Source organism: Dendropsophus ebraccatus, chromosome 4 (assembly GCF_027789765.1).
Source record: "Dendropsophus ebraccatus isolate aDenEbr1 chromosome 4, aDenEbr1.pat, whole genome shotgun sequence".
Classification (NCBI taxonomy): domain Eukaryota; kingdom Metazoa; phylum Chordata; class Amphibia; order Anura; family Hylidae; genus Dendropsophus; species Dendropsophus ebraccatus.
In genome coordinates this window covers 35,791,420-35,863,508 of record NC_091457.1, presented here as the reverse complement: position 1 = coordinate 35,863,508, position 72,089 = coordinate 35,791,420, and the positions used below count along the sequence as shown (strand labels likewise).

Below are 72,089 nucleotides of genomic sequence, written 5' to 3'. Positions count from 1 at the left end.
GCAGAGAAATTGGATGGCATGAGAGCAATCCTAGGCATTACCTATCAGTACCTACCAAAATAGATAGAAAAGTATCAAGAAAAAGGCTAGTCATTGGAGGGCTCCTCTGGGGAAACACTGGGTCAGGGCTATAACTACCGCTAGGCAGTGGCCACTAACCAGAAGTAAGAATGTGCTTCAGTTTGAAACTGCGTTTTGTTAAAGAAGTCCGGCCAAAATTTATTTTTTATATGTTATTACTTATGGAATTTTATACAATTTTCTAATGTACATTAATTATGGGAAATGCTCATATACTGCAATTTCCCTTAATTTAGTGTATCAGGAAGTGTTAGAATTCTCTCAGAAGCAGTGACTTCACGACCAACGGTGTAATTCCTATGGAGTGTCCAGCAGGGGGCGCTCTCTATATAGAAGTCAATGAGTACCATTGACTTCTATATATAGTGCGCCCCTGCTGGACACTCCATTGGAATTACAATGGATGTGTGTATGTAATGTAATGTACTGTACTTTGCGATTGAATACATTTATGGAATACTTTGGGGAGCAAGTGTCCTTGCTCCCTAAAGTATCCCATAAATGTAATCATTAAATACATTTGCTGGGCACCGAGCAGGGAGGGAGAGAGGTGCCATCTACCTCCCCCCTCCTTGCTTGGTGCTGGGAACATATACAAAGTACTACTCCCCCATTATCTGCAGATAATGGGGGAGTAGTACCTGTGCTATCTTATCGCCGCCCGCGCCACCGCTCACACAAGTGCCGCCCGCTCCGCCGCCGCTCCTACAAGTAGTGCCCCCTCCTCCGCTTCCCCTCCTCCTCGAAACACTATGGCCCCGGTGACTCCCCGCCGCCCGTGCCGCTCCTCACACTATCTGGCCGGCCACCGCTCTCTGCTCCTGCAAGCCGGCCGCGTCAGCCCTCACCCACGGCCCTCGGCTGATGCGGCCGGCCTGCAGGAGCAGAGAGCGGTGGCCGGCCGGATAGTGTGAGGAGCGGCACGGGTGGCGGGGAGTCAGCGGGGCCATAGTGTTTCGAGGAGGAGGGGGCACTACTTTGAGAGGCGGCGGCGGAGCAGGCGGCACTTATGTGAGCGGCAGCGGCGGAGCGGGCGGCACTTGTGTGAGCGGCGGCGCGGGCGGCGATAAGATAGCACAGGTACTACTCCCCCATTATCTGCAGATAATGGGGGAGTAGTACTTTGTATATGTTCCCAGCACCGAGCAAGGAGGGGGGCGGTAGATGGCACCTTTCTCCCTCCCTGCTCGGTGCCCAGCAAATGTATTTATTGATTACATTTATGGGATACTTTAGGGAGCAAGGACACTTGCTCCCCAAAGTATTCCATAAATGTATTCAATCGCAAAGTACAGTACATTACATACACACATCCATTGTAATTCCAATGGAGTGTCCAGCAGGGGCGCACTATATATAGAAGTCAATGGTACTCATTGACTGCTATATAGAGAGCGCCCCCTGCTGGACACTCCATAGGAATTACACCGTTGGTCGTGACGTCACTGCTTCTGAGAGAATTCTAACACTTCCTGATACACTAAATTAAGGGAAATTGCAGTATATGAGCATTTCCCATAATTAATGTACATTAGAAAATTGTATAACTTTCCATAAGTAATAACATATAAAAAATAAATTTTTGCCGGACTTCTCCTTTAAAAGGTTTGACAGAGAGAAGAGCCATCGGCCATCTTCTCTGTCCATCAGACTTGTAGGTCGCAGGCATCTTTGTTCTGGTGTGCATAATAATGTCATTCATTGTGTGCCCTAGACCAGGGAACAGAGGCAAAATAAGATGCTGGTGAACTGTGAGGGAGGCAGAAAGTATATTTGGGTTTCTTTTCCCTTTTTTCAGTCTTGGCAAGGGGGACCTTCCTAATGGGGAAACTATCCATTGGGGAAACTGTCCTACCTAATGGGCAATATTATGTACAGGGGATTTTACTCCCCGGATAAATTAGCTATCTAATTGAAAAGTGGGAACTTATTGTTATCAGCATTATTTGAATTAAAATTTTGATGAAAAATGGCAATACAGACCTGCACAGTGTAAATAGTGGTGTATGTTGTGCTAGCCTTTTCGTTTTGTTTTTTGTTTTTGTTTTTCAGAAACACATCTGATGTCATAACTGCTATCCTGCTAAAAAACACAAAAGTCACCTTACCTATATTATCTGTCGATGGACCCATAAACCTTATACTGATGGCCTAGCCTGCATAATAGGCGGTTGTGGATGATTGGGGCCAGTTCACACTGAGTAAAGACGGCGTTATTCCGCGGCGGACCTTTCCGCAGTGGAATCCCGCGGTGCTGAGTGTGCTACTGTAAGTGAATGGAGAGGAAGCGCGCTCGTCCGCTCCCTCTCCTCTCAGCTCAAAGAACTAACATGTTAGTTCTTTGAGCGGAGAGCAGCGGCAGCGGACGAGCGCGCACCCTCTCCATTCACTTACAGCAGCACACTCAGCACGGAGGGATTCCACAGCGGAAATCTCCACCGCGGAATTCCAACGATCTTGCTTAGTGTGAACTGGCCTTTAAAGTCAAGGTGTATTAGGACCTTTACACAATTGAATGCGTGAAGTCGGTAAGTAACAAACTATACATTTATTTTAATAAAGTTATGTTACAAAGTAAGGCTATGTTCACACAACGTATTATTTCGTATTTTTTTGTCTATGGGATTCTGGCCGGATCATAGTATATAGTATATAGTATGAGTATAGTACATAGTATACGCTCCGGCCGGGAACCCTAGCAGCGCCGTAAACAATTGACATGTCAGTTTTCAGCGGCCGCTATTCAGTGAATAGCGGCCATAGAAAACCATGTCAGTTGGACATTGCGCGCCCGCATCAGGACTCTGGGCCAGGAAAAATCATCCGGCGGGTACTGCAGTACTGGCCAGGATGATCTTTTCAGAGACCGGCCACTCCGTGACCCAACTGGGTCACGGAACGGCCGGTCTCTTACACCATGTGAACATGGCTTAATGTATTAAAGCATTGTACGCAATATTTTAGCAAACCCAACAAGACACACATGTAATGTCACATTGTTAAACACAAGGTTCTGTTTTTTACAGATATTTATGATAACCAATTTATTACATACTGAATTTTCTAGATGCTGTAAGGGATTGGGCCATAAATATTTCAGTGATTACCAGTCCTTGAATACATGTACATTTCCACCCTCCATTGCCTTCACTGCAGAACTCTTTTATGCAGATGGGTATGGTAAAGCAGCCCAATAGTTTGCCTTTTTATAATAGGATTATTAAAGAGTACAGCTGCCAAGAACTTTGTGACTAAAGGAGATTACCCCTGCATGGGTCCAGTATCACTAAAACATGATCTAAGTGAATCGAAATAACTTTGCTAATAGGTATCTTACACAATAATAATCTCTCATATAGCTGAGTAGCTGTGGTTTTGCTATGTCGGCCTATGGTGGAAAGGTTTTGTGCATTATAGACCTACAGGGAGACACTCTCTAGTGCAGATAAAAGCAATGGTGTCTGCTGCTCATAGCAACTAATTGGCTTGCTGAGCAAACATTGGCCACTTTATTCCATTGTACCTTTGTTATTAAAATTCCTAGCAAGTTGTATCCTTCCTTCATTCTTGTTTGTAGTAAATATGATTTGTTAGTACAGATTTATGAGGGTCAGTTTAAAGGGGTTGTTAACAAAATATCCCCTATTCTTAGTTAGCTGATGGGTTGTAAACCTCTTAAGAATCCTCATATCTTGGTCAGAGTGGTTAGCAGATACAAAGAACATCTCTGCCCAGTCCTTTATTACACATATAATTCCTTTATTCAAATAAGCACCATGCAGTTTTTATTTTCCCCTGTGGTGGCGCTGTAAGGAAACTGGCCACTTATTACTAGAGTAGGTTTCCTCAAGGACTAGAAATGATTTCCCTCAGGATATACTTGGTGATCTGCTTGTTGTGAACTGTATTTCTGGGAGAATTCTAATAGGTGAAGGTTGTCACCCTTAAGGCTACACCCATATATTACAATATTTGTCAAAAAGTTTGACTGAGCCAACTTTTATATACATGACACTTCATATACATTTGTCCTCTTCGCCTGCTGCAGTCATCTGAATGATATTTGCAAAAATTCACACATGATGCATAAACCAGTCTATTCATACTGTACATATGACATGGATCTGCTTATCATATGCACATTTACAACCAAAAAATATTCAGCTTATTTTAGTTTCTTGTTTGGGTAAATGAATGTATTCCCCATGAAGTAACGATTCTGGAACACATTTTCTTATAGCTGTGATGCCTGGAGTCGTGGATCCACTGAACCGTCACTAGCGATGGCACTAACCTCACCAGGGAGCGGAGTCTAAGGGGCTGCTGGTTTTCACCAGAGGCGGGATGGACTTGCTGCGGCAGGCGACCCCCAGGTCGCTACCCCTGGCTTGGTTGCTAGTGACGGCAGGCGAGGCGTGGCAGGAGCAGTAGGCAGGAGATGGCAGAGGTCTGTAGGCGTAACCGCAGGTGGCAGACAGTACTCAGGAACAATAGGAAGGCAGCGGACAGAGACTAGGGACCGGATAGCGAACAGGAACAAGGAACAAGGACTGAGGTCAGGAACAACAGGGAGCTGGGCTAAAGGCTATGGGAAGCATGTAGAGGCTCCAACACGAGGGACAGGGCATGCTGGGATTTATAGGGAGTGATTGGTGCAACCTCCAATTAGGGACGGACTGGCCCTTTAAATCTGAGACAGCCAGCGCGCGCGCCCTAGGCGGCGGGGACGCGCGCGCCAGCCGGCACAGCCGGAGACAGGAGCGCGGTGAGGTAAGGCTCCCCCCGGGGCCGAACTGGTAGCAGCGCCGGGTCCCTGCACGTGGACCCTGGCGGCTGCATGGGGCAGAGAGAGGTTGCGGCGGCGGCCCGGAGCACGGGACGCCGCCGCGGCCGTGACAATAGCTAAGTATTGTGCTATTTTCCTGTTATTCTTACTAGAAATCTGTAACTAAATAGACAAATGGGTGTTACCTATTGGAGGGCATGACCCTACACAGTCTTCTTCTCTCAGCTTTGACTAGATAAGTCTCAGACAATGTAGGGACAAGCCTCCAATTGGTAACACCCAGCTGGCTAGTTAGTCACAAATGTCTAGTAAAAATAACACGAGTAGTAATGTTGAGCAAATCTCGAGCACACTTGGGTCTGTCCAAACCTAAATGTGCTGCATTTGATAACTGGTGGGTGAAGAAGTTGGATGCAATCCTAAAGCTGCCTGATAACATGGATACAACCATAGGCCATACATTGTATCCATGTTTTCCAGGACTCCCTAGGACTGCATACAGCTGGTGGCTGAAGCTACCAGTAATCAAATGTAGCCCACTTGGGTTCGAACAGACCCGAGTGTGTTCGGGATTTGCTCATCTCTAGTGAACAGCACATCTCTACTACAGCTATAAGACGTTCCGGAATTGGTATTTTTTGTCAAGGATTTACTAAAACATTTTCATACATTTCAGGAGAGGTTACGTGCCCTCTTTGAGGTTAGACTCACACCACATGTTTGAGAATTCTTCTGATGTTATGTGTCTGTAGACCATTATCTTAGTCAAACATATCCTAAAAGGGTTTCCTTATGGCATATATTTGTTTAGAATATAACAATATAGGTTTTTCTTAAAGGAATCTACCTGCTGATATGTCCCTATTGCATACAGGGCACTGAGGGTGAAGGCAAGTTTCTTACCTTCATCCTCAATGCTGTTTCCGTGCTATCAGGAGATTATGTTTATGCTAATTAGGCATTTTGGTGCACTGAGTGCGCAACTATCACCCCCAGTGCTCCAAAATGGTTAATTAACATAAAGATTAAACTGCTAATAACATGGAAAGGGCACAGAGGATGAAGGTAAAAAACTTTGCTTCATCCTCAGTGCCCCGTACACAATAGGGACATATCAGCAGGATATATCCCAGGATATCATCAGGATAGTTTCCCTTTAAATGCAACTTCATACATAAATATAAATCATATGGTATACTTTTAAAATTCGAGTGAATAAAAGCCCTTTGTAACTGTTACATATAGTTATATATGTTCAACAGAATTTTTTTAATGCAGTACCTAATATGTAGTTGTAGTGTGAATCGAGCTAAAACTGTTTCAGAGCTTGATGCAGTGACTTCAGAATTCCGGTCCATAGCTCATTATAATTGCGGAACGTATGAATGTCCACAGTAACCTTTCAGCAGAACAATGATCCACACTAATCCATTAGCTGTAAGGAAGTTTTAACTCCCCTAAACAAATTAATGGACAGGAAAAGACAGAAAGTAAAAAAAAAAGGACAATTCCTTTAATAAGGAAAAGTGCTTGAGGCAGTGATCAATTCACTGTGATTGTCATCAGTCTTTAAGACCTGTGCGGTGTCCCAGCACAGGGTGCTGTCTATTGCACCTGAGCAAGTAACTACCTCAGGCTCAAACAAGTGGGAGATGGTGTACTATTGTGTTTTCCCCACTAGGTGTCCCCACTGTCTTTATCTAACCTTATGCAAAGCTAAGGGAACTTCTGGGTTAATTATATTGTATGTCACATGTTATGTATTGCTACGTACCTAGGGCGGGTAGCCCGCAACTAGGGGGCATAAGGCTGTCAGGGACAACAAGTCATCCGTGAGTACAAGTATTCTCTTTTAACATTTTTATTTACTCCAACTGTTCCGGAAAAGCACAGTACTACATTGGGCAGGGCCCCTCAGGCAACTCCTCTCTCTCTACTGTAAGCACTCACTACTTCAAGCAACTGCTTTCTACCTCAACTGTGAGCACCTACCTACTGTACTGATTGTATTGCACTGGACTGTATCGAGCTATTTGTTTATTTGTATTGTACTCCAGTTACCTCTAGTAAACTGTTCTATTTGTGCTGAATGCACAAGACTCCTAGGCTTCTGGCACCTGCACCTACATACACACCTGTACACTTAGGTTACTTCCTCTGTACTGTGGTGCTGTCATGCTAACTGTCCAGGGTGGGTCCAACGCCACTCCAGGCTACCGTGACAAGTGCCCAAGTGACCCTAGACCCACTCAGCTACCACACAACCATAACAGCTGACCCGGCGCTGCTAGCATAGCCGGCCACCGCACCTGGTCAAAGTAATTAGGTGCCCTAGGATCATAAAACAAATATGCCACCGACCCCCCCCCCAACAGCCCTGCCACTAATCACACCAACTCATTCCCATATATGAAGAGAGCAAGTGTCAGGTTAGATATAAATTAATCTAGTTCACATGAGATGGGTTCTAGCAATGCAGACCCACTTTCTAAGCCACAGGCAGGCACAGATTTGATCAGAAGAATGAATGGATTTATGATTATGTATAAAGGACTCATTGTCTCTTTCTACCATAAATGATAAGCTTACATTGCTGCAAGCTCTGAACTCTGGGAACAATTTCATTTGTAAGGATAACATAATTATGTCCAAATAAAAAGTAGTTCTTGTACATAGGGACAGGAAGAGATATATAAAATAGAGGTGTAGCTAGCCTTTCCTGCCCATCTCCAACTCTGAATGCACACACTCTTTACTCTATGTTGAGAGCCGTAAGTGCACATAGGACTGAAGGCCACAATACGACATCTGCTGAGTATCATTTGTGGATCTAATTCCTATTAATGACATAAAGGCACAATAGTCAGCAGCCACGGCAACTCCACTGCCCAGCAACCAGCTGTACCTCTCCGCACCACGATCAGATTAGGCAGGACCAGTGGCATAGCTACCAAAAAGGCAGGGTAGGCAGTTGCTATGGGGCCCGTGGGGAGGGGGACCCAGAGATGCACAAGGAAGATAGGAGCCGTCCTATGTCCTTCAGCTTAACCCCTAATGTACTGCTTTGTGTAAGTGACCCAAAGTTCACTTCACATGCTGCAACACAAAAAAGGGTTAAAATCATAACAGAAGGAGATCTCTGCTTCACTGCTCTGATAACCCCTGACCTCTGTTCTCCAGAGCTTCTGCAGAGGTCAGGGGTTATTAGTGCAAGGGCAGTGAAGCAGAGATCTCCTTATCTTCTGCTTTTAACCCTCTTTTGTGCATCAGCATGTAAGTGAGGTTTGTGTCACTTTACACACTGCAGAAGGTAGTCTGCTGCTGCACCTAATGAGTCCTTATAGTTAAATATACTTGACCAACAGAGCAAGCAGCCATTGGCTCTGTGCTCTGCCAGTCACTCTGTGGTGTCCCACCACTGGTGTTTTGTGTCTCTCCTGTCCACCTCTCAAAAAGCTTCTCACTCCAGGTTAAAGGGAACCTGTCACCCCCCCATGCTGGGGTGACAGGCTCCCGACCCCGCTACAGCCCCCTATACTCACCTGATCCCGCCGGGTCCCGCTTCTGGACTCTCCGTCATTCTCTATGAGCGTTGGATTCATCTCTCAGCGCGCGCCCCGGGCTGCAGCGGCTGATATCTCCGTGACCCGACCGGATCCAGAAGCGGGACCCGGCGGGATCAGGTGAGTATAGAGGGCTGTAGCGGGGGGTCGGAAGCCTGTCCCCCTGGCACGGGGGGTGACAGGTTCCCTTTAAGTGGTGACGAAGATATTTTTTAAGTTTCACCACTAGATGTCAGTATTGTCTGTTATTGGGTTAATGTTTTCTATGTACCATGTGCTCTTCTTGATCTATAGAAGGTAATTTCTACTCTCAACCTATTATTTTTCTTCCACACACTTCTCCCCACCACTCACAGGGTAGATTACTTAACCAAGGAAAACAATGATCCAGCACGTAGCGAAGAAAGTAGCCTTTATTTTCCAATTGCAGGTAAAAACATGTGAAACACCATAGTGCAGGGACCCCACAGAGATCAGATGCGTTTCGAGCGCATGCGCACTGATAACTCCACCCCACCACATTACTTACTTAAATACCTTACAACCAGGTGCATTTCACTAATGTGGAGGTGAATAAATGAACACATGATGTGCTGACAGTATTGCCACAGAACCTCTGTAGAGAGTAGTTAGTTGGTGGAGGAAGTGCAAAGGGAGTTCTAGTTGGATTCTTGTGGAAGGAAGACACACAGAGCAAACGTCTCTGCTGTAGCCAAGCCAGGGCCTGGCTCCTGCCAGAACCCTTGTCCAGGTCCAAAGTGCAGTTCGGAGAGTCTAGTCTAAGACACGTGTGTCAACAGATACAGCTAGAAACAACCAGTTCTTTCAGTATCCTTACTCTACTATGCAGTGCTAAACATTAAAAAGGGATAAGAGTCCAGGAACACCCTAACCCACACCGTGAACCAATCTAAAAGTGCAGGGCAGTATCTTGATATACAAGAGGAACTAGCCTGGATAGGACAAAGCTACCAAGGAAGGTCTACATATCCTATCTCGCAGTGCAGGTAACTGGGACATCCCCGGGAGCTTAGCTTCACCCAGATAACCATGGCTGGGGCTTGTACAACCCTATTAGGATGGGTCTCTCAACACTGTAGTACAAGTAACTTCTCACTCTACAAGTATTCTCTAAAGTTCCAGCAGAGTACATTGCTACATTGAGTTGGGACTCCCTCGACAAACTCTTCTCCTCTACTCTCAACTTTACAAGCACCGCTGCAAGTACCTCTTTCTACTCTAACCGGTGTGTAGGAAAGATATGGGGGCACTCACCATTCTGATGCGTAGACTTTATTTCAATACAGGTTAAAATTCAGCGGATACATCTGTTGCGGCCTTTGCCGTGTTCCCCTTTCCCTTTAATCCCCTTTCTTGTGAGGAACAAGGACCTCAAATCTATTTGTGTTGCTACTAAAATAAGACTGATGCATCATAGCACCACTAAGGGTGTAAATGGACTGATGCATCCTGTTGCTCCAGTTTACGAAAGTTATTGCACTATGGACGATCTAACTATTGCCTATTGCCAAAGTTATTTATAATGTTCCAGTCTGACACGGTGATCTCCGCTGCCACTGGTGTCCATGTCAGGAAAAGTACTGGAAGACTTGAGGTTTTTTTTTAAGTAATTTACAAATCTGTATAACTTTCTGACACAAGTTGATTTGTCCCCAGTAAGTTGTCCCCAGTAAGTTGACATGTCCCCATGTATAACTTACTAACTTTTACTCCACAAATGATGCTCTCTATTTAAAGGGGTTATCCAGCAAAAAACTTTTTCTTTATCAATTGGTTTCAGAAAGTTATATAGATTTGTAAATTACTTCTATTTAAATATTTCAAGTCTTCCCATACTTAACAGCTGCTATATGTCCTGCAGGAAATGTTGTTTTCTTTTCAGTCTGACACAGTGCTCTCTGATGTCACCCTTGTCCAGAGAAGGAGAGGTTTTATATGGGGATTTGCTCTTTCTCTGGATAGTTCCAGTCTGAGACAGAGATATCAGCAGAGATCAGTGTGTCAGACTGAAAACAAAACAATATTTTCTGCAGGGCATACAACAACTGATAAGTAGGAGAAGACTTGAGATTTTTAAACAGAAGTAAATTACAAATCTATATAACTTTATGAAAGCAGTTGATTTAAAAGGAAAATATTTTTGCTGGACAACCCCTTTAACAGCATCTCCCCATCGCCTCTCTGACAAAGCACCTGCAGTCCTACACTGATAAACCAAAATGCTGCTGGGCCTCTAAAAATGTTTATTAGCAAGGTAAAAAATAACTTTGATAACATTGTCCCAGGGTATGTAGTAATAAGCATGTAATGGTCAGCCCTTATGAATGGGACAAAGCTAATCTCCTGCCTAAATACAGTTCCATTTACTTTGGAAGGTATCTGAGACAGTACTGTCTGCAAGTCATACTCTCACTCTGCTCTGTCTGCTGCTTCAAAGGACTGCAATATAAATAGAAATTATATAGATCTATATAAGCAGATGTGAATCCAGCTGTGGGGTTTGGTGTTCCAAGTTCACCAGTCTCCCACAGTCCTGCCCTTTAGTCATCAAATGTCACGTTCCTAGTTGACAGTGGGAGCTGTCACCGCCGGAGTGACCCATGAGACATATCACTAAGTGACAAAAATGAGGATAGGAGGGGGTGACTGAGGATGTGGTGCCGTGTAATAGTGAACTGGCAGTGAAAGTGTTAACAGCTGCCACACAGCTGGGGGTTCCAGTCATTAGAACTGTTCAATCTTTGTAACAGGTTTAACAAGTTCGTAGCCAACACATACTCGGCCCGTCAGTCACAGGGAATAGCTGGCAATGAAACCCGTGTGGCCTTCAAGGCGCAAGGCTATTATCTTTGAGGAGAAAATCAATGAACTGCACCAGTAATTCTGTTACAGATCATTACAGTTTGGGGAAGTTTGGAGATCACTGTTCATGACATTGCTGACCCCATAGCTGTAAGTACAATGATACACAGCGCTGTGTACAGGAAACCTCATATAACCCCACTTCCAGCTGGAAGCGTCAAGAGAGAGGAAATGGGATTATCTCGCCACTATCATGCAGCAGAGCAGAATTTGTCAGACATAACAGAGTAGAATATGTCATTTGGCACCACTCATCATAATAGAATAATGTGCTATCTGTAGTTTTATCACAATGCATAAACAATGCAGCCCAAGAGCTGAATAGAAGCTCATATAGCTGGATGTGTAACACATACTGTATTTGGGCAATGTAGGAACAGATCCTTTGTTGGACTCCATGCTGGGACATAAGCCAAGAAACGCAACATCTAGAAAATAACAAAACAAATGGGAAACATTGCAATAGGAGAAAGGAGAAGGCTCTCACCGCACCGTCTGCTTTCTCCTATTGCATTGTGTATATTGACTGTTCAAGATTGTGCACTACCATACAAAGGAGGACTCACTGTCTCTTTCCCAAACTACAGGTCCACAGTGGTTCCGGCTGATCGGTGTCAGATTTAACTTCTTTCGCTGGGCTTTGCAAACTGAAAACATAATGAAAATGTACATATAATTTTATACAGATCTGTGCAAGGACAGTGGGGTTCAGGGGTATAACTAGGGTGCAGAGATGCAGACCCATAAGGTCTCTATTCTCTGTATAAGGGAATCAGTACCATATATGATAGTTGGGGGATCTGCTACATCATTTTGTATTTGGGCCCAACAGTTTCCAGTGTAGAGGGAAATGTCACAGGTTATGTTCACACAATGTTTTTCAATAGACATTATTTATTTATTTATTTATTTATTTATTTATTTATTTTAACATTCTTTATTTAACGTTTTACATTTTTAAATGTACAAAGACAGTGAAAATAATACAGAGAGTATCATCAAAAATAACATAGAAACACATAGCCCATTTTCATCGGTACAAAGAACAAAAGAAGTAGTATGGGTTGACTTGTAACAAATAAGTGTGCTGTAACATTTGGATTTCCTGCACAGATTACCCATTAGACAGTCAGAACTGGAAATTTAGGATTCAGAAAACAAACAGGCAAACCATCTTACAAACGAACAGACAAACAAACACAAGACATCAGACAAGACAAAAAGGGGGGGGTTGTTGGTTAAAGGGGTTATCCTGTGCTAGGCACAATTTTCAAGTTCATGTTTGCCATGGTCGCCTTTTTACACACCGTTATTCCAAATTAAAATGGTGGCCATTATTTTACAGCATGTGAACACAGCCTCAAAGTAATGCAAAGGAGCAGCAGAGGAGTTGCCCATAGCACCCAATAATTTCTTATAAGATCTGCTTGCTATCTTATCTGATAAATCAAAAGAAAGACTGTAATAGACAGCAAAACCCTGGTGGAACTGTCACCTGTGATCTTCAAAATGGCAACCACTAGAGGATAGGGCCACTTCATTCTGTAGGATCAGAGACTGGCAGCCATAATAAATATAAAAGTGCTTGCACCCCCTTACTCTCAGGGCACCTGTGCATTGGTGCACAAAGTAAGTCGACCCTCAGGAGCTTTTTTTTTTTTAATTTTATTTCTATTGATTTCCAAAACCTCAATATCCAGAAGGCAAATTGACTGATACAGAAGGCAAAACACTGCCTGGATAAAGGCCATGTCAAGAGTACAATCATGGGCTTCATGCACACAAGAACAGGATTATTTTTATTTATTTTTTTTTTTTGCAATGTTTGTTAAGTGTATAAATAGGGCATTAAGCCAAAATAAGATTTCTCCGGAACGTCTTGCTTTCCTTGTGGAGTTTCAGGCTTCTCAAGGGCGAGAGTCCTGTGATAGTAGCATTTATTCTGAAATGCTAACCTACAGCGCCATCTAATGGCCTGCACAAGTAGTCCAGCAGCTGTGCTCCAGAGATAGCCCAGCTGCCTTAGAAGTGGAAAGCAAGCAGGGGGATATGAAAATCAGACATTTCAGTCTTCACAAGAGTTTTGATGCCAGATCAGAAAGCCTATTGGGATTTGTGTTCAAGGCTATATCTTAACACTTGATTCAGTACACACTTTTGTAACTGTGTTATTATGAGATTTTCAAATTTTTTTGCCTTCAGACACATTTTGGCAGCTTTGCCCTTGAACAAGGGTTTTATTTCAACACTTTCAATTTTCCTTAGGCTAAAAAGCAGCCATTTAAATGTAAGCTTTTCTAAAAGCATTAAAGTGTTCTTGTCATTGCTGCATGTACAGTACATTGTTCTTCCTTTGTAGAATACAAGAAGCCGTCTTTACTCCAGTCTGTATAGTCAGCGATGAACTTGTAACCCTCCATCTCATGCAGAAGTTTACCACTGGCCCTATTCTGGGAAAAACAGCAGAATAATGAATACTGATGTGCAACATTTAGTTACATTATAGCGATCATAGCTGGTTATCCTGTAAACTACTTATCTACCCATTCCTCCTCAATTTCCCTGTCATACATAAGTGTTTCTTTTGTTTTTAGAATAGGATATAGAATGTGCATACACTACAATGTACTCAACAACAGTGTGCCCCAACCTATTGCTTTCCAGCTGCTGCAAAACTACAATTCTCATCATACCCTGGCGGCCTTGGGGAACACTGCTCTACAGTCATACGTGCTGTACAGTGCATATTCAATCAGGGGCAATCAGTGCAATGCAAAAATTGTGTATAGCTATGTAAAGGAACAGTGGATTTTGTCAACTCCCTTACTATCTCTTTCCTTACCCCAGGGGCGCTGCTAGGGTCCTAAAACACCTGCATCAATTTGCCACTAACTGTTAAGACTGGATAAAGGGAGAACTGATTTCTGGTCTATTCTAGACAATTTTGATTACATTTAATAGTAATCCCTCTTCTAATACAAGGAACATAAATCTGAATAATAATGTAAGACACGAAAACAAAATGTACCCTATAGACAAAAAAAACCTTTAATGTAAACCCTACTAAAACTATATTTACATAACAAAATAATACCGCCATGCCATGACCACATAATACCACCACCTAACATTTACAGCACAGTTACAGTACATCCAGGGACTCACAAGTGACATCTTCTCTAATTTGTATATTCCTCTTTCGTTGCCCTCACCACTTGGTCCAGGCTGTCACGATTTTTACTAGGCTTCTCTAATCTACGCAGAATGTGTCAGAAACACATCTTAGGCTCTGCACTTTTATAACACCACCTACCCACCTCTATACAAGCTGCCCTTCCATAGTGCTCCAAATGCCCCCTTATGTAGCCCATGCAGTATTAGTTCCCCTAATAGTGCCCCATAAGGAAGTCACCCCATAGTAGTAACCCCACACAGTAGTAAGCCCATTATTTCCCCCTCATGCTTTAGGTAATACTATAATTGTGTCCCAAATAGTAGTTGATTTCCCAATAGTGCCCCATATAGTAGGTAATCCCTCCAAATACTGTCCCCTCTAATTGGCACATTAAATGTACCCTTGGCCCCGGGCTGTGTAGTCCCTCTATATAGTAGATGACCCTCTGTATATTCCCCCTATAGTAGATGCCCCATTGTGTAGTCTCCTTATAGTAGATGGTCCTGTGTGTAGTCTCCTAAGTAGACGACCCTCTTTATAGTCCCTCATAGTAGATGCCCCCCTGTGTAGTTCCCCTATAGTAGATGGCCCCCTGTGTAGTCCTTCTATAGTAGATGTCTCCTGTGTAGTCCTTCTATAGTAGATATCTCCTGTGTAGTCTTTCTATAGTAGATTTCTCCTGTGTAGTCCCCCTATAGTAGATGGCCCCCTGTGTAGTCTCCCTATATTAGATGGCCCCCTGTGTACTCCCCATACAGCAGATTGCCCCCTGTGTAGTCACCCTATTGTAGATGGACCCCCTCCTGTGTAGTCCCCCTATTGTAGATGGACCCCCTCCGGCATATTGACACTGTTGTAGATAGGCCCCCTGCTGTAGCGTCTCAGCACAGTTCTTATGCACCTGGGCAAAGTAACTCACTCAAGTTCTCACAGAAGGGGGTGAAAGAGTCTGTATTGTGTGTTTTTCTCCATTAAGTGTCACTGCTGTATTTATTATATGTACTGTACTATTCACAGCTGAAGGTCTCATGGGTTAACTGTTTTCTGTTAAATGTTATGTTTTCTCCAATCACAAATGTAGGCTTGTTTTCCTCACTTTTCTGCCTATCCTCTTTTTCTCTCATATCCACACACAGCTCCACCAATCACAGGCTAGCTAAGGTTGTCCAGATGATGTAGAGATGGTTTCCAGATGATGTAGAGATGATTTCAGTTGAGCCAAAGAGGATGAGGTTCAGCTTTGATGCTGATGGATCCTGCATCATGACCGACCTCAGCCGCTGAATGTCCTTATAACATCGAAGCGACCAACTATGCCACCTGTACCATATGTCATCTGTTCCATCTGACACCTTTACCATCCAAACCACCTGTCCCATCCATACCACCAATACCATCTATACCACCAATACTATCTATTTCATCAATACAATCTATACCACTAATACCACCAATACCATCTATAACACCATCTAGAGGTAAGACCTTCCCCCGATGATTTCCTCCTCCTATCAGACTGTTCTACAAATCTGTAAATGACAATATATAAAAACTTATCTCTCTAATTTCCTTGCAGTGTCCCAATATCCTCTATAACATCTGAGACCCTCCTGAAGACTCATCTGGTGAGGAGACCCTGATACAGGAGACGACCAGCAGCCGGCACACCAGGTAGAGCGCCCTCCATCCTCATCACACAGACACCATCACTGTGTTCTCATCTCATTCCTACTGTACAGTATATTAGTGTAATATGGAGGGGACAATCAGGGCTGCCATCAGGGCAGTACAGCTGTCTGGGGCCCAGGGCCAAACCAGAAACTAGGGGGCCACCTGAAGTTCACAGCTGTACTACACACACACATCAGAATTCCGCCGATTTTGCTCAGTGTGAACAAACTGTTACAAACTGAGTAGTATTTGGAGTAGTAGTATTTTTAGTGTTCGGCATGGCATTAACCCGTTAGTGACCACTAATACGCCTTTTTACTGAACTAAGAAGTGGCATTATTCCTATACATACGCTTTTTTACTGACCTATTGGAATATGTAAATGCTGCACTCCTTTGTCCGCATCACAGGAGATCAGCTGTCAGGGTAATTGATAAAATGACAGTTCATTCTCCATACAAAATAAATTGTTACATGAAACATAAAAAACTATACATGTTTGGTATTGCCACATAAGCACTTTATATTCCTATGTATTATATTTAATTTTTTTTTCTCTTTTTTTGGTCACAAGTTTACCATTCTCTATTTTTTGTGATATTATAAGGTCAACTATGGCTGCCACTAAAGATATTGGATTGGTGGGTTAATGTTCACTAGGCCACATCATGGCCAGTGAAATGTTTGTATTTTAATTGTTTTTAATAGTTTTTTTGTCCCTTGCATTTATGTGAAATAAATTGTTTTGATATGTGTCATTTGTGAGGAAGGCCGCAACCTAGTGTGATCCTCTCCACTACCTCAGAAACAGATTCCGGTCCAGTCCTGACCAGTCTCATCCTCAAGATTCTTCCTTCTACTTCAGATCTGGGTATATCCTCAAGTCGCTACCCTCAGCTCATTATCGCTAACAGCAAGTATTCTCTTCAGTAGCATTCTACCCGGCATCATTCTCAGGGAACTACTACCTTCATCTTCCATTAAGATTCCTCTCACGCAAAGTGACGCTATCACCCTACGGCCTGTTGCAACATCACCCATCTTCTCAGTTATACTCAAGTCTGCCTATCACTGGTTGCATCCAGAGACTGTTGTTATTGACAACCACCGTGTTAATAAACGCACAACTCCCGTTGTTTCTGAACCCTGGCATTGGTCTAGTTATTGGTGCCTTGACTAAGGGCAACAAAGAATTGTCCTGGGGTCCCGCTTGCTCAAGTTCCCTTGGTCTAGCCCTGCACCCTCGTGCCAATACCGTGACCATAACATCTGACAGTGGCAGCCCGGGTACCACTAACATCTACCTCCCCAGCGGGTTACTCCACTTGCACTCACTATAGTATTGCTTACATGGTGCCAGTCCAATTGTAACAATAGGGGGCTTCACCTGTCATCTCTGACTCTGCACCTCTGGGTAGAGCTTCAGTCATCAAGGGAACACACCTGAAAATATAAAAAATATACTTTTGTAGGTGTCCCAGTGAATGTACAGGCCCCAGCCCTTCTTCATAATTCACATCTCACCATTCTGATTCCTAGCTTATCAAACATTACATGCCCCAGACATTATGAGCTTGAGATCACCATTATGTGATGGCAAGGACAGGTAGGCAGACCAAGTTTGAACTGCCTGCAAAGTCCTCGTCATACTCAACGCTATGAAATTGGTTCTTTATAGTAAAATAGTTCAGTGTACAGTATAAGTAACTGTACTCACTGCACTTACTGACAGCAGCTCCCTGTGTACCTCATAGAGCTAAAATCAGACTTCTCTGCTCTGTGGTGAGTCTATCCATAAGATGGCCGACACGGAGTAGCATGTGACCATGCCCCGCCCCTCCAGTGTTCTTCATTTGCAAATACAGGCTCTGTGGTGGACAGTGGGGGGGCGTGGCATGGTCACATGCTTCTCCATGTCAGCCATCTTGTGGACAGACTCACCACAGAGCAGGGCAGCACAGCCTGGAGAAGGGGAGTGTGATATTAGCTCTATGAGGTACACAGGGAGCTGCTGTCAGTAAAAGGGGTTGTCCAGCGAAAAAAAAAATTCTTTCAAATTAACTGGTGTCAGAAAGTTATATAGATTTGTAATTTACTTCTCTTTAAAAATCTCAAGTCTTCCCATACTTATAAACTGTTGTATGTCCTGCAGGAAGTGTTGTTTTATTTAAATTGTTGTATGTCCCGCAGGAAGTGTTGTTTTATTTACATTCAGAAACAGTGTTCTCTGCTGACATCAGGAACTGTCCAGAGCAGTAGCATATCCCAATAGAAAACCTCTCCTGCTCAGGACAGTTCCTGACATGGACAGAGGTGGCAGCAGAGAGCACTGTTTGTGAATGTAAATAAACAATACTTCCTGTAGGATATATAGTAGCTTATAAGTATGGGAAGACTTGAGATTTTTAAATAGAAGTAAATTACAAATCTATATAACTTTCTGACACCAGTTGATTTAAAAGAATTTTTTTTTTTCCCCTGGACAACCTCTTTTACCCCTAGACGACCCAGGACGTAGGGTTACGTCATGGAAGTCTGTCACCAGACGACCCTGGACGTAACTGTACGTCCTGGGTGGTTGTCCTGCTATGAAGCATTCCGTTCCGGAGCGCGCTTCATAGGAGGTGGGGGCCTGCTGCAGTGAGCAGCCGGGACCTCACCGGTAATGACACGCTGCAGCGATCGCGCTGCCGCGTGCCACTAACCCCTTAAACGCTGCGATCACGGCGCGACCGCTGCGTTTAAGTGTAAGTGACAGGGGGAGTCCCCTGTCACTTACCGATCGGGACCCCCGCAGTATGACTTGCCTCTTGCCTATGACTTCACCTGCCTCTGTGCGGTCCGATCGGCGACCTGCTACACTGAGCCTGCACAGGCAGGCTCAATGAGCAGAGCGCCGATAACACTGATCAATGCTATGCCTATGGCATAGCAATCATCAGTGTAGAAATCAAACTAGTGAATGTAAAAGTCCCCCAAAGGGACTTCAAATGTGTAAAAAAAAAAAAGTTCAAAACACTATTACACTACCCCAAAACCCCTCCCCCAATAAAAGTTGAAATAACCCCCCCTATCCCATTATATAAATAAAACATATAAAAATAAATAAACAAATAAACATATAATATACCGTAGCGTGCGTAATTGTCCGATCTATTAAAATATAACAAGCGTCATTGTGATCGGTAAACGGCGTACACGAAAGAGGGAACAAAGTGAGCGGATTACCAATTTTATGTTACATTATATATTTAAAAAAATCAATAAAAAGTGATCAAAATGTCCGATCTTCACAAATATGGTATTAATAAAAACTAGAGATCATGGCGGAAAAAATGACACCCCATACAGCCCCGTAGGTGAGAAAATAAAACTGTTATAAGTGTCACAATAGGCCCATTTTATTAATATTTAATTGCCAAAAAAAAGGATTTCATAAAAAAAAAATATATATAACATTAGAGAATCTGTGTAACCTGCATATGGTTGTGTTTGGGCTGACCTATAGAATAATTGTATCATGTCACTTTTACTAGATGTGCATTACGTAGACACAGGAACCCCCCAAACGTTACCATATTGCATTCTTTTTTACGATTTCACCTATTTATATCTTCATAAATAATATATTTGGAATTCCATCATACATGTTATGGTAAAATGAAAGACGCCATTACAAAGTACAACTATTCCTGTAACAAACAAGCACTTACATGGCTTGTAGATAGAAAACTGAGAGTGCTAGAGCTCTTAGAAGGGGAGGAGGGAAAAACGAAAACACTAAGATCAAAATTTGCGCGGTCCACTGGGTCATTTTGGGCCTGGTCCTCAAAGGGTTAATGCAGTGAGTACACTTACTAATACTGCACACTGAACAATTTTACTATAAAGTGGCCAACCCCTTTTAACTTGGATCAGCTCTGGGCCTGCACAGAAATATTATTACACTTAATATATAAAGTATCAACTGTAAAAAGACATGTAAAAGCACACCACATATAATATCACTTTACATATTACGCAAATAAAGACAAGGCTGTCAGTATTCTTCAAAATCAGCAGCCACTGATCGTCTCCTGATCACTTAAATGTGATCTGCACACAATAAACAGAGACTAACTGCTTGCGGCTTAATCACATGGGTGGCCCATACCACGTTGCGGGGTGCTGCAGATGTTAAGAGGTTAGGTGAGTATGGTGGAGGGACCTGGCTACTAACTTTACTACTGAGGATGCTACCTACATAGGGGGAACTGGCTACAGCGCATACAATCTACAGGGTCCCCATTGGCTACAGAGAATGCTACCTACATATGAGGCCTGGGTACTGGGGATGCTGATTATTATCATTTGGGGAACTTTATTTAGGGAAAAGTTAACAGGTGGAGCTGGAAGAATGGGAAGCCTGAGATGTTTGCCTGGCAGATTTTCCAAAAGATATGATCAGGGCTGATTCTGGGGCCTCTGCACCCCCCATTTTGTTAAGTGAAAGTTAACTAAAATGACAGCAGGGGGAACATTATGCCACCCCTGCAGGACCGCAGAATCTGCCGCCTGAGGCGGAATACTCGATCGGCCTCATGGCAGAAGCGGCCCTGGATGTGATGGCTGGTAGAAATAATCTGGGTCGGATAGAAACAAAAAGTAAATGGCCTCTTGGAGCTGTAGTTTTACATGGTGAAATTTTGATAAATTGGTAGTTTTGATTACTAGGAAAATAAAGCCCCCAACAGTTGCTATACAGGTATGATAGGCTTAGAACAGGTGACAGATGTACTTTAGGTTTTCATAAGTGATAAAAAGGGGTATTTTTAAAGCAGTGGCCCAAAGAAAACAATGGGATACTTCAAGGATACTTTTTGTTGTTACATATTTATATGGTTTACATAGCGTCAGACGACAGCCACGTTGTCAGTGTAAACAGCTAAGTTAATAATCACAAGTGACAAGTAATGACAGATGGAAATTCTGAGGAAGAAAGTCAGGTGAACAGTACTTCAGTGAGCTGCACAATTTTTTCTGTACATAGTATAAGAGAATTGTGGTGACCCCCCGATGATGTTGTAGAGATGGGACGGCCGGTCACTTGCTAGATGGAAGTGTGACGCCACTCCTTGGGGTGGATGGCCGAGATACAGCCGGACCTTAAGGGTTTTTGTCACGTGACGCCAGTGCATGGTGGGCACACAGGTGTGATGGCACGCCTGCTTTAGAGGGTAAGGCCAGTTGTACCCTTCTCCCCTGTGGTCGGTGTCCTGTCGGGTTGCTGCAGGGTCCCTTAGGATATAGTCACAGGTGTTGTTATCACGGATGGCCAGAGCGCTGTAGTAACCCTCCTGAATAGTGGTAGGACCCGCCACCCACAGAAAGGGGAAATGTTGCAAGGTTTCGGTGCAAGTGCTATGCAGGTGATGGTGAATAATCACAGACTCACAGGTTATCACAGGTGATAACGTTGACTTGCTTTACTACTTGTTAATGTGCAGCAGGTAATACAACGAATAAATACACAAACATAGAACCACCAGATCGCTGTGATGAGTGCTGAGTCGGATGTAGTAGAGTTGATAAGGTTGTACTGAGGTAGTAGAGAGGAGAGGGCCGTGAGAGTCTCAACCCAAGTAGTAATGTGTTCTGCCAGGAGGTTGAAGTGCATAGAAGAATACTTGTAGAAGAAGAAGAAACAACAACCTGTGCCTGTGTATTGACCTTTTCTATAGTCTTCACAACACTTTATGTCCACTAGCTTTGGTGGAACCGTACCAATGGGTGACACAGGACCCAGACCCTGTTACCTGAGATGAGCGGAATGGTTAGGATTTCCTAAGTACACCCGCGATGCGAGATGGAGTTTATAGACTTTACTTAACTTTGCTCCACCTGGATCAGTTCCTAGCTCTTTGGTTCTCTTGTGGATACTGTCCTGCACTGTAGTTACTCCTAGTCCTCGGCATGGGTTTAGGTTATGTTGGCTAGTCCTCTCTTGAAGGGTTTAACAGTGCATCACACAGCTTGTTTGATGCTTCAAGAAAGAGGTTGGCAACAGCTGACTGTTCTGCGTCCTACCCATGCGGGGTACTGAAGGCTCCAAAAGGTATCGTCTGATTTCTTCTCTATTCTACTGAATTCTATGGCTAACACGGTACAACACTCTACTATGGGAACATCCGTAATTTTTGCGGATCCATAATTTTCCACATGAAACATCAATAAAATCTGCAAATCCGTAAAACAAATATGAATGAGTAATCATTTTAAACCGTTCCCGCCTATTTAACTGGCCCCTTTTTTGCTTTTCCACAAAAAATACTGATTATGGATACAATAGGGATGAATTTATTGTGGATTGTGGATGAAGATTGCAGATGATTGTAGACATCATATACGATCCTGAAAAACTACTGAACGTGTGAACATGGGGTAATACTGACCCATTTTTTTAATAGCATCCTGATATCTCAGTGGCCCCAAATCACCTGGAGGGGTTAATGTAACAAAGCCAGGCAGGTTTTTAAAAATCTTTTGAAATCACAGGTACACTTTACAATACTTTAGTGTAAGGTTTATCTCTATTGCATGACATACTAATCAACGTTTTGGAGACAGAAGTCTGCATTATAAAAGCACAGTATATGTACAATTGCTGAGATCCGGTGCATGGCATCTGATCACATCTCTGCAACCAATTGTATACATGTGCCTCAGTCTGGGCCGGATCTACAAGTGGTCAGCAGTAGAAGAGTTAAGTAAAATAGGCGTGGATTGTTAGTACTTCCCCAGTGTGTGACTCATCCATTGCTTGATACATGCAGCTATGGATCCCCTCTCCTTGCTGTTACAGCCGCCTGTCTTCTACCCGGTGTGTACAGGATAATCCTGCTTGTTGTCTACACTAAGATAAGAAGCCACGTGTCATGTGTATCTATACAGCTAGACATGTGCAACAAGTAACCGCTGGGAAGGGTTAATAGTTTATTGTCAGAAATGCATTGATCGCAACTGATAAGAGGGTTGTACAAATATGTAGTATACCGTATGGATATCGCATCTAAAATACAGACGCTAAACCGCTGCTGCTTTATAGTCATCTGACTACATGTGTGCATTGAGAGGCGGCGGATTAACTCTGTAGCTGTTATTTCACAAGGCTGGGGAGGATGGGTACTTGCACAACATCCCGTTTTCTGCTTCTTAAGTATCCAAGCCCGGTCCTATAAGACACTCATATCGTATGTGTTCTGTAGAAGACTCCCAATGTGTTTTCAGACCTACCAGATTCCAATATCACTAAATCATGGAATTTTCTTCGAGGGTTTGGTAGACATACAGTGCAGATGTTGAACTTTCTAGAGAGTATAGGCTGAAGTTTTATGTCCGGATCCACCCAGCATAGCTGGAGACCTCTCACCCACATCAAGGCTGCATTATGGACTGGGGTTATTAGGCTATGTTCATATGGCATTCTCATTTATGTCATTGAAGTCCATAGAATTTTACAAAATGCTAAAGATCTTTTGGATGAGATTTAGGAACTAACGGTTATGTAATTGATAACACCCAGGATGTCCTAATTTGTCACAGTGTACTTTAGGAATGGTGGTGCTTCTCATCTGTTGATTTGGATGGAGAAAAAGCAAAATCCTCAAAGCAATATATTTGTTATGGATCTTGTAGCAGATCACATAAGGAAAAGCATTACATAGAAAATTAGCATCTCAATCTGCACATTAAGCCACATACAGATTTACATTCTGGTTTACAGCGCACATTTTACTCTTCAATTTATAAGCATAGTTTTAAAGTATGTTCACACACGGCAGGTTTGTAAGTTCGCTGTCCTATTCACCTGAAGGGCTCAAATGTGCAGCTCTCCAGCTGTTTAAAAACTACAATTCCTATCATGCCTGGACAGCAGGACTAAAAGCTTTAGCTGTGTCCCAGCAATCATACATTTACCCCCTACCACTTACCCTGATGTTTTTTTGTTTTTGTTTTTTTTTTTAGGAAGGACAGTTTATTTTAATGTTTTTCCTCTAGGGGGCATTCACACGTTCCATACCCAGTCCGTAAATACAGACATGCAGTTTCAGTACTGTATTTATGGAACATGTGAGTGCCCCCTAACATGTTTTATAGGGTTTTTGTTTTATGCTAATGCTGTTAATAGCAGTTTAGGCAAGATAGCCACCTCCGTAATCATGAACAAAATAAAAAAAAATTACAATTTTACAAATATTATTTTAATAAAGGTGATACATTCTTAACAGTACTCTATATTTTTTTAAATCCTATTAGAAATCCTAATCTTTTGGCCAAAATGGAGAATGACTACAAAGAACATCTCATTGAGTTGACTGGACATTGTGTAATGCTTAAAGGGATTATCCAGGCTTACAAAAAATCTTGGCCACTTTCTTCCAGAAATAGCACTACTCTTGTCCTCAGTTTAGGTGTGGTTTGGAGTTTGAATATATTGAAGTGAATGGAGATGAATTGAATTGATACCATACACAACCTGGGGACAGGGATAGCACTATTGCAAGAATGTAGCAGTGTTTTTTTTTCTTAATCCTTGATAACCCCTTAATTATAGTGATACAATGAAAATTTATTGTAAGATTCCTCCACCAATTAAAGCTATGTTCACACAACTTACTTTTTATAAAAACAATGGCAGTTGTTTTCAATTTACACAACAGCTGTTCTTTCCATAATGAAATGGCTTGCATCGAGGTCAATGCAAACAACGGCCATTGTTCACACAATGTATTAAACAGCGGCCGTTGTTTGCTATGGCCGTCGAAACATCATTTATTTCTGACCATTGTCCATAGACTGCAATGCAATTTGCATTTAAAACAATGCATGTTGTTTTGAGTGCCAATTAACGGGTGTTTATCCAGTAAGCATAGCCTAAGGGCCCTATTCCATGGCCCGATCATTTAGCGAGGGCTGCAGGGACATCGTTACCGATGTCTTTGCAGCATACATTACCTAGCAGGGCTTCTCCTCCACTCGTCTTCCTCCCTGGGTCCCGCAGCGCAGCATCAACTCCGGAACGGCCTGACTGAGCTGTCAGACCACTCAGCCAATCACTGGCCGTAGCGAAGCTGATGCTGCGCCACGGGACCCGGGGAGGAAGAGCAGAGGAGAAGCCCTGCTAGGTAATGTATGCTGCTTCTGAAATCGTTGGTCGTCCGCCGCGCATCTCTATTCCACGAAGCGATGCGTGGTGGGTGACCGATGATTTTAGGTTTGGGCCTAAATAAACAATCAGCCGATGACATGATAATCGGCTGATCATTTTCTCTATTTCACTGAGCGATAATCGTTCGAATCGGGCCGATTCGGCCGATTATCGCTCCGTTGAATAGGCCCCTAAGGCTGCATTCACACGTTCAGTGATTTTTCTGGTCCGTGATTGTGGTCCGCAAGCTACCTCCGTTATCCGAGCAAAACAGTCCGTTTTTCATCCGTTTTGCATACATGTCGGTTTTTTTCACAAATCTGTTTTACAGCATTTCAAATTACATTGATTACATTACATCCATGAAAAACATGGATCTCATTGATTTCTATGGGGAATACGTTCCGTGCTTCCGTTCCGAGTTATTACATGTCCTATTTTTAAACGTAACGGATCACGGATCACGGATCCATGAAATCACGGAACATCTGAATAGCCCAATAGAAAACAATGGGCTGAAAAAATGTCTGTGAGCACGGATAACTTCCAGGAACGTGTGAATCCAGCCTAAGGCTCATCCCTAGAGACCTCCGTGGAGAGACACTTTAGAAAGGGTCCCTTAAAAATAAGTGGATTAAGCAGGAGAACCTCTTTTAAGGGTTCCCACAGTGCGGAATTCTGCATCTATTCTGTAGTGTGAACAATACCCTAAAACATACCTGTTGTTTAAAAAAAAACCAAAAAAAAAAAACCTTTTCATCAGTCACAGAGACATAAAAAGTTTAAATCAGGTCTAGACCGTGACCCGCCTGCAGACAAGCCGGAAAAAGTTGGCTGTTAGCATGTTCACTCCCAGCTCGGTCAATGGACTACTCATTCCTGAAGTCTATACAAGGTATGTAGGGCAAAAGTCCAAAATAGCCGCTGTATATTGATAGAACTAAGCCATAATGATAGTGGGGATCCCATTGCTTTTACCCCACACACTGCTCATTACTTTGTGGAATATCCTAGGTATAAGTTTCATATGTAGAAAAAATCCTTAATTTTTTGTGTATCATCAGACATTTTATTATATGTGCTTCTGTGTTACTTATTGTCTTTATTCAATGTGTATATACAGGTAGTTCCTTATATCTGTACAATATTTGGGGGCCTACAACATGGACGAATGATCCTTGTACAGGGAAGTGTTGGCAGCAGTGCTGTAAGGTATGAGGCTTGGTTTACTTGTCTTCTGTTGCTGTTTTTTTTACTTATTTGTGTACTGTTCCTGTTTCCCTTTGTTGTATTCAGGGCGTATAGCTCTGTTACTTACATATAATGATACATGTGTTATCAGTGACAGGACCTCCTATTCTGGCGAGGCTGCTTGGTTAGTCATATGATGGATCCTGAGCAGCGTGACCCAGCAGCTCTCGGCCACAGCTGGATACCCAGGAAGGATCTTTATATGAAAGACAAATTTTACCCTACCTGAAGAAGGAGCCCACTTTGTTTCCTTTGTTCCTACATTTTAGAGGTTTTCCAGTTTTTGGTCAATGAAGCGTAATCATATAAATGAAACTTTCTTATTTTAATTGCACCCCATGATGTACTATAATGTCATGGGCACAGTAGCGTAATTTGGTGGGGGAAGAGGGGGCGGCCGCTCCCGGGCCCACACAGGCAGGGGGCCCACTGATTTTTGCTCGTTAATGCTGTCCGTAAAAGCAATTGCTTTTGCAGACAGACTTAACAAATGTCTATTGGCTGTAGGTGGCCCCTGGCCAGGTACCAGTGCTCCTGGGGGGCCCACACGGCTACCGAATGTTGTGTCTGACTATTTAGCTGTATGCGCTTGTATGCAAGGAGAAAATACAGTTGAATGCAGCAGGGTGATTGACAAGGCGAGGAGAGACTTGGGTCTCCACCCTGCCAATCTGTGTTGTGGCCACAAGGGGGGGTGTCTGCATAGAGAGGTCTAAATACTAAATATATGCACAGAGAGGAGTCTAACTTCTATATGAGGGCACAGAGGGAAATAATTACTATATTGGGGCACAGAAGGCCTAACTACTATATGGATGCACAAGGAAGCTGAATTTCAATATGAAGGTACAGAGGGGTCTGAATAATATATGGGGGTGCACAGGGAGGATCTATCTTCTATATGGAGGAACAAGGGGGGGATAATCTACTATGTTAGGGTATTGATGGTGGCCTTTTTACTGTATGAGAGCATAAAGAGACCATGTAAACTATAAGAGGGTTAAAATTGGGTCTAAATACTACATGGAGGCATAAATCTCTCATATTCCCTGTACATGATTATCGGGGCTGATTTCTCCTACATTTTAATGTATTGTTTCTATGAATTAATAAAGTAATTATTCCATTTAGTTATGTTGCAGTAGTCTGGCTTTTTTGTATACGGGTTATTTCGTATAGTTGCTTTGAACTCCATGGGACTATTTATTGTTATTACCCAGTATTTGTACTATGCATTTACTCTACTGGTAGTGCTGGTAGACCCGTCGGATGTCATTGACCATCAGCTATGGTGTAGTCCTCATGCTGCCAAATAGATATTAGACAGATAGATATGAGATAAAGAGATAGACAGAAGAATGGATGGATGGCTGATTAGAAAACAAACACTGCGCCATAGCTTCCTCTATTACAACTTGGTTTCATTCTCTTTTAGTGGAACTGAGCTGCACTACCACATCCAAGCTTTGGAGGAGAGTGGCGCTGTTTCTGGAAAAAGGCAGCTATGTTTTTGCAATGCTGGATAGCCCCTTTAATTTTTACATGGTTATATATGTGAAATGTAGAAAGTCTTTTCCACTGTTCTCCGTCCCTGTTCACTATGAATAATGTGGTAGAAAATACCATTTATTATTTGGAAAGCATTGTCATCTACTAAGGTTCCCTATGGGTAACATAATCGGTTGGGGGCCCACTGACACTCACTCGGCCCCCCTAGGCTAAACCCTTAGCTACGCCCCTGCATGGGCAGGAAGGTGTTAAAGGGGTTGTCCAGTGGAAATCTTTTTCTTTCAAATCAACTGGTGTCAGAAAGTTATATAGATTTGTAATTTACTTCTATTAAAAAATCTCAAGTCTTCCAGTACTTATCAGCTGCCGTATGTCATGCAGGAAATGTTTTATTTTCAGTCTGACACAGTGCTCTCTGAATTGCGCCGTGTTTGCTCAGTGTGAACTGGCCCTTTGGTCGGAAAGCACATCTGCGGCAGAAAATTCTGCTTGGAAATTCTGTAGTGTGAACAACAGAGTGGAAATCCCATTGAACACAATGAGACATTGCCCTGTTCATTCTTTTATGGGAGGAATTTCAAGCAGAATTTAAGAGCGGATTCCTCTTCAATTCCTCGCCTTTTGCTCAGTGTGCATGAGCCCTTAATTCTGCTTGAAATTCCGCTTGAATTCCGCTCAAATTCTGCCACTATTCTGCCAGAGCTGAATAGACAAGGAATTTCAAGCAGAAAACTTTCCTCTACAAAGGTATGTGCACACTGAGGAAAAGGCGAGGAATTCAGCTTGAAATTCAGCTTGAAATTCCTCCCGTAAAATATGCACAGAGCAAAGTCCCATTGTGTTCAATGGGTTTTCTGCTCTGTTGTTCACACTGCAGAATTTCCGAGCAGATGTTTTTGCTGTAGATCTGCTAGAGGAATCCTATAGAAGTCAATCGGGGGCTTAAATTCTGCTTGAATTCTGCCTCAAAACTTTCTGCTTCAATTCCTCGAGAATTCCTCAGTGTGCACATAGCCCAATTCCTCGAGAATTCCTCAGTGTGAACCCACCCTTAGGGCCAGTTCACACTGAGCAAGATCTTCGGAATTCTGCTGCGGAGATTTCCACCACCGAATCCCGCCGTGCTCAATGTGCTGCTGTAAGTGAATGGAGAGGGCGCACTTGTCCGCTCCCGCTTCTCTCCGAATGAACATGTTTGTTTTTGAGCGGAGAGCGGCAGCAGCGGATAGGCGCGCGCTCTCCCATTCACTCAAAGCAGGACACTGAGCACGGCGGGATTCTGCGGCGGAGAGCTCCGCCACGGAATTGCGCCGTGTTTCCTCAAAGTAAACTGGCCCTAAGGGTGCGTGCACACTACGGAATTGCCGCGTATAATCGCGGCGTATTCCGTCGTTTGTCCACGCACGCGGCGGTGCACATTTTCGCCCGTGCACGGGCGGATTACGCGTTCCGTCGAAAGAATTGACAATTCTTTCGACGGAACGTGGAATCCGCCCGTGCATAGAATAGTGTCTATGGCACGGGCGGAAATGTTCGCCGCCGCGTGCGGGGACAAGTGACGGAATACGCCGCGGGTTATACGCGGCAATTCCGTAGTGTGCACGCACCCTTAGGGAGGAATGGGTATCGCTGGTTGATAGGATATTAAAGTATGAGGAGTATTGGGCTAAACAGACCTTGCGGAAAGCCACTAATAGATTTAATAATCTATGGGGGCCATGAATTGGAGCAAACACATTAACATAAAAATACATTTCCACTCTCTCATGGGGTGGGTTTGGGTGGAAAATTGGGATTTTAAGAAGGATGCTTTGAGTATGTGACTCAGTGTGTGTGTGTGTGTGTGTGTGTGTGTGTGTATACACTCACCGGCCACTTTATTAGGTACACCTGTCCAACTGCACGTTACCACTTAATTTCTAATCAGCCAATCACATGGCGGCATTTAGGCATGTAGACATGGTCAAGACAATCTCCTGCAGTTCAAACCGTTACAGTTGCCAACCGTTACAACCAAGGTAGGCAGAAGAGCATCTCTGAACGCACAGTACGTCCAACTTTGAGGCAGATGGGCTACAGCAGCAGAAGACCACACCGGGTGCCGCTCCTTTCAGCTAAGAACAGGAAACTGAGGCTACAATTTGCACAAGCTCATCGAAATTGGACAGTGGAAAATTGGAAAAACGTTGCCTGGTCTGATGAGTCTCGATTTCTGCTTGAACATGACAATGAATTCACTGTACTCAAATGGCCTCCACAGTCACCAGATCTCAATCCAATAGAGCATCTTTGGGATGTGGTGGAACGGGAGATTCGCATCATGGATGTGCAGCCGACAAATCTGCGGCAACTGTGTGATGCCATCATGTCAATATGGACCAAAATCTCTGAGGAATGCTTCCAGCACCTTGTTGTATCTATGCCACGAAGAATTGAGGCAGTTCTGAAGGCAAAAGGGGGTCCAACCCGTTACTAGCATGGTGTACCTAATAAAGTAGCCGGTGAGTGTATATATATGTGTGTGTGTGTGTGTGTGTGTATATATATATATTGTTGTCATATGCTTGTTTCTCTATTTTGCTTTTTTACTAACATAAAATTATAATATAGCTTTTTTTTTTTACAAATCTTTATAACTTTTTGCTATCGGTTGATTTGAAAGAAAACGATTTTCACTGGACAACCCATTTAATGCTTTCTGACTCAATATTATTACATTTTGATGGTTCAACCAGCTGAGATCCCACAGTAAAGCTCAGGGATAACTACGGTCCCGCTGTTTAACCCATAAGGTGCCACTGTGGGCAACAACTGTGGCATTTAAGTTGTTAGACAGAGGGAGGGTGTGAGTGGCGTGCACGGAAGACTGAAGTATGGGGACCTTTATTTGAAAATCCAGCCGGTCAAAAGAACAAAAGCTCCAAAGAACCACAGTAGAACAGACATTTCGTGGTCACAACCGATTCATCATGCTCATGTAGCATCATGAAACGCCTGTGACCGTGAAATGGCTGTTCTACTGTGGCTCTTTAGAGCTTTTGTTCTTCTGACCTGCTGGATTTCCCAATGAAGGTGTCATAGTGTGAGCAGGTGAGTGCTTTATGTTAATTTACAGTTCAAGATTGTGCACCACCATACAAAGGAGGGCTCACTATCTGTTTCCCATACTCCTGGTCCACAATGGTTCTGTGTGAGCAGTTCTGGCTATTGCTTCTCCCACTGTGCTTTGAACATCAGCTGTACACCTCATGCATGTGGCCGCTAGAATTCCATGTTGCACCAAATTATAAATTATAACTGCTTTAGGTTCATACTTTATCTCTGTATGCTTCTTAGATAAGATTGGCTGGTCTTTAGGTCAATCTTTTGTCAACCAAAACCAGGGCAAAATTATAATGGAAAGATTTGCACACGTTGGGTGTTTTTAACCCACTCCTGGTTTTGGTTGAAAAAAGACTGACCAAAAGACTGACGGAAATACTATGTGTGACCATAGTCCATACTTGTGCATTGACAGTACTTTGCTTGGTCTGTGGACTATGGTGGTGGCATGTGCTGGGGTTTTAATGCTTGCTCTGGTCTGTATAGACATTAATGTGGATGAAAAGCATTCCCTGTGCAATATTCTTATGATGTTGGTGGACCCCCCACTGAGACACACTTATAGTGGGATACATTCACTTGCATGGCTGTGACGTTTTAGTGATATCTGCTTATGATTCACAGGTTCCAAGTTGACTTTCAGTGTGGTTGCAGCACCCGTCCTCGCTCCGATGTGGCCTTTCATTTCAATCCACGATTCTCTTCCTCGGAAAGTCATGTAATTTGCAATACCCTGCGCAAGGACCAGTGGCTAGATGAGGTTAAGTTCTCAGGATTTCCACTTCGAAAAGGAGAATCATTTGTGCTGCTTTTCCTTTTTCTCGCTGATCAAGTAAAGGTAAAAATCATATAGGTTGTGATCTGGTGATGTTTTAGAAAATGGTAACCCATGTTGGTTAATCCATTCTACTCCAGCATTATTTTCACATGTGCTAAAATGTACAGTATATCAGCATTTTTACTATTGTTTCCTCAGTGCTCCTTACATGTACTTTACTTTTCCAGTGAATAGAGTGGGCATGTACAGGGACAAAGTTATAGGGGGTGCTGAGGTAAGTCCCTTTAAGGCTCCAACACCCAGAGGACCCTTTAGTCCTGCCACATAGGAACAGTAAAGTATATATAGAGAATCATGTAGGGAGTCTTAAAGGGAAACTATCAGCAGGATGGAAAATCTAACCTGCTAATAGCTCCCTATTGCGCACGGTAAGCTGAGGATGAAGGTAAGTTTGACCTACCTTCACCCTCAGCGCCCTTTGTAGGGTGCTATAAGCAGGTTATATTCACCTAACCTGGTGATAGTTTCCCGTTAAGCTGGCTGTACATATAAAATAGCTTCCAGTTGAATAGATATCTTTTCTTATCCCCTTCCTGTCCCCATACACATAATTTGCTCATATCAAAGTAATGAGGTGGGAACCCAAAGAAATGTACAACAAATGCATTGTCAACTACTAAAGGGGACCTTGGGGGGTTTGGTAAGTATGATATAATTGCCCACAATTAGTTTGCTATTTCCAATCTATTAATGCTACAGTATAGAAGTATACCCTGTGCTCTCTCTATTCCTCACATCCTGATAGTAGAGAAGCTTTCTGGATGTATGTTCAAGCAGCCAATATAAACAAAGCTACAGGCTTTTCTTGTGTGATGTCTTTTTCCTTTCCAATGTAGGTCAGCATTAGTGGACGGCATTTCCTGGATTTCCGGTATCGTCTTCCGCTCCGTGATGTGGACACATTAGGGATTTATGGAGACGTCGCTGTAAAGGAGATCTCATTTCTGAGCAATAATGCAAGTTGGGATATTTCATAATACCTTATTTTTTTTCTTAAACCTTGCTTGTAATTTATTTTTATTTTCCTCTACTTTGTATTTCGTATTTTGTATAGCGCTGCGGAATCTGTTGGCGCTATACAAATAAATAAATATTATTATTTCATGCTGCTTCTATCCTAGTTCTGTTCCATTATGTTTCTATATCTATATGTAATAAACTAAAGCTTTTTTTTTTCTTTTCACTATTAAAATAGCCTTATCATGAAGCAATGACAGAATACCCCCTGTGTCAGGTAAGGTATAGAATGATCAACTTATTATTCAAATGCATCAAGATAAAATATTTGTTGCAATTTTTTGTTTATACACCAGATGGAGTCTCAGTGAGATAATAAAGCCTACAGTAGATGTTCCCTTTTGGATTTACTTTCCAGAAATATTGAGGAAAATAAATAATTTTAGTGTTATTATCTATTAAAATAACTGCTCTTAAAATAATTATCCCAAGATACTTGGCCACTGCTCTATTGACGGTCTATAGGATTTCCAAGTGTACACAAGTACAGTGATTAGGTTGGGTTCATATAAGTAACATATAAGTTTTATGGAAAAAATGGATGCAATTGTGTGTCATCCATTTGGATCAGTTTTTCCATTGATTTCCATTATTAAAAAAACAAAACAAAAAAAAAAAACAGATCAAAGCATATGCGTTGTTTTTTTTAACAGACACAAAAGTAATGTTGATTACCAATTAAAAAATACATTGAACGGATTCCAAAAACGCAGTGTGAACCCAGCCTTAACAGAGGCATAGCTAAACATTCATTGAGCCTGGTTAGTTTTGGCATGTACTGTAGAAGCTGTTTGTACAAATGTAGTTTTCAGCAGAGGTTGTATAGTGGGCACATATACAACCTAACCTTAAACCCAGCAAACTGATGCCATAAAGCATTAAAAGGGTTATCCAGTGTCAGAAAAACATGGTCACTTTCTTCCAGAGACAGCATGCCTCTTCCAGTTTGGATCAGGTTTTGCAGTTCTGTTCCATTGAAGTGAATCAAGCTTTAAACATAAAAGATTTATTGCAAACCACACCTTAACTGGAGACAAGAGCGGAACTGTCTCTGGAAGAAAGTGGCCATGTTTTTATAACACTGTATAACCCCTTTAAATCTCAGTGGAAATACCTAGATTCATGCTAAGCATGTATTGGGATGTTCCATCTGACACTGAAATCTTGCCGCTTTACCCTCCTTTACTACATCTGCTAGACACTAAAGTCCAAGAGTGGCAGGGAGGTTACACAAATGGGGAAGCAATGGATTATATCACAGTGGAGTAGGAGGGGACTAAGAGCAGGGGCGTAACTAGGATTCATGGGGCCCCATAGCAAAAAAGTGTATGCCCCCCCCCCAACATATTACCTGTCCCGGCAATATGAAGCTGTCCCCCCGCCTTCGGCAGCTCTGAGACACTGTGCCCTGGGGTGGGAGGTGAGGGGTAGCAGGCCGCTCGGAGTCCCTGCTGATTGGGGCAGTTCTGAGACGGCAGTTCTAAGACACCTGCAGGGTGCGGGCTGCTTTAAGAGAGTTTGTGTGTGTGTTGGGGGGGGGGGGTTGAGGGTTTAGGGGCTGCTCTGAGTCCCTGCAGGTCTGGGGGGTGCTCTATACTACTACTACTAGATGCTTGGAAAGCTGGGTGTCTCCATTATATAACATGCTAGGGAAGCTGAGTGACCCCATTATACAGGATGCCAGGGAAGCTGGTGACCCCATTATACAGGATGCTAGGGAAGTTGGGTGACCTTATTATACAGGATGCTAGGGAGGCTGAGTGACCCCATTATACAGGATGCCAGGGAAGCTGGTAACTTCCAGCTGGCAGTGATAGTTACCATCCTTCCTGCTGTGTCTCTCCTCCTCATGCCATGTGCACTCTGCCATGAGCTACTATCCTACCTGCGGTGGTTGCTGGGGGCGGGCTTGCCGTGATGGGGCGGGGCTTAGTGGAACCTAACTGGGACTGTTGCCACTTGTGGAGAGGGGGACACTGGTGCTGGACACTCTGAGTCTGTGTCAGGGGGAGGTGCGGAGGTGCTTGAGAGGGGATTGCAGACGCTCCCTTCTGGGTCTCTGACAGGGTGCTTTACTGTCAGTGGCGTAGTTACCATGAAGACAGGGGAGAAGGGCCAGGCGGGTCCCGGGCCCCCTGCAGCGCGGAGCCCCATAGCAACTGCCTTCCCTGCGTTCCCTGCCTTCATGGTAGCTACGCCACTGACTAAGAGTATTCCTTGAAATTAGGGCCCTATTAATCTGCAGAATCAGTCCCATTCAACAGATTATGACTGTGTGTAATAAAGACAACGATCAGAAAATGAAAATGATCATTGGTTGATTGTCATTTAAGCTAACCTAAAAATCAGACATCGGCCATGCATCGCTACATGTAATAGAAAAACGCAGCCAGCGGCTGAGGAATGTGAAAAGAAAATAATAAACTTTATTCTTAAGGCCCTATCACACAGATTATCAGCCAATTTCGGCCGTTACGGACAATAATCGTCCGTAACCTGTGTAATAGAAAACAACAATCTATCCAGGCTCCCCCAGTGTCCTTAAAGCAAGCTACCCACAGCTATCACTCTCACTTCCTAGCCAGTCTCTGAAGTGACAGGCCGCTCAGCCAATCACTGGCTGCGGCAGTGTCCCATCTCGGCCAACGATTGGCTAAGCAGCCTGTCACTTCAGAGACCAGCTCAGAAGTGTGAGCAGCAGATGTGGGCAGATGCTAGAGGACACAGGGAGTATAAAGTTCATCATTTTACAGCCAGGGCAAGGGCTGTACGGACATCACTAATGAGATAAATATATACATGATTATCAAGTCGTATAATAGGCTCTGTAAATGAGCGCCGATCTAGCAGATTGGTGCTGGCTTACACTAGTTATCGAGCCGTGTAATACAGCCCTTAGCTGAAGAGACCTTTGCCACACTTTCAGTTGTTAAAGGGAAACAAGATGGAGGAGCTTCCCAATACGGAACATAAGTAAGCTTCTATATGAACCTAATAGGAAACCTTTAAAAATGGTGTGCAGGTTGGTATGTCTGTTACTAAACCACCATTACACATGGCAGCCGACTAGTGAAGTAGTAAATATACAGATTAGAAAGAACTGCTATCTATTGAGAGTAGTAAAGTAAATTACTATAATTTACTATATAATCTTGTGCAAAAGTGAATATCAAACAGTTAAATTGTGTAATTCTGTTCTCTTTAAGCCTTTACATCATGGACATTCAGAACCGGTGAGTAATATTCAATGTATGTAATTGAAATATGTACATAACTCTGCATAAATCTACATAAATATACATCTACGGCATAGACAGAAATATTTTTTTGTACGTAACTTTTTTTTTTTTTTTTCTCTTTCCAAACAGCTGGTTCCTCCGGTGTCCAGGTCATTTTCCATGGGCTTGTCAGAAGGTCACATGATCTTAACTCGCGGTTTGGTTACTGCTGACCCATTAGAGTTAGTTGACTATGACTTATTATGTTTTCTGTTATATGGATTTCTATAATATCATTATATTTCAGTGCTCAGAGGCATGACAGGAACGCTCAGTGCTCCGATCTGAAACCTGTAACAAGGCCCTCCCCATCTGCCATTATGTGCCTTAGTAATCCAAGTGCATAAAGAGCAGAGGTTTTCTGGGATAAAGCTTACTTTATCAATCACATATAAAGATATAAAGAGTGGTAATACAGAATTTCTGTTGCACCTCCATGAGATACTGTATTCTCTCCTACAGGCAGTTTGGGGGAATATATAGCAAACTATTTTTTTTTTCTCTCATAAAACTGGATGCACACTGTGTACTGAATAGGATCATAGCAGCCTATCGGCCTGCACTAACTGATCTCAACCACACCAATCCATAGTAAGACAATGTGCACCAGGTTTTTACACAATACTGAATAGGACTAGTCAACAGCAGCTTACATTTACCAAGTGTGGAAGATAGAACTATATTTCCCCAGTGCATTATAGAAATACATTATTTCCACACTTTCAACAGTCAGGAACAGGGTAAAACAACAACAGAAAACCCTTTATTCATACTGTCGAAAATAAGGCCCGGAATATAGTGTATGACCCCAGCTTTGGGGTATGTCCACAGTACGGAATACCGTTGGATCACCCGCGGTGGATTCTGCAGCTCACATCTGCGCTGGTCCCATAGGCTTCATTCTATAGTTTGGCAGATTTCGCTGTCCACTCGAAGAATGAACCTGCTCATTCTTCTGGTGGACAGCGAAATCTGCCAAACTGAAAGTGCAACAGAAATCCACAGGTGCAAGTGCTTACCGTACATACTCCCCCCGGTTTACACACAATAAAAACCTGCTCTGTAGATATAAAAAAATGAGGGTCTTGGCAAACTATTTGATCAAACAGAGTGTTTCATGTCAACATGTTAAGGTGTCCTCAGAGACACGGTCCCTACTAGCATTTTCATACTAGCAATGGCCTCTCCTGGGCAGAACAAGCCTACAACTGGGCAGATAGGATCCAAATGATCTCTTTTTATAGCGCCTTTGGGACGTGGGTGGAGAGATGTATGTGGCCACGAGCTGCGGAATCCGCGGCGGGTAATCCGCCAGGATTCCGTAGTGTGGACATACCCTTATTGTAAAGTGATCTTTTGGACAGGGTCATCCTTGAGCGGGCAATGTTAGACAAGAATATTATATCTGATAAATATGATCTTTTCCCCTATCAATATGCTAGAAGAAATGACATTTTCCATCAGTATCTGACAGGTTTTCTTTTCATATAGAATAACATTTTCATTGAAATCTAAAAATGCCACCCCATTTAACCTGACTGCATGCTTCAAAGAAGAATCCTTATGTTACAACTACTCCATGGGACAGTCATGGGGAGAGCCACAGAAAATCCAGACTCCTTTCTTTGTGTTTCACGCTGAGAGATATTTTGAGGTAAGGCTACTGGCCATAAGACAGAGGTGCAGCGATGCTTACCATAGGCAGCAGGTCTCAGATTCACCATAATGCCATGTTCACACTGGGTATGAACATTGGCCTTTGTTTGACATGGCCGTGTCAAACAACGGTCGATGTCTTACATGTTCACGCGGCTGATACATCGGCCGGATGAACATAATTTGATTTTAATTGGAATGCGGGCGCATTTGGGTTCACTGAACAGCGGTCGTACAAAATAGACCTGTCAATTTTCAAATATAGTGTGAGAACGTGGCCTGAAAAGAAAGAGGGGAACCTAATGTTCTAACTGCTCATTATTCTGTTCTCTATAAATACAGATTCTGGTCCTTGTTGAGTCCGGTATGTTCAGGCTTGCCATCAATGGGACCCCCCTTGGCAACTTCCGTCCACCTGAGCTAGATCTGAAATCCATCGATGAGCTCAAGATAAATGGTAGTGCGATTATATATACTGTAAAATGCTGATCGGAGGGATTTGTAGATCCTGTCACCAGCATGGCACTTGGTGAATGAAGAAAAGTTGGTGTACAAGTGCTGTACATAACTATATGAACTGCCTTGACGGGTACAGCTGCGTTTTCAGCTTTGACCTCCCCAATAGCCTGGAACATCTTGATGGTTCTCATAAAGTGCACACTGTGATATATTCACAACTAAACAAAGTGTTATATACAAAGTTACTAAAGACCATTTCATTCAGATTCCATGTAATCCAGTAACCCTGTGCTTTATGTCACTGAGTCCAGTGCAATCCAGGACTGTCATTGAAGATAATAGAGCACCATTTCACTTTTTGTTTATGCAAATTACATAACATTTATGAGAAAAAGCATAAAGATACATGTGCCAAATATTCTGCGTCTGCCATCTCTGCACCATAAACCTCTGTGCCTAGGACATACAGAAATAGACACCAGCTACCATAACGCCTCCTTCTGGCTGTTGGGGTCTATTGAAGTCAAAGAACTTACCACTCTATGTAGTTTACATTCAATGGAGAAACTGCCTGCTGTAGGTTGCAATTTCATAAATATAGCCTGGTATCTGCTTCAAGAATAACTCTAAGTATGATAGATAGACAGACAGACATAACTTGGCAATCTCTAATGCAATGGATAGAGGCAATCTGTCCTACATTTAATGGATAGATTTTCACTTATGTATCAGCTAAGAAGCGGTTAAGTATTTTTTCTGCTTTGCCACACTGTCCCCAATTCCCAGTTAATCATTCTTAAGCGGCTCAGTACTTCTCATAAGACAGAGCGTGCTGCTTAACCCATGCTTGATAAAACCGACTTACTGACAAAGCTACTACACTAGGATGCGATGCTGTGCTGTGTTGGACTGTTGCATTTCTGCATAACCTTAACATTCCGGGTTATTTTTGACATTATTGCCTATTATTAGAGATGAGCGAACCGGGTTCGGGTCGATCCGAACCCGAACGTTCGGCATTTGATTAGCGGTGGCTGCTGAACTTGGATAAAGCTCTAAGGTTGTCTGGAAAACATGGATACAGCCAATGACTATATCATGTTTTCCACATAGCCTTAGGGCTTTATCCAGCTTCAGCAGCCACCACTAATCAAATGCCGAAAGTTCGGGTTCGAATCGACTCGAGCATGCTCGAAGTTCGCTCATCTCTACCTATTATGCATAATACTTACAAAAGATATAGTAACTAGTGTGTAAAATTGGGAAAAAAACAAAATGTCCATCCAGTTAAGCCTGACTCAATTAGAACCCAGAGGAAACTTTGTATTGCTGTCATATATTTATGTTTACATTGATCATTTGATGCATGTCATACCTGGAGTTTGTACATTGATTTGAAGAAAATGAATTCTTAGTGATGGATGAATTAAAATAAAAGTTGCACTCGGATTCCAGTTTTCTTTAATCTTTACATTGTTATGAGAACAGTCTGATCTTGTGGATACATCTCAAACAGTCTGGTTCTCAATATGTCCGTCTTCACACAAGCCATACTGGGATGTTCCCAGCTGTCCTACCTTGCTCTCTTGTCTTCATGCCAGCTGTAAAGTGACTACATTTACATTTGTTATTGGCCTATAGTCGCTGTAAATGTTGGCATACCTGCAGAAAAAAGTACCTGACAGGTACTCAAGTTAAGCCCTTTCATTTTAATGGACCAAAGTTGGTCTAGTAGAAACCATGTTTGATCTATTTCTGTGCCTCCTGCATTTTTGAGATAGTCCAAAGCCCCATTGCCTGCACTTTAGAATGAGGCAAAATGACAGTATCCGCTCAGAAAATGGTCATTTAGTCCATTGAAAGAAACAATTCGGATACCACTCTGTTACTGTCAATGTGTGGCCCATAACAAGTGTGAACGTACTCTTACAAAGATGCAATGTGTTCATATAAATAAGAAAGAAAATGTCATATATGACTGTTGGGTTTCTCTTACGTTTGGAACCGTTCAAGGCTCTGTTGCAGATGATTAACCATCGACTAAAGCAATGAAACCAAGCAATGAGAGAGACTGATTTGCACCTCATGTAATAAATTATACATATCCTTTACTGCAATATGCTAACAAGTAGTAACTAGACAATCTGATATGGAATTAAGAAAAGTAGGAACTATCCTGTAAATGTAAAGGACATACTGGGAACAATAGGTCCTTACAACCCATCAATAAGCTACAATCACTGATGTCTAACCAACAGGCAGGGCTCCGTCCAGAAACTGTAGCATGTATGTCTGTTAGAGTTCTTCCTTAGAGTTGCTTGCTCAGTTTTCGCACCTGCCTTTCCCTGGCTTCGAATGCCACTTTAGTGTCCATTAACTCATTGACCGATCGTTTTACATCAGCCAGGTCTCGTTCTGCCTGGGAAAATCTCTCTACCAGGTCCCGATTCTCATTTCTGAGGTCTTCACATAGTTGTCTCACTTCATCGCTCTGTTTTTGGCACCGTGCTCTCAGTGCCTCTGCTTCACCTAAAAGGGTCTCAACAGTGCGGACCACTCCTTCCAATTGTTCTCGAGACATCTCTGCAATGACAGATGCAACGGTGTAAAGGAAGAACTTTGTTTTTATGCTTATTAGACATATTTTAAACTATTAAACTTAATAGTTAGGCATGTCCCAAGCCACCTAAATGGACTAAGCATTGAGAATAAGTCCTTGTATGTATCAATATGATAAGAATCTTATTGAGAAAATAGGGGTAATGCACTAAAGAAGAGCTAAAGAGGTGACTTGCTGAGTAAAAAACATGAGTAATTTGAGACGGGCTGATAGCTAAGGATAAGTTGCATAACAACCTTATTGGAACCTGTGTAGTTATGCAGTGTATGCATGGCAACCAGTCATACACGGCTCATCCGATCAGCTCATAGCTGGATTGACAGTGTGCTGACTGCAGAGAAGGGTAAAGCTGCTTGGCAGCAGTCACATCCTTCTATTTTCTATGATATTAATCAGGTTCTAAGATCTAGAAGAAATCGAGCTGTAGACATTCTTAATGAAACTCATGTCTGTTTTAGGAATGAACTGTTTACATCTTTGAGGCTTCTTTTACTGTTATTTTTTTCCATTAGTTTCTCTTTTTTTTTTGTCTGTTTGTGGTCCAAATGTCTACTGCCCAAGTTAACTGTATGTAGTGCGCAACGCTATGTTTTTTTTTTTTTTTTTTACTTTTAGACTATCTTTTCTGTGGGGGTAAGGGGGGGGGGATTGGATGGTTGCAGCAAAATCTACAACCTTAAAAACATCTATGTTTATGTGGAGCTTATAACTTCGCTGCGGATCCTGTATGTGTGAACGCACTCTTACAATTGTTTTATAGTATGTTTTATTATGAGTTTAAAAATAAAAAATACGGCTGTTCTTGTATTTGTTGAACATGTAACCAAAAACCATTTTGGTGCCAATTCAAACTGGCAGCAGCTGGGCTTTGCATAACATGATTGGTGCATTGCAACTGGTTTTCGGGAGGGGGGGGACTAAGACTCAATTTTCATCTTTTTTGTAAAGGATATTCTGTGTACTTTGCTCAGGGTAATGCTCAAAACATTAATAATAGTGTTACATAATTAGATCAATTATTTATACTCTAATAATTAAATGTACAGTTTGCCAAGTTAGGTTAATGCCCAAACCGGGCCCTCTGAAACTCAGGGCCCGGTACTCTCCTCAAAATCATCATTGTATACACCAGGTTCTGTGACACCTATTATAATATCCACTTGCATGCACTTTTTGCTGTGGCAGTGATGAGGTTGCATCTGTGTCCCAGATTTGTATCTAAGCACAGCTGCTGCAAGAAGTAAGTACAAACTGGCTAAAACCCTATGTGAACAATGAAAAGGCTGCACCTTTTCACCTTCACTTTCTATTTTCTTCATCCTGCCCAGACCACCATGGCAATTTCTTCTAGCTACAACTCCTCTCTCTGCAGAACATGCCAGACAAACATCCTGGGGTCTGCACTTTTCCAGCACACTCCTACACTTTACCCCAGCTGCAGTGCTCCAAACAATAATAATGGCCCCCTTGGTGTCCCGCAGAGTGAAGTGAGAAGGTAAGTGGGTTGGGGGAAGTGTTGCCCTCCCATTAGGTAGAAAGGTAGGTTGCTCCAGTAGGTAGCACCCCTTCAATAGCTAGCCTCCTCAATTATGAAGGTGCCCCTTGTAGGTGGTTTCCCCAAAGGAATTATGTCCCTCATTATATGTAAGCAAGGTCCCCCAATATGTAATTCACCCCATCAGCCAGATCCCACTTTAGGTAGTTTTCCCTATAGCCAGATGAACCCCCCCCCCCCCCTCCAATAGGTAGTTTTACTAGAAGTCAGGTCCCCCTTGAGGTAGTTTTTGCTGCATCACAAGATCCAACTATAAGTGTATCCTGCGGATATGCTTACCGGAACAAAGGGGTGCTAAGGCAGAAGAAACTAAAAATGGGGGGGGGGTTCTAATAGGCAGGGAGCACTTGGCTTCCCTCCCAACCCTACTTCAGGCCTCTGCTAAAAAAGCTCTGATATTATTAGTATCCGAGCCTTGTTTTGGGTCAAAGTAGCTACACTGGTCTAAGATAACCATATTCCTTCAATGTTCCCCAATGCATGGCTCTCCAGCTATTGCAAAACTATAACCTCTAGCATTCTCTGAAAGCCAGCATGACAGGAGCTATAGTTTTGCAGTAACTGAAGAGTCCCAAATTGGAGAACTTACATAAGCATAGATATTTTGGGGTGCAGCGGTATCTGTTACCCTGGTACCTGTTATCTGGTACCCATGCACTGTACCTTTTCCACACAGGACACAACCAGTGATTATAAATGATACATGCTAGTTGGGGGACACCTCACCATACACATCTCATATATTTGTAATGGTTCTTGAAATGTACAGTGTCTCAAACTACCTGTACGTTTAAACAATTAGGAGTGCTAAAAAAACTTATAAGCCTGTGTTCACATTTGAGGCATTGTTTACATTGTTCTTCTCACTCATAAAAGCAGAACGACTAAAATAACTGCAGAAATTGTGCCAATGAATCCCATTGCAATGACTGATGGGAAAAGCTCTCTGTCACAGCTAAGTGCTGCACTTTTATGTGTTATGTGTGTCTGATGAAATCTGTAATGGAGGATCTTAATGGAAAATCTATGAGAAATGTGAACACAGCTTGAGACAGGCCAGGTAGGTTTTTTTTTTTTTTAGTAAATTATCAATACATATAAAAGAAAAAAAGTAATAATCCGTGTGGCATATCTGCTAAAATACCAGTGTGCTATTTCTGATAAACTAGAGTACCCTTAGGCTGCATTCACACCTTCCACGTCCGCTCTGTGCAAGTCAGACGACACAGAAGTTGAATGCAACACCATCTTCCTTACTTGTAGTTTACTTCCCCATAGGGATGGCTGTTTACTATTGTACACATCATATAAATTTTTATGGCTAGGTTTACGCAATGTCTTTTAATGGCTGTTTTTTATTAGACTCAAAACACTGATCGTAGTTTAGCATACTTTGGCTGCCATTGCAATGACGGACGTTGGTTTATTATTCAGGTTTAATGCTGGCCGCTTTTAACACCCCCTTTTGGGTGTGGCTCTTAAAAAGTTACATTGAGTTCCGTTGAATAAAGGCCAGAAAATAAATCAGTGGGAACTAAAAATAACGGCCACACATTAATGTCATGGGGCTAGGTTCCTACTATGTAAAAACGACGGTCACCTTTCAAAATTAAGGTCGCCATTGTGCGAATAACACCCGATATTTTTTAAATAACGGATGTTATTTGCACAATCATGGCCGTTGTTATGAAAGACAGACGCCATTTTTACAGTGTAAACCTAGCCCATGACATTTGATGACCGCTACAAACGGACGTTATTCTATACATTGTATGAACAGACAGCCGTTGTTAACATTGACTGCAATAGAAATCATTGAAGAGTGAAAACAATGGCCGTTATTTTTAATAAAACTGGCAGCTGTTAGTTTAGCAAAAAAGACATCTGAACATAGCCTATATCTGCAATTGTTTCAGTGTACTACAAGTCTATAGTATAGAAGGGCTACATGTGTGAATCAGGGTTGCTGGAGGAACAGTTCCTACAGGGTAGGGCACATGTTTATAAGGTCTATTCAAAGTTTTGGGAAAAGTAGGAAAGTTGAAGGAATCTCACCGTAGAAGCGGCTGCTCTGCTTCAGATAGATGTTGAGTTGAGTTAAAGGGTCCAGTGTTAATAGAGCTTATGGTCCACTTATATTTCTTGGCTACCAGCCTGTCGGGCTAGTTTTCCTGTAATTTGTAGTTGATGTAGCCCTTCCTCTGAGCCTGTGATATCACTTTTCTCACGTCATCCAGTTGCCTGTGACCTCTGTGTCTGTCAGGTCCTTGTCACCTTGATGACCATAACTGTACTCTGCCCTGTCTCTCTCCCTTTGTCACACACACATTCTCTTTCCTTTTGTTATAATCTTCCTGTTAATCCTTTTCTTCTCATCCCCCAATCCTTGGAGATCTCCAGCTGTTCCTTGCGTGGAGATGATCGTCATACTGATCCTGCTCACGCCATCTTGTGCTTGTTACTGGGTTATCTCTCTCTTTACGTGTTCAGAGGCTTATGCTTCAGCTCTTTCGCTGCCATACACAATCGTCTCACCTGGCTAATAGTAAATCTGTTCAGATCCAAATACAATGTGTATTCAATTTAGTTATAAATGTGCTACGGAAAATAATCTGTGCTACTCATTTGATGCATAGTGTCTTTGTCAAAAATGCCATGTTTTTCAGAGTGTTTTTGTGGGCCAAAAACTCTCTGGCCAGGTATTACATTAAAGAGGTATTCCCCCCAAAATTATTTTTGCATTAATACGTTGCCCTTTCCGTAGCTTTCCATCTTTCCCATATAAATCTATTACGGATTCTGCACAGTTCTGCTGTTATCTAGGTGCCCCCACCCCCACGGATTGCATAGAATCATCAGCTCTCAGTCCACTCCGACATGCTCCCTGCTCCTGGCCCGCACCCTCCGAGATGGCATCACGTGTCCTCCATCTCTTCAATGGGCTGGGTTAGAGCTTCTAACCCAGTCCACTGAAGTGAGGGAGGACAGTGAGACACTGCAGCTGTCTGCCTCTCTGACAGCAGCACCGCTCACTGTGTGCCCCTTGCCCTGGAGCTCACCAGCTCTATGTAACCTCCCCACCCAGAGCATACCCACAGTATGTGCCCCCCCTCATGCGGTGGCCGCATTTGTGAGTGCAGCCCCCCCACGTCTCCCGGTGGCCGCTCGCAGCCTCCGATAAGTGCAACTGTGTAGCGGCGCCCCCCACAGAGATCACCCATATCATACATCTCCTCCCCACCCACACTGTGTGCACGACCCCTTCACTCCTCCCCCATCCAGCTCACCCAGTGGCCGCCCGATGCTTCTGTGGATGCAAACCCTGAAGCGCCCGCCCACCCGCCGCCGACGAGCTTGAGCTTACCCGCACGCACCTCCATCAGGCTGTGCATTTACCCCCCACTCACCCATTGGCTTCCCGCAGCGCTCCTGTGCCTGCAGCCCCAACTGTGTGCCGCCCACAGCCTTCTCACACCTGGACGCCCGTAGCCCTCTCACCCGCGGCCGCCCGCAGCCCTCTTACCCGCGGCCGCCCGCAGCCCTCTCACCCGCGGCCGTCCGCAGCCCTCTCACCCGCGGCCACCCGCAGCCTTCTCACCATTGGACATCTCAGCTCTGCTACATAGTTTTCCCTATCTCAGCTCTGCTACATCGTTCTCACTATCTTTATCCTACAAAAATGGGCTATACACCAGTATACTCACAATCTCAAAAATCTTTATTAAATAATTATATTAAAATTATAAATGCAGAGCAGAATAAAAATATTCCTTCACACAGGATGGTAATACACAGTAATATACAGTATTGGAGGACAATTAGCTATAGCATAATAAAGCCCACAGTGGATACAAATAACCTGATCACATAAATAAAATGGCGTAATGCCTCCATAAAGTGCTGCAGATCTCCATATCTCCTCTAGATACTAAAGTGCATGTGCCAATACAGTCTCATATAAGTAAAATAGAATCCAGAAGACCGAAAAACTGTGACATTACCTGTGCTACTGTGTGTAGTTCCCCCCAACGCGCGTTTCGCGTCTGGCTTGATCACGGAGGCTGTATTCCTATCTCTAGATTGCACCCTTTTATACCTCTATGCCGGAAAGATGGCGTCTCGACGCCTCCCCATGTGAATCACGTGATGATCACATGACGCGGCGACCTGACGTCACACGCTCGCGGCCGAAGCCGAGGGCCTGCGCACTAGCGGTCACGTTGCCATAGGGACCAGGACGCGTTCACTCTGGATACGGCGTCGGCCATCTTGTATGTATATATTCCCAGAGCACCTATCTTTATTTATAATCTAATTATACTAATCAGGCTCTCTTTACCACCTGTTAATGACCAAAGCTATATTCATTAATCCTCCTCATTTTATAATGTATAAAAACCTCCTCAATTATTTAAATATATAGTGCTACATAAAATATTCGTGTAAAAATAAATAAATTAAAAAATATATAAATGAATCATATCCTATATATGTTGTGTGTATTCAAATATACTAACAATTACAATCATGTGATACCAAATAAATAATACCAAATAAATAATATACAAAATTATAAAAATATAAATATACAAACTGTATGAAAAAACTTTATCCAAAACCACTCATAAATATATGTGACAAAATTAACCACTTAATTAATATTCCTATAATGTTTTAATGTTATGATGTGCAACTAAACATCAAAGCACTGTTCCCACTGTGATATGATATGTGCAGGCATGTCATATATACACACGTGTGTACATGTGTACATATGCATGCGCGTGCAAAAAGCTATATCAAAAAAATTTATTAATTTTTAGTAATGTGTAAAAAAATATATATATATAAATAAGGATTGTGTGTGTATATAAAAGAAACTACAAATCATGCATGATAATCATAAAATTGTGTAACCAATATCTATAAAAAATTGTATCTAAATGTATACCAATAGTATAACTAAGTGTATATGTATTTCCATGTGGAAATAAAATATAAATAACAATGTGACATAATACTAGATGGCCACCAAAAAATCGATACTCATATAACCCAATACCAAAGGGCCATCTAAGCAGTTATACACAATTCCATACCCAAGTGTAAAAAATAATAAATAATGAACATATATAAAAAATATATCAATTAATATAAGGATCAGTCTATAACAGGATTTACGTCAGATATAACAGTCGCCATCTTCTTTGAAAAGTACGTCTTGATCTTCTCAAAGGTGCTCCTAAGGGTCAGGCATCAAGGGGCAATCAATATTACTCTAAAAAAATATAAAAATAAAAACCATTAGTAACAAAATAAAAACAATTTGGTAGCAGGAACCCCATGCTACACACATGTATGGTATCTTTATACCTAAACCTGGCTTAGGATTACAAGAATGGGGCAAAGCTTAGGACCTCATTGAGGCCCTTTGGGTTTACACAATCCACTTTATGTATCCAACGAGTCTCTAATTGGGCCAAGATCTTCCTCCAATCACCTCCCCTCCTATCTATATGTACTTTGTCTATCCCTCTTATCTTCAGAAGACTGCTGTTGCCATTGTGCATTTCCTTAAAGTGTCTGGCAATGGGTTTTAAAAATGTGGAGTCTTCAGCATCCATGGCTTTACGTATGTCTAGGACATGTTCACGAACTCTCACCTTGAGTTTTCGTGAAGTCAATCCCACATAAATCAGTTTACACGGGCATGTTGCATAATAAATAACACCTTCTGTTTTGCATGTAATATGTTGTGTTATTTTGAATCTCCTTTCTCCATTGCTTGATGTAAAATCAAATGCTCTCTCCACATTCGGGCAGGCGACACAATTTCCACATGGATAGCTACCCCACTTGGGGCCCTTTGAACCAAACATATTTTTTACTGTCGTGCCTCTATGATAACTTTTTACCAAAATATCTTTTAGATTCTCTGCCCTTTTATATGTGACTGCTGGCGTATCTCGTACCCACTTTCCAACCACCGGGTCCATATGTAAGATAGGCCAAAACTTCTGCAGCACATCCCTCATCTCCTGCGACTTGTTGTTATATGGGGTAATAAACCTTACCTGTTCTTCCTTTTGTTCTGCCAACTTTTCTCTAGGTTTTAGAAGATCTTCTCTTTTTACAGCCTTTGCTCGGTCCAGCCCTCGTTTAATAACTCGTCTGCTGTATCCTCTCGCCTCGAAGCGTTTTGTTCTCACTATCTCAGCTTTCCTACATCGTTCTCACTATCTCAGCTCTGCTACATCGTTTTCCCTATCTCAGCTCTGCTACATTGTTTTCCCTATCTCAGCTCTGCTACATCGTTCTTACTATCTCAGCTCTGCTACATCCCCATTACATCTCAGCTCTGCTACATCTTTCTCACTATCTCAGCTCTGCTACATCTTTCTCACTATCTCAGCTCTGCTACATCGTTCTCACTATCTCAGCTCTGCTACATCCCCATCACATCTCAGCTCTGCTACATCGTTTTCCCTATCTCAGCTCTGCTACATCCCCATCACATCTCAGCTCTGCTACATCGTTCTTAGTATCTCAGCTGTGCTACATCCCCATCACTTCTCAGCTCTGCTACATCATTCTCAGTATCTCAGCTCTGCTACATCATTCTCACTATCTCAGCTCTGCTACATCATCATCATTACCATCATCAGGCATAAGCATTGCATGATGGGCAATGTAGTTTCCTATCTTGATTATAGACCATCTTTTAGAAAAACTTGTAACTCAGGAACAGAAGCAGCTAGAAAGACGGGAGACGGCTCAAATACCCAAGGTAAAATTTTTGCCAATATAAGGTTAATTTTGCCAATTTTCGGACATTTTTGGTTAGGGATATTTTTCTGAACAAATGAAGCATGCTCTGGTTATAGTATTTTCCCATATAAAATTGTCTATGGGACTTTCTCTATTGAAAATGCCATGTTCATAATTACACTAAATAAAAAAAACACCACCAAAAGGGCATGTAAAACTGCCATCAAAACAATTAAAACATTTATATGAAGGGGGAGGAGTGAGGAGGAAGAGGAGACACTCCTCAATATGCCACCTGTATAGTATTATGTTCTTTTTGTGTCTCCTATATAGTATAGAACCCCCTGTAGCATATTATATTTTCTATGTACTTTCTGTATAGTATTTCCCCTCCTCCCTCTAGTATTACGCCCCTCTGTGCCCCCATAACGTAACAGGCCAAGTGTGTCCTCTACCTGCTGCAGACAGTGTCATAAAGCTGAGTGTGATTACATCAGTCTATGTACAAGGCTGCATGAAGGAGTGACGTTGCTAGTGACTTTCAGGGATAAACAGCGCAGATGGGTAAGTAGCACATCCATCTCAGCTGTCTCCCCCTAGTGGTCTGGTGGCTGGTGCCTTGCACGACCTGACTGGTCACACATGGTCTAACTGTGTCATGGTGCTACTACTGTGACACTGCAGAGGTCAGGGCACAGATGTTAGGGCCGACCAGAGGATTTCTCCAGTAGGCCAATGCAATGCTAAATGTGCATGTGGGATTACTGCTACTTGTCTTCTGCACATTAACAAAAGGGAGTTTTCAGGCATAGTATTAAAAGTTTCGCTAATTAAAAGCTAAGACTGTCTTTACACAGAGATTTATCTGACAGATTTTTGAAGCCAAAGCCAGAAACGGATTCGAGAAGAGGAGAAATCTCATTCTTTCCTTTATGACCTGTTCTCTGTTTATAGTCTATTTTCAACTTTGGCTTCAAAAATCTGTCAGATAAATCTGTCTGTGTAAAGGCACCCTAAGTGTGAATAAAGCCTGAACAAATTACAATTAAACTACAAGTAGAGGCAAGTGTGTCATCTTATTCTGCAGTCTAGAAGACTGACTTATTCTATTTGCAAAAGTGCCAAACTGCTGCCATCTACTGGAAGCTTTATAAAATGTAAGCAGGAGTGCAAGCAAAGCAGCCAGGGGGTAAGGGAGAATGATCCACGCACAGCCTTTCCTGCTAGACTCAAAATCAGTATATAAGATAATGTGAGTGGCACAAAACCAGCAGGGAGTAGCTCATGCTACAATGACTGTATTGCAGCGTGGAGACAAGGCCGGTAGCTATTTTGTTTGCATACAGCAGATTAGCTATCTACTAGTATACTTATTTATACATTTTTAACTGGTTAGCCTGTATTAGAACAGTGACCTCAGCTGCATTTCACCCTTTCTTGTATAATTTGGCTTTACAAATATGGTATGGTATTACGGTAAATACTGACAATGCATGTTTCTTATTTTCCCATTGTACTGTATATCTCAGCTAGACACTGCAAAACATACAGTTGTGCTCAAAAGTTTACATAACCTGCAGAATTTTTTTCAGAATATGAATAACACAAAAACGTTTTTTTTTCCCACTCATGGTTAGTGGTCGGGTGAAGCCATTTCTTGTCACACTACTGTGTTTTCTCTTTTTAAATTCATAATGACAACCAAAAATATCCAAATGGCCCTGATCAAAAGTTTACATACCTCAGTTCTAATTAGCGTTATTGCCCCCTCTAACATCAATGACAGCTTGAAGTATTTTGTGGTAGTTGTGGATGAGGCTCTTTTTTTTCTCAGGTGCTAAAGCTGCCCATTCTTCTTGGCAAAAAGCCTTCAGTTCCTATAAATTCCTGGGCTGTCTTGCATATACTGTGCACTTGAGATCTGCCCAGAGTGGCTCAATGATATTGAAGTCAGGACACTGAGATGGCCACTCCAGAACCTTCGCTTTGTTATGCTGTAGCCAATGACAGGTCGACTTAGCTTTGTTTTGGATCATTGTCATGTTGGAACGTCCATGTACTTCCCATGTGCAGCTTCTGGGCTGATGGGTGCAAATTTGCTTCCAGTATTTCAAACCAGTCTCTGCCGTGCTGTCCCGTCCTGCCAATCACCAGTTGCAGTACTGTCCCGTCTCAATCAGTGATTAGCTAGGCGGTCTTTCACTGCAGAGACACATTCGGAAGTGTCAGTGACGGCTGTGGTCGGAGAAGGCTGCAGACACAAGGCAGGAGGACACTGGAAATGTGTAGCTTAAAGCGTAACTGTCATTTCAGGGTCATTTTTTTTAAACATTAAATATCCACAGTACAAGCGATTTTAAGAAACTCTGTAATAGGTTTTATAAACCTCCCCCCTCACATCAGATAAAGCAGGATTTCTGTCTCCATTATGTGGCTATGGAGAGGGGAGGGGCTGTTAGGAGTGACTGAGCACGGAGGATTTCTGCACAGCACAACACCCTGCAATCTTCTCTCAGTAAGTTAATAGATAAGCACTGACCTTTCTGACACCTGAATTTAGCGTTTTAGGTGCCCAGAGAGTCTACAAACAGCTGACCTTCATGTCACCTCTTCCTGCTCCCTCATCTCCTCCAGCCCCTCCCCCCTTCATAGGCTTACAATGGAGAGAGCAGAGCCCGTCTTCACTGGCTTCTCTGTAATGAAGACGTGTTTGCCTGATAATGCACAGATAAGAAGTCAGGGGGGGGGGGGGAGGCTGGGAGATTGCTTCTTGAGTACAGAAGGAGGCTTTTTTGGCTGATAAAACCTATTACAGAGTTTCTTAAAATCGCTTATACTACGGATTTCTGCAATAAAAAAAAAATATGACAGTTACGCTTTAACCCCTTAACCTCTTAAGGACCCATGACGTACCGGCACGTCATGGATCACTGTCACTTAAGGACCCATGACGTACCGGTACGTCAGCCCTTTAAACGGGCGCCGCGGCCGGCCGGGTCCCGATCGGGGGAGATAGCCTGCTATAATACATAGCAGGCCATCTCTCCCTGTCGGCATGGAGGGTTGTTAACCCCCCCCATGCCGACGATCGCCGCTATTGGCTGATAAGCCCATAGCGGCGATCGGAACCTTTCCGGGCCATCGGTGGCCCGATGACCCGGAAAAAAATGGCGGTCGGTGCTGTCCGAGGACGGCACCGACCGCCATTACTGTAAAAAGTAATGGTGGTCACGGTACCACCGTCCCGATCGCCGTGAACGGCCGGCCAGCCGGCCGGCCGTTCACGGCGATCAAAGTCCCCACAAGTAATAAATACCTGCTCCGGACCCCTCAGCTAGGTAGCTGAGGGGTCCGGAGCAGGTATTTGTACATTACTCACCTGTCCCGGGGTCCTGATCGGCGTCTTCCGGGTTCCCGGCGTCCTCTTCATCTTGTCGGGACTTCGGCTTCTTCCGTGAGTCCCGATCGGCTTTTTCCGGCTCCAGCGTCGTCTATTTTCGTATTTTTCCGGCTCCAGCGTCGTCTATTTTCGGATCTTGCGCTCTGCTGCCCCCTAGCGGCTGATAAGTGTAATACACGTATCAGCCACTACAGGGATGTTCAGAATGTAGTAAAAAAAAATTTTTTTTTCCCAATTTTTTTTTTTTTCTATTTTCCGCACCCTATCGCCGCTGAGTGTTGATCAGCATCGCACGAAAGTGCGCTGCTAATCAGCAACTCCTCCTTTTTGGCGTAGGGTGGTTTTTTTTTATATCCTACTGCCACGGTCTGCTGATAAGTGCCGAACATAAGTGCGGCATTTATCAGCAACACCATTTTTGGCGTAGGTTTTTTTTGTATACTTACTGTAAAAAACACGTAAAAAAACACTACATTACACCACACTACATTGAATAAAGTTTTACACTACACCACTACATACCCCATATACTAGTCCCCGTATAAAGATGGCCCCCAGGGTGTTTTCGGTATCGGACGCATACATTATTATTGCCTCCGACACCGAAACAGCCAGTGAGGATGAATGGGGGGTCCTTTGTTCCTCCATTCATCCTCATCCTCCTCATCATCCAGTGACGTGTCTGGGAGTAGCGTAGCGTACGCTGCCCCCCAGACACGTCTTTTCCTCCAGTACCGTCCCAATAAGAGATGACGGTATGGCGTGAAATTCTACAAACTCTGTGAGAGTACCTCAGGGTACACTTACAGATTTAGGGTACATGCACACTGCGAAATGGCGAAGGATAACCCTTCGTGCATTCCGCAGCTGGCACCCGCCGGCGGACTGATGCAGGGGCGCGTCTCCGCCCGTGTCATAGACTCTATCCTATGCACGGGCGGATTCCATCATCCGTCATTCCATCAACACGTTGGACGCAGAGCGGAATCCGCCCGTGCATAGAATGGAGTCTACGACACGGACGGAGACGTGCACCTGCATCAGTCCGCCGGCGGGTGCCAACTGCGGAATGCACAAAGGGTTATCCTTCGCGATTCCGCAGTGTGCACGTACCCTTAGAGTGTATGAAGGAAGGGACACTCGAATCCAGCCCCCAGATGCCCCCAGATGCCCCCTCCCCCCCCCATCCTCGGAGTTAGTGGGGACATCGTCCGGGAACTGATCTTCCCACTGCTGGATAAAGGTCACCACCTGGACGGGGATAACTTTTATACCAGCACCCCCTCTTCCGGTCCCTCGCTGCCCGAGCTACTGTAGCTTGCGGCACGATCCGTAAATATCAGAAGTAGTAATAGAGCCCTAATATTTAGCAGCCATGGAGCGGACCCAGCACTTCTGGATATGAAGGACCCCGTATCGCACCAGGACAACATTTTCCAGGTGACGTCCCCCACACTGGAGAAAGGGAGACCCCAGAAGAAGTGCAGAGTGTGGCGTAACAGGGGGATCAGGAAGGACAACATTTTCCAGTGTGACACCTGTCCTGATCCCCCCGGCCTCTGCATACTGGATCGCTCCAAGGCGCACCACACGTCACTGGGGTTCTACATTATCTAAATTCTGTCCCTTATTCCTATTTCAGGGGTCACGTTGATCCAGGGATTATTCTGATCGACAATATGGAGTCGGGAAGGAATTTTTCCCCTGTGATAAAGCTACTGTCGTCTGCCTCACAAGGGTTTTTTGCCTTCCTTTGGATCAACACAGGTTGAATTTGATGGACACCTGTCATTTCCAACCTTATAAACTAATAATTGGCCTAATACCCCCAAATAAATTAGAATTGTCCCTTTTCCACAGCTAAGTAGGTATGGCCGCCATTCCCATTAGAGGATGCCATGATGCAATTACAAAGCCTCTGTGCGGCCAGGACAGTAGAAACCCCCCACAAGTGACCCCATTCTGGAAACTACACCCCATAAGGAATCTAACAAGTGGGGCAGCGGGTATATGGCCCCCTGGTGACGGCCACATTTGGGACGTGAAAATGAAAAAAATGGTATTTTTTATTTTCACGGCACATGTTCTACACATGTGCCCATCACTAGTGGGGTCCATATGCTCACTGCACCCCTTGTTAGATTCCTTATGGGGTGTAGTTTCCAGAATTGGGTCACTTGTCGGGGATTTCTACTGTTCTGGCAGCACAGGAGCTTTGTAATTGCGACATGGCCTCCATCCCCCATTCCAGCCTCTAAATGGCGCTCTGTCCTTTTGGTGACTTGCCCTGTGCCCATATGGCAAATTATGTCCACATGTGGGGTATTTTCGTACTCAGGGGAAACTACCCTACACGTTTTGTGTTCATTTTCTTTTTTAACCCCTTGTGGAAATGGAAAAAAATCAAGGCTAGACCAACATTTAGTGTAATTTTTTTTAATTTTTACTCTAAATCATTGATCTTGTCTTGATTTTTTCATTTTCACAAGGGGTTAAAAGATTAAAAAAAACACAATGTGTAGAGCAATTTCCCCTGAGTACGGAAATACCCCACATGTGGACATAAAGCGCCATGCGGGTGCAGGGTAAGCCTCCAAAGGGAAGGTGCGCCATTTGGTTTTTGAAGGCTGGATTTGGATGGAATGGATTTCGAGGGGCCATGTTGCATTCAAAAGGCCCCTGTGTTGCCAAGACAGTTAAACCCCCCACAAGTGACCCTATTATGGAAACTACACCCCTCAAGGAATGTAACAAGGGGTGTAGTCAGCATATGGACCCCACTGGTGACGGGCACAAATGTGGAACAATGTGGCGTGAAAATGAAATATTAAATTTTTTACACTATAATGTTGGTCTAGCCTTGAATTTATCATTTTCACAAGGGGTTAAAAGAGAAAAAAACACAAAATGTGTAGAGCAATTTCCCCCGAGTCCGTAAATACCCCACATGTGGACATAAAGCGCCATGTGGGCGCAGGGCAAGCCTCCGAAGGGAAGGAGCGCCATTTGGATTTTAGAGGTTGGATTTGGCTAGAATGGATGATGAACGCCATGTCGCATTTACAGAGCCCTCGTGCTGCCAAAACACTGTAAACCCCCCACAAGTGACCCCATTCTGGAAACTACACCCCTCAAGGAATCTAACAAGGGGTGCAGTGAGGATATGGACCCCTGGATGACGGGCACATTTGTGCCATGAAAGTGAAAAAATGAAAATTTTCACTTTCACATCACATTTTTCCACATTTGTGCCCGTCACCAGTGGGGTCCATATGCTCACTGCACCCCTTGTTAGATTCCTTGAGGGGTGTAGTTTCCAGAATGGGGTCACTTGTGGGGGGTTTCCAGTGTCTTGGTAGCACGAGGGCTCTGTAAATGCGACATGGCCCTTGAAATCCATTCCAGTAAAATCCAGCTTCCAAAAGCCAATTGGCGCTCCTTCCCTTTGGAGGCTCGTCCTGCGCCCGCTTGGCACTTTATGTCCACATGTGGGGTATTTCCGTACTCGGGAGAAACTGCGCTACATGTTTTGTGTTTTTTTTTTCCTTTTATCCCTTTGTGAAAATGAAAAATTGAAGGCTAGAACAACATTTTAGTGTAAAAAATACTTTAGTCTTTTTTCAAGCCATATTGTTTGGAAAATCTGTGAAGCACCTGTGGGGTCCAGATGCTCACCGCACCCCTTGTTACATTCCTTGAGGGGTGTAGTTTTCTAAATGGTGTCCCTTTAGGGGTGTTTTTTAGGTTTTGGCACCCCAGAGCCTCTGCCAACCTGAAGTGGTACAGTCAAAAATGACCAAAAATAACGGAGCCATTGAAATTCACTAGGCGCTCCCTTATATCTGAGGCTTGTGGTTGCGTCAAATAGCGCAATAGGGCCACATATGGGGTATTTCTATAAACTGCAGAAACGGGGCAATCAATATTGGGGTGCATTTCTCTGGTAATAGGTTTATAATTATGAAAAATATTGGATTACAATAAAATCTCTGCACAGAAAATTAAAATTTTCAAATTTCTTACACACTTAGCTTTTATTTCTGTGACTCCCCTAAAGGGTTAAAAAACTTTCTGGATGTGCTTTTGCAGAGTTTAGGGGGTGCAGTTTCTGAAATGGGGTGCTTCGTGAGGCTTTCTAACACACAGTCCCCTCAAATACACTTTAAACCTGAACAGTTCCCTAAAAATATCTGATTTTGAAATTTTACTGAAAAATTGGAAATTTGCTGTTAATGTTTTAAGCTTCCTATTGTCTAAAAATAATGAAATATAGTTTAATAAATGCCGCCAACATAAAGTAGACATGTTGCTAATGCTATTTAATATATAATTTATGTGGTATAACCATTTTCTGTATAAGCAGAAAAGTTTTAAAGTTGGAAAAATGCATTTTTTCACAATTTTTCACGCTATTTTGAGTTTTTTCATAAAGATTCGTTATAAGTATCGACTCCAATTTACAAGAAATGTGAAGTACAATATGTCACGAGAAAACAATCTCAGAATCAGCCGGATAGGTAAAAGCATCCCGAAGTTATTAATGAATAAAGTGACACTGGTCAAATTCATAAAATTTGCTCCGGTCCTTAAGGCCATTTCAGGCCCGGTCCTTAAGGGGTTAAGGACCGGGCCTGAAATGGCCTTAAGGACCGGAGCAAATTTTATGAATTTGACCAGTGTCACTTTATTCATTAATAACTTCGGGATGCTTTTACCTATCCGGCTGATTCTGAGATTGTTTTCTCGTGACATATTGTACTTCACATTTCTTGTAAATTGGAGTCGATACTTATAACGAATCTTTATGAAAAAACCCAAAATAGCGTGAAAAATTGTGAAAAAATGCATTTTTCCAACTTTAAAACTTTTCTGCTTATACAGAAAGTGGTTATACCACATAAATTATATATTAAATAGCATTAGCAACATGTCTACTTTATGTTGGCGGCATTTATTAAACTATATTTCATTTTTTTTAGACAATAGGAAGCTTAAAACATTAGCAGCAAATTTCCAAATTTTCTGTAAAATTTCTAAATCAGATATTTTTAGGGAACTGTTCAGGTTTAAAGTGTATTTGAGGGGCCTGTATGTTAGAAAGCCCCACAAAGCACCCCATTTCAGAAACTGCACCCCCTAAACTCTGCAAAAGCACATCCAGAAAGTTTTTAACCCTTTAGGGGAGTCACAGAAATAAAAGCTAAGTGTGTAAGAAATTTGAAAATTTTAATTTTCTGTGCAGAGATTTTATTGTAATCCAATATTTTTCATAATTATAAACCTATTACCAGAGAAATGCACCCCAATATTGATTGCCCCGTTTCTGCAGTTTATAGAAATACCCCATATGTGGCCCTATTGCGCTATTTGACGCAACCACAAGCCTCAGATATAAGGGAGCGCCTAGTGAATTTCAATGGCTCCGTTATTTTTGGTCATTTTTGACTGTACCACTTCAGGTTGGCAGAGGCTCTGGGGTGCCAAAACCTAAAAAACACCCCTAAAGGGACACCATTTAGAAAACTACACCCCTCAAGGAATGTAACAAGGGGTGCGGTGAGCATCTGGACCCCACAGGTGCTTCACAGATTTTCCAAACAATATGGCTTGAAAAAAGACTAAAGTATTTTTTACACTAAAATGTTGTTCTAGCCTTCAATTTTTCATTTTCACAAAGGGATAAAAGGAAAAAAAAAACACAAAACATGTAGCGCAGTTTCTCCCGAGTACGGAAATACCCCACATGTGGACATAAAGTGCCAAGCGGGCGCAGGACGAGCCTCCAAAGGGAAGGAGCGCCAATTGGCTTTTGGAAGCTGGATTTTACTGGAATGGATTTCAAGGGCCATGTCGCATTTACAGAGCCCTCGTGCTACCAAGACACTGGAAACCCCCCACAAGTGACCCCATTCTGGAAACTACACCCCTCAAGGAATCTAACAAGGGGTGCAGTGAGCATATGGACCCCACTGGTGACGGGCACAAATGTGGAAAATTGTGACGTGAAAGTGAAAATTTTCATTTTTTCACTTTCATGGCACAAATGTGCCCGTCATCCAGGGGTCCATATCCTCACTGCACCCCGTGTTAGATTCCTTGAGGGGTGTAGTTTCCAGAATGGGGTCACTTGTGGGGGGTTTACAGTGTTTTGGCAGCACGAGGGCTCTGTAAATGCGACATGGCGTTCATCATCCATTCTAGCCAAATCCAACCTCTAAAATCCAAATGGCGCTCCTTCCCTTCGGAGGCTTGCCCTGCGCCCACATGGCGCTTTATGTCCACATGTGGGGTATTTACGGACTCGGGGGAAATTGCTCTACACATTTTGTGTTTTTTTCTCTTTTAACCCCTTGTGAAAATGATAAATTCAAGGCTAGACCAACATTATAGTGTAAAAAATTTAATATTTCATTTTCACGCCACATTGTTCCACATTTGTGCCCGTCACCAGTGGGGTCCATATGCTGACTACACCCCTTGTTACATTCCTTGAGGGGTGTAGTTTCCATAATAGGGTCACTTGTGGGGGGTGTAACTGTCTTGGCAACACAGGGGCCTTTTGAATGCAACATGGCCCCTCGAAATCCATTCCATCCAAATCCAGCCTTCAAAAACCAAATGGCGCACCTTCCCTTTGGAGGCTTACCCTGCACCCGCATGGCGCTTTATGTCCACATGTGGGGTATTTCCGTACTCAGGGGAAATTGCTCTACACATTGTGTTTTTTTTTATCTTTTAACCCCTTGTGAAAATGAAAAAATCAAGACAAGATCAATGATTTAGAGTAAAAATTAAAAAAAAATTACACTAAATGTTGGTCTAGCCTTGATTTTTTTCCATTTCCACAAGGGGTTAAAAAGAAAATGAACACAAAACGTGTAGGGTAGTTTCCCCTGAGTACGAAAATACCCCACATGTGGACATAATTTGCCATATGGGCACAGGGCAAGTCACCAAAAGGACAGAGCGCCATTTAGAGGCTGGAATGGGGGATGGAGGCCATGTCGCAATTACAAAGCTCCTGTGCTGCCAGAACAGTAGAAACCCCCCACAAGTGACCCAATTCTGGAAACTACACCCCATAAGGAATCTAACAAGGGGTGCAGTGAGCATATGGACCCCACTAGTGATGGGCACATGTGTAGAACATGTGCCGTGAAAATAAAAAATACCATTTTTTTCATTTTCACGTCCCAAATGTGGCCGTCACCAGGGGGCCATATACCCGCTGCCCCACTTGTTAGATTCCTTATGGGGTGTAGTTTCCAGAATGGGGTCACTTGTGGGGGGTTTCTACTGTCCTGGCCGCACAGAGGCTTTGTAATTGCATCATGGCATCCTCTAATGGGAATGGCGGCCATACCTATTTAGCTGGGGAAAAGGGACAATTCTAATTTATTTGGGGGTATTAGGCCAATTGTTAGTTTATAAGGTTGAAAATGACAGGTGTCCATCAAATTCAACCTGTGTTGATCCAGAGGAAGGCAAAAAACCCTTGTGTGGCAGACGACAGTAGCCTCATCACAGGGGAAAATTCCTTCCCGACTCCATAATGGCGATCAGAATAATCCCTGGATCAACGTGACCCCTGAAATAGGAATAAGGGACAGAATTTAGATAATGTAGAACCCCAGTGACGTGTGGTGCGCCTTGAAGCGATCCAGTATGCAGAGGCCGGGGTGATCAGGACAGGTGTCACACTGGAAAATGTTGTCCTTCCTGATCCCCCTGTTACCCCACACTCTGCACTTCTTCTGGGGTGTCCCTTTCTCCAGTGTGGGGGACGTCACCTGGAAAATGTTGTCCTGGTGTGATACGGGGTCCTTCATATCCAGAAGCGCTGGGTCCGCTCCATGGCTGCTAAATATTAGGGCTCTATTACTGCTTCTGATATGTTCGGATGGTGCCGCAAGCTACAGTAGCTCAGGCAGCGAGGGACCAGAAGAGGGGGTGCTGGTATAAAAGTTATCCCCGTACAGGTGGTAACCTTTATCCAGCAGTGGGAAGATCAGTTCCCGGACGATGTCCCCACTAACTCCGAGGATGGGGGGGGGGGAGTGGGCATCTGGGGGCTGGATTCGAGTGTCCCTTCCTTCATACACTATAAGGGTACTTCCAACTGCGGAATCGCGAAGGATAACCCTTTGTGCATTCCGCAGTTGGCACCCGCCGGCGGACTGATGCAGGCGCGCCTCTCCGTCCGTGTCATAGACTCCATTCTATGCACGGGCGGATTCCGCTCTCTGTCCAACGTATTCATTCTTTGGATGGACGACGGAATCCGCCCGTGCATAGAATGGAGTCTATGACACGGGTGGAGACATGCGCCCGCATCAGTCCGCCGGCGGGTGCCAGCTGCGGAATGCACGAAGGGTTATCCTTAGCCATTCCGCAGTGTGCACGTACCCTAAATCTGTAAGTGTACCCTGAGGTACTCTCACAGAGTTTGTAGAATTTCACACCATACCGTGATCTCTTATTGGGACGGTACTGGCAGAAAAGAAGTGTCTGGGGGGCAGCGTACGCTACGCTACTCCCAGACACGTCACTGGATGATGAGGAGGATGAGGATGAATGGAGGAACAAAGGACCCCCCATTCATCCTCACTGGCTGTTTCGGTGTCGGAGGCAATAATAACGTATGCGTCCGATACCGAAAACACCCTGGGGGCCATCTTTATATGGGGATTGGTATATAGGGTATGTAGTGGTGTAGTGTAAAACTTTATTCAATGTAGTGTGGTGTAATGTAGTGTTTTTTTACGTGTTTTTTACAGTAAGTATACAAAAAAAACCTACGCCAAAAATGGTGTTGCTGATAAATGCCGCACTTATGTTCGGCACTTATCAGCAGACCGTGGCAGTAGAATATAGAAAAAAAACACCCTACGCCAAAAAGGAGGAGTTGCTGATTAGCAGCGCACTTTCGTGCAATGCTGATCAACACTCAGCGGCGATAGGGTGCGGAAAATAGAAAAAAAAAAAATTGGGAAAAAAAATTATTTTTTTTACTACATTCTGAACATCCCTGTAGTGGCTGATACGTGTATTACACTTATCAGCCGCTAGGGGGCAGCAGAGCGCAAGATCCGAAAATAGACGACGCTGGAGCCGGAAAAATACGAAAAAAGACGACGCTGGAGCCGGAAAAAGGCGATCGGGACTCACAGAAGAAGCCGAAGTCCCGACAAGATGAAGAGGACGCCGGGAACCCGGAAGACGCCGATCAGGACCCCGGGACAGGTGAGTAATGTACAAATACCTGCTCTGGACCCCTCAGCTACCTAGCTGAGGGGTCCGGAGCAGGTATTTATTACTTGTGGGGACTTTGATCGCCGTGGCCGGCCGTTCACGGCGATCGGGACGGTGGTACCGTGACCACCATTACTTTTTACAGTAATGGCGGTCGGTGCCGTCCTCGGACAGCACCGACCGCCATTTTTTTTTCCGGGTCATCGGGCCTCCGATGGCCCGGAAAGGTTCCGATCGCCGCTATGGGCTTATCAGCCAATAGCGGCGATCGTCGGCATGGGGGGGGTTAACAACCCTCCATGCCGACAGGGAGAGATGGCCTGCTATGTATTATAGCAGGCTATCTCCCCCGATCGGGACCCGGCCGGCCGCGGCGCCCGTTTAAAGGGCGGACGTACCGGTACGTCATGGGTCCTTAAGTGACAGTGATCCATGACGTGCCGGTACGTCATGGGTCCTTAAGAGGTTAAAGTGACACTGTCGCCTCCTTTTTGCATTCTGACATCTCTACACAGGTGTAAAAGGTAAATTTAGCGGTTTTCATACCTTATTTTATATCATACGTTATGGTGCTTGTTCAAGTAAAAAGTCATCTTTTATCAACTGCAGATTCTGTTAAGTGGGCGTGGTCTCGCGGCATTAGTGCCACTTAGCCCCACCCACAACGCCAGAGTTGGCCCCGCCCCTTCGTCGGTCATTGGAACAGGCTGGCTGAAAAGTCTAGACCCCACCCCCTTTAAGTCGGCCAACCAGTGGGCGTCAAGGGGGTGGGGTCAACTACACAGTTGTGGGCGGGGCTAAGTGGCGCTAATGCCGCGAGGCCACGCCTGCTTAATACAATCTGCAGTTGATAAAAGATGACTTTTTACTTGAACAAACACCATGACGTATGATATGAAATAAGGTATGAAAAACGCTAAATGTACCCTTTACACCTGTGTACAGATGTCAGAATGCACAAAGGGGGTGACAGTGTCACTTTAATCTTAAAGAGGACCTGTCACCCCCGATGCCGGGGTGACAGGCTCCTGACCCCCCGTTAGAGCCCCCTATACTCACGTGATCCTGCCAGGTCCCGCTTCTGGAGATGGTCGGGTCACGGAGATATCGGCGCCCGAAGCGCGTGCTCCTCAGATGAGTCCAACACTCATAGAGAATGACAGGAGAGTCCAGCGCTCTGTCATTCTCTATGAGCGTTGTACTCATCTGAGGAGCGCGCGCGCCGGGCTGCAGCAGCTGAGATCTCCGTGACCCAACCATCTCCAGAAGCGGGACCCGGCAGGATCTTGTGAGTATAGGGGGCTCTAACGGGGGGTCGGGAGCCTGTCACCTCGGCACGGGGGGTGACAGGTTCCCTTTAAGCTTAATCTTAATCTTTATTATATTTTATATATGCCTAAGAACCCCTTTAAGCCATGCATCAGCTATTACAGGGAGCAATGGGCGGACAAATTTTTCAACTTGCTGAAAGCCAATGATCAGCCAACCAGGAAACTATTTAGCAGATAATTGCTCCATGTATTGGAGCCTCAAGGATTTGTGACATCACAGACAACATGGTTGTACCCTCCTGACAGTCACTTTTTGACAACACTGCTTTTTGATTGTCATAAATTCCAAATAGCTTTTTACCATCCTCGTCAGTATGGCTATTTATAGGCAGTTTATCAAATGGTGCTACTCTCTTACTGGTGCACATATGGTATAATGCTATGGATGAATGCAAGAAATTGCGCAATTCGCTGCTACGGTCTGCCTGGTCTTTTTTGTTTCATGTTCTTTACATTCAGGGTATGTGCATACTGAGCAATTTAGACGGAAAGTCCGTCACGTAATCCGTCCCTCGCGCCAGCTCGTGGATACCGGCGGGCGCGTGCGTCTCCGCCCGTGTCATAGACTCCATTCTATGCAAGGGCGGATTCCTTTCTCCGTCCAAAGAATGATCAAGTTCATTCTTTGGACGGAGGAAGGAATCCGCCCCTGCAAAGAATGGAGTCTATGACACAGACGGAGACGCGCGCGCCCGCTGCAGTCCGCGAGCAGGCGCGAGCTGGGAATTCCGCGACGGAGGTTCCGTCTCAATTCCTCAGTGTGCACATACCCTAAGGGAGGAAATGTATGAAAAGCGCAATTTTTACCCTGCTAGCGCCCTTCTGACATGCTGCGCAGGAGACTCCACTCCATGCACAAAAATTATCAATAGCAGCACAGGCCATGATAAAAACTGCACACTTTTTTTCGGCTAAAAAGGCTAATAAACTACGCCAGGGTCGGACTGGAGTACTGCTGTGCAATTTTTTTTTTTTAACACAAAATACAAAAAACCCCACACATGATAAATTTGGCTAAAAGTAGCTCGTATAAACCATTCCCCAATGATGCCCCCTCCAAGCAAATTCTTTTTTAAAAGGCGCAGCTGGGGTAAATGCAAAAATAGAGCAGACTGCTTAATAAATGTTACAAAAAAAATAAAATATACGCAGTGTGCAACAAGAATCCTTGATAACACCTTGCGAGTCACAGGAGAGATTTTTGTTGATGTAGGCTATGTTAACACACAGTATTTTTGCTCACTATTTTGGTCCTCATATTGCCACCAAAACTAGGAGTGGATTGAAAACACAGAAAGGGTATGCTCACACACTGCTGAAATTTAGTGGATGGCCGACACTTAATGGCAAATAATTGGCATTATTTTAAAACATCGGCCGTTGTTATGAAAGAACGCCATTTGTCAAAAATTGACCGCCATCCACAAAATTTCAACAGTGTGTGAACATAGCCTTTCTGTGTTTTCAATGCACTCCCGGTTTTGGTTGCAATGTGAGGACCACAATACTGAGCAAAAATACTGTGTGTGAACCTAGCCGTAGTGTGTAAACAAGACTATTCAAAGCAAAAGAGCTGTTCTACTTGCTGTGATGGCCTTACAATAAAGAAAAACCCAGAGCAATGAATAAACTGAGCCCCCTGCATCATGCTGGGTTTATGGCATCTTGTATTTAAAGTCCTGGAAAACTTGGATACAGCCTATGGCTCTATGGGTTTCCTAGGCAGCCCTAGGGCTGCATCCAACTTTTTCAGCCACCAGTATTACAAATGCCAAATGATTGGACTGGAGCACGCTCCAGTTGTGCTCATCTCTAGTCATTTTCTTAAAGAGTCACTGTCGTATTTTTTTTTTTTGCAGAAATCAATAGTCCAGGCGATTTTAAGAAACTTTGTAATTGGGTTTATTAGCCAAATCTGCCATTATCTGCATGTAAAAAGCCTTTTCCCAGGTCCCCCCCTCCTTCCTCTTTTTCATCCACTCTGAAAAATCTGAAAATTGTGACTTGTTGCAGGAGACGTCCCCTGTCTGTTCTAGGGAGAGGGGAGGGGGGAGGAGGAAGGAGGGAGTTAGCCGGCAGCAGAAAGCAGATAACAGAGGATTACAGGCAGGGAGCTGGGTGACAGCTGTAATCCGAGCTCAGACAGGTCACTGGTGACTGTCACAGGAGATATCCCGTGAGGGATTTGTAGATTAACTCTTAGTTGTCCTGTTTTGGTCTTTTCTTTAGCTCTCTCCATAGGAGAACAATGAAGACAGGGGGGAGAGCTTCAAACTGATTTTTCATGATAAAAATGCATTTTTTGGATAATAAACCCAATTACAAAGTTTCTTAAAATCGCCTGGACTATTGATTTCTGAAAAAAAAAAAATTCACGACAGTGACACTTTAAACCTTCCCAGTTCAATTTTTTTTGTGTGTCAACAATACAATTCCTCTAGAAAGGGGTGTAGTAAGCAGATTCTCCCCACCAAATATTGACCATACATGCAAAGTAATGGTGTTCTGTAAAGATAACTTTCAGCAGTCTCCTCCCTACCAGTACAAGCAGGATTACAATCATACAATTAAAGGTGACAGCTAAGCCTCACTTCTCCCTGCACAGATCACAAAGCATGCACATAGATGTCAATAGGGTCCCCTTCTGTTTATTGTTTCTATGTCCATGTGGCCTGCTAAAAAACATATCTCTAGATGCTATTAAAATCAGCTCAGAAAAGATGGCTGCTTCCGTAATAATGCACTAAAATAATTTATGGTTGAAAAATAGAAACAGAACAAAGTGTTACACTAACATGCTTTTTTAAAAACAAATCTGTAAAAAAAAAAGCATGGAATTTGCAGGTTGTGATGCCTACATTCTCTGCATGACCTGGATTTTTGCAGTGTCAGGATTACTAAATAATCAATAAGATAAAACAGAAGCCATTGAGCTGTGTCTTGTAGGATCTCTGCTTTCATTTGGGGGTTCATATTTTGGGAGTTTTCAGGAATGGACTGGGCTTCTCACACATCTCCCTGCAATTTCTGCTTCACAGTATTTAGCATCCATTTGGTGACACTGAGATACGAGGCACTGACACTGGGCTTGGAAAGATGCAAGGAGGATGCTCTGACATCAGGTATAAAGAAATGCAGGGGATGGACTGCACATGGAGAGGTCCATGGAGCATACTATGATATTAAGCATGGTTGGATATGAGGCATGGAGAGAAGAAGAGAGCATACTAAAGTATTGGGCATGGAGAAATGCGGAGAGCTGACTCTTACATGAGGCACAGAGATATATGGGGAGTATGAGGCATGTATAGATAGAGGGTGTATATTTTGTAAAAGGAAAGAAGTGGAAGTATACATTAAAATATGTAGAGATAAAAATATAATAGTTCTTTGGACAGTTTTGGGGGTCTGCTAGACCCACAGCATCAATTCTTTTATAACAATTGGCCTTGTAAATGTGAAACGAGAGAACTCAGGATACAGGCCATGCTCAGGCCTGACAGAGTTTGTGCACAGTGAGCAGGCAACAGACAGGTGAGGGCAGGTAACTAGAGATGAGCGAACCTCAAGCATGCTCAAGTCCATCCGAACCCGCTCGTTCGGTATTTGATTAGCAGTGGCTGCTGAACTTGCATATGCAGTGTCCCAGAACAGGCTGTCTGTTTCTCACTAAGTTTACTTTTATTACTATAGCCATGCCTGTCCTGGAAACTATATGCACTGCAACAGTTTACTGTGTAATCCCTATTACTCTCAGGTTCATGTGTATCTTGTGTGCATAACTATGTGCAGTGGTATGCAAAGGCTGGTGATCACGTGACCGTGCCAGGTAACCATGGTTCCTCCAATGGCCGTCTAGCTTTGGCCAGGGGTACCATGTGACTTCCCCTTGCTGCGCAGTCCCGGACCCTGCTCCCAAGCAAGGAGGTCATGTGCGTGTCTCTCTTCACCTTCGGAAGAGTGGACTCGGTGCTCTGCTGTAGCAATTCCTGGCTGTCCGCCTGCTCAAGTGTCTGGGGTATCCTCTCATCTGGGTGTTGTTCCTGTCCTCAATCTCCTCATCAACTCAAGATATTCACCGCAAGTACTAAAATCCACCCAGCCTCTCTATTCCTCTATCGCTACTACTCCCATCATCCAGCACGCTTCACCTCAGCCTATGCAGCACCACCTTTGCTCTGTCTGTTTAAACCTGCTATATACCCGGTTGCATCCGGAAGAGACTGTTGCTACCAGTTACCTCAGTTACAATAAACTTGTAACCACCGCTGTTACTGAACCCTGGCATTGGTGTCCCTTATCTGGTGCCCCGACTAGGTACAGCGAAGAATCGCATGCCCAGTATCCCGCATAGTACCGCAGACCGGCCTACAGCTGTGCCACCCTCGTGCGAGCACCGTGACAACTCTATACCCTGCAGCTGCCCCGGTTCCTGCCTGCTAGTAACACCTGCACTGTGGAGTGGCCCTCACGGGCCAGGGCATCGCACATAAAGCTGTAAGGTTGTCTGGAAAACATGGATACAGCCAATGACTATATCCATGTTTTCTACATAGCCTTAGGGCTTTATCTAACTTGAGCAGCCACCGCTAATCAAATGCCGAAAGTCCGCATGGACTCGAGCATGCTCGCGGTTCGCTTATCTCTACAGGTAACAAATCATGGCCAAAAATAGTAATGGACCAGCAATCAATAGCAGCACATGCCAGAGCCTAACTGCAGTTGGCCCGGCAAAAAAATTGGCACTGGCACTTTAGGGTGCCTTCACACACACCGGATCCGCAGCGGATTTCACGCTGCAGATTTGCAGCTAAATCCGCTGCAGATCCAGTGTCAGTGTATCCATTGTCAGTGTATCGATTAATAAACCGCTGCATGTATGTAAGTTAACCCCCCGGCGGCCGGAGCATACATCATTCCCCGCTTTGGCTTGCTTTAGGGGTTCCCGGCTTCTGCTCACCCCACTAATTGGCTGAGCGGGACATCCTGCCGAGAACCCCCGAAGCAAGCCAGAGCGGGCAAGTGGTGATGTATGCTCCGGCTGCCGGGAGATTAACATACATAAGCACAGTGTGATGTCAATCCCACTGCGAGTATGTATTCTCATAGAGATACACTGGTTCCGCAGCAGATTTTGCTGTGAATCCCTAACGTGAAATCCACTGCGGATCCGGTGTGTGTGAAGGCACCCTTAAGTACAGGTAGATCAAGCAGCAGCAAGTGCACGCAGCAAGAAGGTGCCTGGACCACACACCAATAACCATTCCCGCAGCACTGAAGAGAACACGCATGTGCCTCTCATACTGCATTCCCTGGATGGTGCGAGAAAGAGAAGTGTCTGATTATGCATAGCTGAATATTACAGATGAAATGGGCTTCATTAGGGTTCGTACAAAGCACTCACAGTGCGGCAAAATAACTTATTTGCATATTCATATAGAAACTAATTACTCTAAAAGTGCCTTCACACAACGGATCCCCAGCGGATTTTACACTGTGAATTTACAGCAAAATCCGCTGCGGATTCATTGCCTTGTATTTTCTATAAGAATGCATACTGGCAGCGGGATTGATATCCTGCTGCGAGTAAGTTAAAGGGGTAGTGCGGGTAAAAAATTATTCACAGAATAACACACATTACAAAGTTATACAACTTTGTAATGTATGTTATGTCTGTGAATGGCCCCCTTCCCCGTGTCCCACCACCCCCACCCGTGTACCCGGAAGTGTAGTGCATTATACATTACCTGATCTGTGTCGCGCCCGTCCACCATCTTGTGCCAAACGTCATCTTCGGCCGGCCGGCCCGAACACCTCCGATCTTCCCGAGTGCCGGTCGCGTCATCAGCTGCTCAGCCGCGATTGGCTGAGCATAACTGTGCTCGGCCAATCGCGGCTCAGCGGCTGATGACGCGTGTCGGCACGGATCAGGTATGTATAATGCACTACACTTCCGGGTACACAGGTGGGGGGTGGTGGGACACGGGGAAGGGGGCCATTCACAGACATAACATACATTACAAAGTTGTATAACTTTGTAATGTGTGTTATTTTGTGAATAATTTTTTACCGCCGCACTACCCCTTTAACTCCCGCCGGCCGGAGCACACTGTACCTGCGGCAGGGCAGCACACGGATTGCCAGAGTGGGATGTCCAGCCGTGAACCCCCGAAATGGCACTGGAATGAGGATGTAGGCTGCTACAGGGAGATATCAGAAGCTTTGTATGGTTTGTTCATACGAACCTATTATAGTTTCCCTTTAAGCATGAGAAAGTCATCACATAACTCTCCTAGAGCAAATCCTGAGGATACTAATTGTCTATTGAATTGCAAAATGGAAATATACAAAAAAAATGGTAACACAAATAATTTCTTGTTGCTATATGTAAGTAGTTATATCAACAACTTTGCAAAATAGATCATTTAAAATGTACAACAAAAGTTTTTTTTTTTTAATACAATTTTTTTTTTGGATAGTAGAAATACACATTAACCAGCTATGAATCGACACTCAGCTAAAGAACTGTGTTGTTATCAGATATCTATAAACCTTTAAGAGGACCTGTCACCCCCTGTGCCGGGGCAGAGCCTGGCCGACCCCTGGTGGAGACCCTTATACTTACCCCGTGCATGAAGTCCTGCTCCTGGAAGACCACCGCGCGCTCATCAGAGATCTGATGAGCGCGCGCTGGGCTTCCGACGGTGATAACTCGGGAGCAGATCCAGGAGCGGGACTTCGTGCACGGGGTAGGTATAAGGGTCTCCACGGGGGGGTCGGCCGGGCTCTGCCCTGGCACGGGGGGTGGCAGGTTCCCTTTAAGTGGTCCTTTTCATTACTGGAGGTCACTGAAATGTTTTCTCCACTTTGACAAGTGCTAGAACATCCTTCATAATGTCAAAAAGAAACTTTTGGCAAGCTGGCTTATAAAGTGCTTTCATAATCCATGAAATTTCACCTTTGGAGACCTCCAATCTCTGCGTCATAGTACTTAATGCTTTTCCACTTGAAGTATTTTTCACCATTGCCTTAACTGTATGGACATTTCTGTTATAGTCGAGAGCTGCAAGCTGTGTGCGTGCTGCCATAGAGTCCATGAGGAAATGTAACGTCTTTGGACGATATTTAAGGCAAGTTCTATAGTATATCTCTAACTCTCCTGTGTGACAATGGAAGGACAGCTGTTTTAAGTTCTCTATTAGACTGGGATTTTCTACAATTTGTTTCAGCTGTTTATGGGCGGTCGATCCTCTCTCCAACCAGTTGGTACTGTTCACCACATCTTCTGGGAGAGGTGGGTGATGACATGCTCTGCAATCACTATCACCATCCCACTCATGGACATTGGTTACATGCTGAATAATGGATTTCCATTTCTGGATTAACAAATCAGGGTTTTTACAACATGTGCAAGAGCTCCACCAAAGATGGTTTCTGATCGCCTCCACCCATTGATGTAAGATTTCACAGTCTTTATTTTTTGCTGCCATTAAAACTTCTTCACCAATGGATCTGGATAGGTGCCATAGATCTATGTGATGTATGATATCTGGATAACTTTCCTCTAGAATTTCCTTAATAGCAACACTCCTGCCAGTAACAATAATTTTCACATTAGCATTTATGGTCTGGAGTTCCTCCATAGCCTTTAGGAATCCTATCTTTTCTAGGTCTTCCAACGTCACTTGTGGAGTAACCGGCTCCACTGAAAATGAACAAATCTTTTTGTTAGCTACGTCCATTAAGGAGTATGTAGAATACTTAGCAGAAAATCCAGGATTGTCCAGTTGTTGATCTCCTGCCAGGCAGAGGGGTCTTCCCTGTATACTTTGCATGACTGCCTTTTGTTCCTCCTTCCAGTGATGATTAATGGTTGGGAATAGATACATAGACTGATGTTTTGAATAAGTAGTTTTGTCCATTGATTTCAAATTAAGCAATTTAAACATTTGTTGGGATTTCACAAAACTGGAGCCACTAAACAGCACTGCGGCAGATAATAGAACATTTCCCAATGGTTCATATCCATGTCTTGGCTGGCTTTCCCACAGTAAACTTGTATGACCAGAACTGCAACGAACTTCTATTGACAGATATGATCCAACAGTTTCCTTCCTGTACTGAGTGAGCGGTGACATACATTTTGTTTGGGCCCTACACGGTATCATTATTATCAGTTTCTTGAGACAGGATTCAAACACAATATACTTTTCTTCTTCAATAGGATTCTCTTCTGGTGACTCCAAGTCCTGGAAGACATGTTTTACATCATCCTCATCTTCTGCATCACTTGGAACCAAGAAGGATTCATCTTCATCCTCACTCAATTCACCGATATGAAATAAGGAGTCATTCAGGTCCTCTGGTTCATCCTCAGTCTGTATGGCAGAGGTTTCCCATGATGTTGGATTGCTGCAAAGTGAAGAAAATTGGTCACATGGAATGGGTGAAATCCTTTCAATTTTAGGACTTTGAAGTATGAAGGTGGTATCTTGTGAAGACAAAGAAATTGGAAATCGATCCTCTTCTGTTTTTATAGTGGGTTCTATTTTCAGTGCACTGGTGCGCAAATCTGGTATTGTAAAGTTACTTTGGAAATGAATTGGGGACAGACCCACTTGCCCTACAGATGAATCATTCTCTTCTTTAATATGGAATTCATGTTTTATATCTGAAGCAGCAGGTACAGATGTTGCCTCTTCATAAT

The 72,089-nt window shown here is 43.6% G+C and overlaps 2 protein-coding genes and 1 long non-coding RNA gene across 6 annotated transcripts in view; 1 reads left to right on the top strand and 2 right to left on the bottom strand.

Annotated features, from left to right (window-relative positions):
• Positions 1–13,070: 13,070 nt before the first annotated feature.
• Positions 13,071–17,602, bottom strand: LOC138788066 (uncharacterized). The gene is made up of 3 exons (XR_011362550.1): positions 17,547–17,602; positions 16,526–16,577; positions 13,071–13,763 (listed from the first exon to the last, which is right to left on the bottom strand). It is a non-coding gene; the product is annotated as an uncharacterized lncRNA (long non-coding RNA).
• A 5,348-nt stretch (positions 17,603–22,950) lies between these two features.
• Positions 22,951–39,489, top strand: LGALS12 (galectin 12). Of its 2 annotated transcripts, none has more exons than XM_069965546.1 (9): positions 22,951–23,018; positions 26,470–26,558; positions 31,833–32,046; positions 32,883–33,002; positions 33,242–33,280; positions 36,270–36,296; positions 36,432–36,451; positions 37,833–37,995; positions 38,340–39,489. In XM_069965546.1, exons 1-9 carry the CDS (start codon positions 22,974–22,976, stop codon positions 38,484–38,486), a joined length of 864 nt encoding a protein of 287 aa, XP_069821647.1. In that variant the 5' UTR covers positions 22,951–22,973; the 3' UTR covers positions 38,487–39,489. The 2 variants fall into 2 exon arrangements, with proteins under 2 accessions (XP_069821647.1, XP_069821646.1); XM_069965545.1 differs by having other exon boundaries at positions 36,432–36,523.
• Positions 39,490–70,188: 30,699 nt separating this feature from the next.
• The window catches only part of LOC138788064 (uncharacterized), an 8,046-nt gene continuing 6,145 nt past the window's right edge, over positions 70,189–72,089 (bottom strand). For all 3 annotated transcript variants that reach the window (XM_069965544.1, XM_069965543.1, XM_069965542.1), the window contains exon 2: positions 70,189–72,089. This exon is cut by the window's right edge and continues 1,571 nt beyond it. In XM_069965544.1, the coding sequence (XP_069821645.1) occupies positions 70,228–72,089 (1,862 nt within the window). In that variant the 3' untranslated portion in view covers positions 70,189–70,227.

Bases quoted from the DNA above. Each gene is read 5' to 3' on its own strand.
- LGALS12 (XM_069965545.1), top strand. From the start codon at position 22,974: ATGGATCCCCTCTCCTTGCTGTTACAGCCGCCTGTCTTCTACCCG. The intron at 26,559-31,832 runs GTATGAGGCTTG...TATGATTCACAG, and splicing joins GTTGGCAGCAGTGCTGTAAG to GTTCCAAGTTGACTTTCAGT. The intron at 36,297-36,431 runs GTGAGTAATATT...CTTTCCAAACAG, and splicing joins ATCATGGACATTCAGAACCG to CTGGTTCCTCCGGTGTCCAG.